This window comes from Sinocyclocheilus grahami, unplaced genomic scaffold (genome assembly GCF_001515645.1).
Source record: "Sinocyclocheilus grahami isolate Dianchi unplaced genomic scaffold, SAMN03320097.WGS_v1.1 scaffold152.1, whole genome shotgun sequence".
Classification (NCBI taxonomy): Eukaryota; Metazoa; Chordata; class Actinopteri; order Cypriniformes; family Cyprinidae; genus Sinocyclocheilus; species Sinocyclocheilus grahami.
In genome coordinates this window covers 170,397-232,978 of record NW_015505331.1, presented here as the reverse complement: position 1 = coordinate 232,978, position 62,582 = coordinate 170,397, and the positions used below count along the sequence as shown (strand labels likewise).

The window sequence follows — 62,582 nt, the reverse complement described above, 5'->3', positions numbered from 1 at the left end:
CTCCTGAGATCTAGCTTGCTGAACACACAGGCTCCGCGGAGTTCCTCCAAGGCTTCCGGGACCAGAGGAAGGGGATAGGTGAACTTAACAGTTTGGTCATTTAGGCCCCGGTAATCGATGCAGGGTCTTAGGCCCCCATCCTTCTTGGCCACAAAGAAGAAGCTCGACGCTGCGGGTGAGGTGGATGGACAGATGAACCCCTGATGTAAGGCTTCCTGCATGTACTCCTCCATGGCGGCTCTCTCCGGGATCGACAGGGGATAGACACGTCCTTTGGGTAATTGGGCCCCAGGCAGCAGGTCAATGGCACAGTCCCATGGCTGGTGAGGTGGCAGGTGAGTGGCAGCGAGCTTGCTGAACACATCCTGGAATGCCTGATATTCGGGAGGAGGAGGAGTGATAGGCGCGGAATCCGGGCTTTCCACTGAGGTGGAACAGACTGGGAGATCCTTCCGGTTGGCGCGCGGTCTAGGCAAATCCCGGAGACACATTTGTTTGCACTCTCCACTCCACGTGAGTGTTTCTCCGGACCTCCAAGCGATGGTGGGCTGATGCCGGGCGAGCCAGGGGCATCCCAGGACGATGTCCACGACGGCCTCCTCCAGCACCAGTAGAGAGATCCATTCGGCGTGGAAACATCCGATCCAAAGAACGACCTCGGGCGTACGGTGCCGCACCAGCCCTTTGCCCAGCGGCTTTCCCTGGACAGTGGTGATCTGGTAAGTTGTGGAGTTTTTGCAGCGGGGAATTTGCAATCCGTCGAGACTACGGGAGGAGATGAAGTTCCCCGATGCTCCGGAGTCCACGAGGATTTTGACTGGAAAGGATTGGTGGTGATAAATTAGAAGATCATTGATGTGAGGAATGCCTGATACATCAGGAGTGATCTGGATAGTACTCACCGCTGGGCGTGGTGGATGAAGGGGGCAGGCGTGGAGCTGGTGCCCCTGGGACCCACAGTAGAGACATAGGCCATGGGTGAGTCTCCGAGATCGCTCTGAGGACGACAGGTGGTAGCTGTCCGTGATCATGGGCTCTGGTACTGGAGTGGAGAGGCCGGGCGAGGCAGCGGCAGCGGGTATCGCTTCTATGGGGCACGCGGTTAGGTGCTGGGAGATGCGAACCACCTTCTGGAGGAAACTGTCGAGGCCCACGGTGTCATCATAGATGGCCCTCTGTCGGCGTAAGCCCGGGTCGAGGCCTTGGCGGACCACTGAGAGCAGCGCGGCCTCGTTTCAGCCGCTGCTGGCGGCGAGTGTGCGGAAGCGCAGCACATATCCGTGGACGGATAGTTCGGCTTGCCATAGTTGAAAGAGCTTCTCATGCACCGTTACTTCCGTGGTCAATTGACTGAATACCTCCCGGAAGTGTTGAATAAAGCCCTCCAGTGACATAGTTTTTATTAATATTTTGGATTTAATTATTTTATATTTTCTAGATTCATTAAAATTTTTAAATTGTATTAATTTTGTCTGTATAGTTTGTATTAATTTTTATTTCAGCTTTAGTTTAAGTTTTTAGTACATAAAGTTAAACTAAATGAAAATGATAAATGTTGCCAAGCTGAAATAAACTGGACCACAAAACCAGTCTTAAGTCGCTGGGGTATATTTGTAGCAATAGCCAAAAATACATTGTATGGGTCAAAATTATTGATTTTTCTTTTATGCCAAAAATCATTAGGATATTAAGTAAAGATCATGTTCCATGAAGATATTTTGTAAATTTCCTACTGTAAATATATTAAAACTTAATTTTTGATTAGTAATATGCATTGCTAAGAACTTCATTTGGACAACTTTATAGGGGTCATATTATGCTACATGCACTTTTACAAGTAGTTTGAACTGAAATGTGTGTTGGCAGTGTATGTACACAACAACGCTATAATGATAAAAATCCACCCAGTGTTTTTTTTTTATCTGGTTACATTGAAAAATTTTAACCAAACTATGTTACAGACTTTTCATTAAGACCCTAAAGAATCATATCAACTTGTGGAAAACGGCCATCCTATGACCCCTTTAAGGGCAATTTTCTCAGTATTTAGTTTTTTTTGCACCCTCAGATTCCAGATTTTCAAATAGTTGTATCTCGTCCAAATATTGTCCTATCCTAACAAACCATACATGAATGGAAAGCTTATTTATTCAGTCTCAATTTCGATTTACCTATATGACTGGTTTTGTGGCCCAAGGTCACATATATACTGTATGTGTGTATGTTTATGTAAGTATATATGTATGTATGTATATACACCCATATATACACCCACATATTACCATTACCATGCAAGATGGCGGCGCGTTCACACGCTGCGGCTTCTCTCTCTCCCGACAGAAAGGTGTTTTCGTGTTTTTTGTCTTGTGAGTCGCAGTGTTTTTGTATGCATTCGTCACGTCTATTTGTTTCCAATAAATGCTTTTCATGGGTTTAGTTTTAGTTAACTATAATAACCCTGGCTTGCAGTGATTTTTATATGTGTGCATGAATGAGTTTTAATGAACAATTCAAGAATTGAAATCATTCTAATTTTAAATACTGAAACTACAATTCAGAGGGTTCAAAATGAGCATATACTATATGACAACTTTTTTTATTTATTTATTTATCCTGGAACAGGGACATTGTTAAGTTAAGTGTAGTGGTGATACAGCAGTGCTAATTATTACCAATCAACAACAAATCAATCAAGAGAATATTTTATTACGTTGGATAAAGTAACATGTTTTTTAGTTTTAAGGCTTCATAAAATGGTTTGCATTGTATGTGCAGTATTTTGCACAGCTTGTGACCTTGTGCGCTTCTAAATTCACATGAGATAAACCCCATTGTTTATCTCATGTTTTTCCCCCTAATATAACTTTTGTGCTTTTCACTGTCTTGGGAGTATAGAGGTCTCAAAAGACATCAGATCAGCTGCGTTTTTTATCTCATTGTTTATCTCATGTTTTTCCCCCTAATATATATTTTGTGCTTTTCACTGTCTTGGGAGTATAGAGGACTCAAAAGACATCAGATCAGCTGCGTTCCATCTGTGCTGCTGTTTCAGAATGGAATAGCCAGCTGTAGACAACTTCAACATTTCCATGGCAATACTGCATTGTGGGTGTGTTGCATGCTAATCCGCGTCCAGCTCAATGTTAAATGCATTTCAGTAGTGACACCTGTAAGCAACAGGTGCAAGATGACTCATTGTGACATAATAATAATAAGAATATTATTAAGATGAGCAATTCATTCCCTTTAGAGCCATTATGTATGACTTAAAAAACTATTTTTATAGAGAGAGTTGAATTCACACATAACGGAATTTGTTTTATGTGCACATGGCTTATCCAGCCATCTGCACATCAAACTGCAAGTCAAAATTTAGCCAAAAGACAATGTGGTCAATTCACAGGTATATGGTTCACTTATATGTGTGTGTTTTGAATGTGAATTTGAGAGATGTTTGTGAGAGTGTCTATGTGTCTGCATTCAACAAGAGAGCCAGTCTGATAAATCTGGCACAGCGTACACAGACATGGCTTGTATGGTCAGTATAGACACAAGTACTCACACACACACACACACACACACACACACACACATACATAGGAAATAAGGAGCTGAGGAAATCTGGGTCACTGTTAGTCAGCCGTATCCAGCTCAAAGCTGTGAGCTTTCGGTTTTGGGTGATGCCAAGGCTGAAAATGTGGAAGCATAACACAATTACAGGCACCTCCAGAAAGCTTTTCTCTGAGTAGAGTGCGTTTCAAGAATAATAAAGATCCTATATTGGCGTAAACAGCCTAAATGCATGAAAACATTTTTATAGATGAACATGTTTTCGCTATATGAGTCAGTCAGTCCTTAGAAGCATGAAAGGACAGCTTGTGTTATCTGAAGCACTCCAGAGACAGACCTCACACACACAGCCAACAGCAGTGATCAAACAGATCAGAGAATTAAAAAAGGGGGGAAAATCACTTACATAGCCTAGTGATATGCACGGGACAAAATAGATAAACACGTACATGAAAATAATAGTTGGATAATATTTAATCTAAAATCTCTTCAAACAGCAAGAATCCCCTGATCATAAGGAACAACACAAATGTGAATTGTTTACACACACGCAGTGCAGTGTGGTAAAGACCTCAAGTTTACAGCCTGCAGAGATCACCTCTACTCGACATAAAATATTAATATTCTGTTAGAAGTTCAAACTAATGCAGTTCACCTCATTGACTCGTATATCAATATCTCTCTCCTTTAGGCATAGGCTATGCTTTAACACTATATGACTAGCGCGCGGGTGTAGGATATAACGCTCCGGACCTGTGGGTTGTTGTTTGAACTTTAATTTTTTGTGTTAATTTGCCACTGTGCGCGCGAATGGACACAGGGTTTGTGCAGAATATAAGGGGTTTAAAGGACAGCTTTGAAGTGGACTGTTCCCAGGGTCGCGTGCCGATTTTTCTGAGCTGTATGCGGACTGCGCACGCGGGTCCGCAGTGGCGGGTTGCGCGCGTGCGTTTGCGCGTACGCGGGTGCTGTTGTAATTTCACGTCACATGAAGTTTGATCAGCGGTCCGATTGGATGATCCGCAGCGCTGACCTGAATTGAGAAGCTCTTGCGCTTGTTTGCTCGTACTCGGTGTTCGTCCTGTAGCCTGAATGCACCTCTCCGGCATCGCGTGAGGGAGTCGGTGCACATCTGGCGGTTTTTGTTGTCGCCCTCTCGCCCGGACTGGATGTTGCGCGTGAGTTGAAGAATTCTAGAGGTCGGAGACAAAATGCGGCAGCGAGCGCACGCGTGCGTCCTGCTCCTGCCGTGGCTGGTGCTGCAAACCCAGGCAGGCTTTCCAAACCAGATCAATATCGGTGAGTGAGTTGATTATTTATTGATCAAAATATTAGACATCTACTTCCTTGGAAACGCGCAGAGATCTTCATCTACCTGCTGCATCACCCACAGACACTGCATACGAGAAGTTTGCATCTCTAGCGCCAAATGGAGTGTAAATGATGTGAATGTTACTAGTACTATCTCTCACTCGAACAAGTCTAAAGTCAAGTAAATGCTCTTAACTCATCTGATCTCGCATGCAGGTGGTCTCTTTATGCGCTCCACGGTCCAGGAACACAGCGCGTTCCGCTTCGCCGTTCAGCTATACAACACCAATCAGAACATCACCGAGAAACCCTTTCATCTGAATTATAACGTGGACAATCTGGAGTCATCCAATAGCTTTTCAGTCACGCACGCCTGTGAGTCTCTGCTCTTTTTTTCCATATACAATTCTGCGGGACGCCCCGCACCTGTTCTCCTTTAACCTTTAGAGCGTTGTAATAACGATATATAGGTGTTGAATTCAGGTGAATTGGGACACTTTTTGCCATTGAGATGACTGGGGAAAATGTCCCAGTTAAGCTGAATTCACCCATATCTATCTATCTATCTATCTATCTATCTATCTATCTATCTATCTATCTATCTATCTAAGAATAGAATGAGGGCTCCTTTTTCTTACGAAAGACAGAGATTTGGTTTTCAACTTTGCAGGGACATATTGTGAGGAGGCAGGAGACAACCCTCAGATTCTAATTTTTAAAACAAACCAAAAGCGATTCAAGCAATGAGTCACAGGACCTTGATCATGTTCACAATGTAGGTGTTAAGAAAATTCAATTGTGTGGAAGTAAATCTCATATTACAAGCATGTGCAATATTCCTCACATCAGTTGTCTCATTTTCTATTATTTCTCTGCCCATAACATATTAAATAAGACTGCTGATCTGTCCGGTTTTTGGTATTTGACTGAATCCTCTTGTTTACCTATTATTAAAAACTTTAAAGTTCATTGCATTAAGTGTTATTTTAGTCATAGGCAACAAAAGGCAGCAACATTACACATGACATGCTGCCCCCGCACACAACTGTAACAGACACATGCTCTGTTTGTCTCATCCGAAGATTCTCTCAGGTTAATTAATCAAATAAAATGCAACCAAGTACAGTACAGTTTATTTGTAGTAAGCATGTAGAATTTGGCTGGAGTTGACAGCCAAAATGAGGTGAAAGCCAAGGTTTTAATATGAAAGAACCAATGATTTAGTTGCAATGTCAAGAAAAAGAGAAAGAAAGCAAGTACAAAAAAAAGAAGAAGAAAAGAGAGCAGATAAAGACTGATAGTGTGAGAAGTTGGCAAAAAGAGAAATGGAGAGAAGAAAACATGAAAAACTCTTCTGTGGCACAAGCCTCAGGTCTTGATAATAGAGAGATTGAGAGAATAGCAGAAAGACTGAGGGAGAGAGATGATGATGAGTGCAGGCTGACATTTACACACATGCCCAAACAAGTGCAAGGGTTAGTCCCTGCACTGTGTGAGTGTGTATGTGTGTGTGCACGAGAATGAGACCGCTTTACCATCATTATAAAATGCCTGTTTACAGCTGCTGTCATTACCATTTTGTGTCTTTGACTGGCCTGGCTGCTCATCTGAGCGTGTCTGTGTGAGAGACTGTTTGTGAGCTTTTGGTTTCCTAGCTTATCATGATGTTATTGCTGCAGTCATTGATCTTTCTTCACTGCATTAACACACACATACACACACATTGCTTCAGGCATCTGGTTAGCCCATCAGACAAAAACAGCTGGGCTTTTAAAAGTATAAATAAAAAGAGTTTGCGTGTGGAGACATTCACATAACCTCTCAGACTCTGACGGTGATTTTAAAGTTTAATGAAAAAACTCTGCGGAGATGCTCTCAAAGCTCAAAGTACATATTCAGGAATAACATGACAGGAAAGACAAAGTGATGCTTTAACAGTGATGCAAGAATGGTTCATAAATAGAGACAGACACTTATTTTTCTCTCTGGGGATGTCTTTGAATCAGAGTACACACACGTTTGCATGCAGTGCTTGTATTAGTCAGGTGTTAGCTCGGTACGGTCGCTCACAGCGCTGTGAGAGTGAGTTGTGTGTCAAACGGTTCCTGAGCAAAAGGTTTTGACAGCTTACGTATGCAGTGACCCTGCTGTTTTAATTGAGGCAATCTGCATAGAGGAGAGAAGACTGTATGGGGTCAGAGGGTCTGTAAACAGGTTATTTTTCACTCACTCTTTTGCTCTCTCTCCCTCTCTATGACTTTCCGTCTTCGCATCGTTTTTTTCTTTATTATTCCCTGGAGCGTTCGAGAGACAGATGAAAAGAAGGGCAGAAAGGCAGTAAGCAGATGTAACCTGCTGGCTCAGTTAGAAGAACAAATGAAGGAGAGAAAAACAGAGCAAGAGAGAGAGAGAGACATGTAATCATTACCTCGTCTCTGTGTAATTTCTACACCACTAGCGTTACCAATTGGAATAGCAAAAATAAATTTTAAAGTCGGCATGAATTTGACATTTCTAAATGCATGTAATTGGTTTTATTATTTGTAATTTTTTATGAAAATGTCATAACTTAATCTTCTGGTGAAATATCAGACTTCTCTCAGGTGATGTGGGCCGTATCTATGTAATTATTTAATCCTCATAAACTCTGCCCATTTCTTACAATCGACTGCAAGCTCGCATTCATTGCTATCTCTACTTTTTTTCTGTTTGATAATCCCACAATAAATATGAACAGTACAAAAAAGATTCTATATTTTGACTTTGAATGATGAAACTGTAAGAAATTTCTGATAACTATAACCAATTATCAACAGCATGTTATGGGCAATACAATAACCAGTAATTTAACTTGTTGGCGATTTGGTTAAAAAACACTCGTATTAAATTTGTAAATAATCTACACTTCACAATGCATATGTGTAGACCAAAACTGTTGATTCCATATTTAAATTGATACATTTGTGGCCCTGGACCACAGAACCAGTCTTAAGTCACTGGGGTATATTTGTAGCAATAGCCAAAAATACATTGTATAGGTCAAAATTATATATTTTTCTTTAATGCCAAAAATCATTAGGATAATAAGTATAGATCATGTTCCATGAAGATATTTTGTAAATTTCCTACTGTAAATATATTAAAACTACATTTTTGATTAGTAATATGCATTGCTAAGAACTTCATTTGGACAACTTTAAAGGTGATTTTCCTCAATATTTAGATTTTTTTGCACCCTCAGATTCCAGATATTCAAATAGTTGTATCTCAGCTAAATATTGTCCTATCCTAAAAAACCATACATAAATGGAAAGCTTATTTATGCAGCTTTCAAATTTCAATTTCGAAAAATTGACCCTTATGACTGGTTTTGTGGTCCAGGGTCACATACTAGTTTCACCTTCAAATTATAGACATTACGTTTTTGGAGTACACAATGCAAAATAGCCACTGATATATTGTGCACCTGTAGTTGTTTTCAAACAGGTTTAAACACTTCTCATGTCTGTAATTGGTCAGACAAACAGATATTCTCACCATAAAATCTTATCATGGGTCGAGTCAATGTTGCTATGTCGCGCTGCTCAAACAAGCTGAGCAATAATTTGATTGCGCCACAGTTTTTACACTTTTCAGGAAAATCCAACTACAAAATGGCTTACTTGTAGATGACTCTCTATTAAGCTGAGATAGTAGAAAGTATAGTAACAAAATAAATAAATAAATACATTTAAAAAACATAAAAATCACACACACTTCAGCTTAAAGGACTGAATGAGAGAGTGAGTAAGAGCTGAATGTGTCTCTCTGAACTGCAGTGATGGTTTGTTCTCATGGTGAGACCTGCTTTCCACTGAGGCACGATCAATATAGAAAGAGAACAAGACAGGACCACCTAAAACACGCACTCACTCTAAAACAGATACCCAGACAAATGCAATGCTCCAGTTGTGTGTGTGTAAATATGAGCCATATGATTTTCTTTCTTCTTTAGACACATTTCATGAAAATCCAGTTGGTGAATTCAGGACAATGATATTACATCGTGATTCACTTTGAATGTATGTCTCTCGCTGATCATTGTCCAAACACTTTGATTGATTTTGGTGAAAAACAACCAAATTGAGCACCAAAGTGATGTATTTTTGAAGGTTAACCCGGCGGTTAGTATCACTCTGGTTCTGTAGTCATATTTAGTCACTTGTTATAAACGATCTTTTTCAAGACAATTAAAAAGTTTTTGGCCACCAAAATTTTTCACTCAAAAAATCAATTTTAAAAATAAAATGGTGGTGGGCAGCATTACTTTCTGGTGCATCATACAGCGCTTCCGCCACCTACTGGACTGGAGTGTGAAGCAGAGGTGCAAAGGAGAGCATTGGTAACTGATGCCATTTTAATGGATTTACATTCTGCTTATAAAAAAACTGTTTAGATAGACCACTAATTTGAATATTGAGGATGTGTCACCATATGGTGTATATGGCTTTAGGTGCAGGACTCAATGTGTGTGTTTGTTTGTCTGTAGTCTCTTAAGGTCCGTTCACATCAATAAAGATAACTATATTAGCGTCCACACCAGCGGACGATATTGTCTGTTTATTCCAAGCGCACGCTCGTCTGCCACTTTAAATTCTCAAGCTCATTATGGCAGGATTGATTCTGATTGGCTGTCAATGTTTTTATCGTTCATCAGCTGGAAAAATCGTTCTGAAAGTGATTCCAACGATATCGTTTCTCTGTGCCTTTATCGTTATAGCTGTGGACTCTGCCATTCTTTAATATGAGAGATTTTTAGAACAATATCTTTATCGTTATCTTAATTGTTATCGTCCTTGGTGCCTTTACAGTGTTTGCAGAGGTGTTCTGTGTTGGTCTCTCTGTTGTACCAAAGCTCTCAATCGTGTATGAGTGTATTTGCTTTGCTGTATGAGTGTTTGAGCATGTATGCTTTTAAATGTAGGCCGTGAATGTGTGTTCATCTGTGTGTGATGATTTTTAACCTCTGGGCTCTCTGAGTAATGTGACATTTGCTTGTATTTTCCTCCTTTTTCTCCCTCATGTCCACATACCACCCATTACTTTTTTCTTGCTTTTTTGTTTGTATATCTTCTGGACACATTTAGGAACATTTGTCCCATTTGTTCCTTTTCCTAGAATCGGCTAACCTCTATTCATGCCATGGTCTGTTAGTCACTCCTATTCTCTCCCTCGCGCTCTTACTTTTCAAGAAGCAGGTGTTTGTGCAAGGCAAAAATTATTTGCTTCAGGAAACAAAAGTAAAAATGTCCTCCTTCTGGGTAATGTAAGGTTGTAAATATTCAGTTAATAATACAGCACTAAACCTGAATGAATGCTTAACACTGACTTCGTTCTTTCATATATTACTGTAGAGATGTCAGTGAACTCAATCCGTCTACTGTCAGTTTAGCTACATGTTTGCCAGATTTAGAAACATTCTTTAAATAATTTAGGTGACAACTGCATTTAGGGTATTTAAAATAAAAAATAAGTCATTTGATTTGGATTTTTGATTAATTCACATCGTATTGAAATACATGCAGCCTGTGACATTAAACCAGATGTTATAACCTTTCCATTTCTGCGAACAGGCTATTGTCTCTTTAGGTCGCTTTTAAAGACTCAAACACACACACATACACACACACTCAGTCGAGATCATCATAATACAAAATGCTTATGAGTGTTAATGTGGCTAATGTTTGTTTATCCTGAAATGAACACTGACTCTGCTTCCATCTTTCTCTTGGTCTTGCAGTCTGTTCTCAGTTCTCCAGGGGTGTATATGCAATATTTGGATTCTACGACAGGAGGTCAATGAACACATTAACGTCATTCTGCGGTGCTCTGCACACCTCCTTCATCACTCCATCTTTTCCCACGGACACAGATGTGCAGTTTGTCCTGCAGATGAGGCCAAGCCTCCGGGGGGCACTGCTCAGTTTGCTAGCCCATTACAAATGGGAGAAATTTGTCTACCTTTATGATACTGATAGAGGTGAGTAAAGACACACACAAACACATATACTGTCAGTGGCTGGTCAGTTTTTGCCCAAAAATGAAAATTGTGACTGAAAAGAAGTTATTTTGAGAAATGTCTCAGAGTATTTGGTTGCCAACATTCTTCAAAATATGTTCTTTTGTGTTCTGCAGAAGAAAAAAAGTCATACATGTTTGGAACAACATGAGGGTGAATAAATGATGACAGAACTATCCCTTTGTAGCAACAGATCTTTTCTTCTGTATTTTGATGTGTATCTGGATGTAACAGATTATTGAAAAATAAAAAATGCAGGGTGATTTGGCTCTATGCGTCGGTTGTTGATTGGATTTTGAGGTGTGGGCATTGCACTCAAAAGTGAATGCTTGCATGTGTTGGGGTTTAAGCGGACTAAATGGCCCAGGCCCTGTTTACACCTGCTATTAATATGCATCTTTGTTGATCCGATCATGAGTGGATGACAGTAAACACAAGTGTAAAGGGGGTCTAAATCATTTAGAGCTTGTTAACTTTCAACCACTTCCAGAGGTAGTCAAAAACACATTTCACCTGATTCTTATTATTCTTATCTGTCTACCTACTGACTTAATATGTAATCATTGTAGAACGTGTTGTGAGAAAGTGCACCAAAACCAGGGCCGTCCTTAGGGGGGTGCAAGTGGTGCAGTCGCACCTGGCCCCACAGCGAATGGACCGAGGGGGACCCTCCCCGGAATGCGATGGTGCTTTTAGGGAGCAAAATTTTTAAATTCATCTTAACCTACTTTAAGTATTATTCATTCAGTCATTTTCCACCATGTCATGTATCACTGAAGTCTCTAGAAGCAATCTATAGCAATTTCAACTAAAATACATGTTTCATCATGTTTCATTTATTTGACAAATAATTGTATATTGTAGTGTCAGGGGCATCATGCACTCATTATTTTTGAGGGGGCACATTGAAGGGGGGGGAGGCTCTCATGCTTGTCATGTGACACAGCAGCCACAATACCACTGTATAACTGATATAGGCTTATGTCCCTACTGAAAAAAAAAACAATAAAATCATCACAGAAAAATGTAATGGTTTCCACTTCAAATAACCATTACAAACATTACAAATCACCAACTTTTAACCATTAAAACATTAAAAAATGGTTTTCTGTAATGTGTTTTGGAACCTATTCCATTAGGATTTATTGGTTTTAACAAGCCACCAATAGAAGGCAACCAATTACCAGTAGAGACCAACAGGGTCCATTACAGTTTTCAGTAAACCAATACAGGTCCCATTATAACCAGTAAAACCATTACAAATTTTGTAACGGTGTGTATAGTTTTTTTTCAGCAGGGGTTTTATAATTTTTTTTCATTTTAATCGAAATATTCCCAAAATATATCATGAAATATCTCAATTCTCAAATATGTGTAAATTAATGCATTTTGCACCTTTATAGATTGTTAGTTGATTTATAATAATAAAAATCCGTCTTTATACTTAAGTACCAGATATGGGTGTCACACCATAAAATATTTTTAATACGACTGACTTTGTATTTATTGTGAATTTAATAAAAACATTGTAAGTTACTAATTAGCCTGTAACACTTTCATTGTACAAAAAGAGAACAAAGAACCTTTACATTATCAAAGAACATTTTCATTCAGTTTAGCCAGTTCAAGCACACTCAAAAACTCCCATAATAATCTCTAAAGTTGTTTACACCGTGAAATTAATATCTTACTTACATTCGTACATCTTCACTTTGTTGTTTCTGATGAGAGAATTAGCCATAGAATTCATTCAGCCAGTGCGCACGGTGACGAAACAGCGTGTTTCAGCGGTGACTCTGATTGCCTCTGAATGGTCCTTGCATTCATAAGCTCAACAGAATCGTATGTGATTGGTTCTAATGTGCAGTGCTTTAAAAACGCGTGTGTCTGTGTCTCCGCCAACGAACGCAGATTTGAATTTAGCATCTGGTGATGTTTTTCTTTTTTTTTTTACATATAGTTTACAGGCCAAACTGCGCATTTCACTCAAAATTGTTTGGTGTGATATGATTCTAAATTTAGGGGGGCCAAAGGGGGAGCCAAGCTTGTTGACAGGGGGCACTGGCCCCCCCTGGCCATCCCCTAGAAACGCCCCTGCCTGTAGTAAACCTTGTCTGTTTGATGAGTTGTATAGGTCTAATGTTTGCTTTTTTTCACAAAAAAATATAAAAAATAAACATTGCTGTTTATATTGCACATAGTGACATAATGCAGTCAAACACTCGTATAATGGAGAACAGTTTTTCTCTGTGTTTGTGTTCCAGATCATCTGATGGGCGTGCAGCCAACAATCACATATTTTTCCTAGCTTGTTTACTCTAAAGAGAGATGACGAGAGATATTGTTATGTTTTCTCCAGGGATTATCCTTAATGGATTAAACACATCATACTAATGAACAGGGCTGCGTTTCCCAAAATCATCATAAACCTAAATTGATCGTAGCTCCATTGGTGAAAATGGTTCTACGATCAACTTAGGCTTACGATGGTTTTGGGAAGCGCAGCCCAGAACAGTGTGCTTACAGCTAAAATTCAATAAATCATCATTTGGACCTCCACTACAGTGGGCGCCAAAAGAGAGAAAACATTAAAATTCTGGGGTTCGAAATTGATCATGTGAACTCTTATGTACAAAAGATCAGATTTTCTTCCATTGAAGCACAAGATGCTTTTTGATGATACAGTGCAGACAGTCTCAATCTGTTACCTCCGTTGAAATCACCCACTACTGTCAGCAGGGAGTTGGGCTGGTGGTGCCAAACTTTAAATGGCTTTACATCACCACAGGGCTTGTGTATCTGTTAAATACGCTAAACAGTGACGATTAAAAAAAATCTGTGTGAGCCTTGGCTTGCTGGTTATCATAAACACTCTAAGACATTGATTTGTGCTGTTGAGATGAGTGCTACAATCTTTGGCAGAGACTCTCAATAAAAATGCAAAAGGCCAAGTATATAATTAAACCAAAAAAAACTATTGAGAGAGGTTAAGAGTTATTTAATGAAGGTGCTGTAAAAGATTTTGTCCATACAATGTTTAGCAAGACCCTCTTATCGCTAGTGAGAAACTCATGTTTAATCCTCTTTAATAAACCTTTGCGGGTCTGATATATGGCCTTCCACTTATACTAACATGTATGACTAAGAGGTGAAGTGCTTGTGTGTATGTATGTCTTTTGAATTCTCACCTCTCTGCAAGCTGTCAGTCTTGATTAATTGGTCACGGCTAAACAGCCTTGCGGCCTGGCACTCCAGGATGTATGCTAATTAACATGGTGATTGATTGAATGTGTGTGTGTTGTCCTATAATGAATGTGATCACAGGGCTAAAAACAAGACAGAATGGAACAGGGCTGATTTGTGTCCTGTATGGCCTTGAGCTGGAGGTTATAAAGGGTGTTAGTGAACATTTCTGTTACATTGTGTTTGCTTTGAATCCTTTGATGGAAATTCTGAGTTAAGTACACCTGTGGTGCACTCTAAGGTAAAAAGATACCAAGCTGTCACTGGGGTGGTACCCTTTCAGAAGGTACTACACATTAAAGGAACACTCCACTATTTTTGAAAATAGGCTCATTTTCCAACTCCCTTAGAGTTAAACAGTTGAGTTTTACCGTTTTCGAATCCATTCAGCTGATCTGCGGGTCTGGCGGTAGCACTTTTAGCTTAGCTTAGATAATTGAATCTGATTAGACCGTTAGCATCTCGCTCAAAAATGACCAAAGAGTTTCTATATTTTTCCTATTGGATCGGAGTGGATCTGATGTATTGCAGCTGACCTGATTAGTAGCGTAAATATATAATCTGCAATGGATCTGATCTATAGTGAAACCTATCTGAAATATATGAATGAAAGCCTGAAATGCACCTGCACACAAATGCACAAACGTATATATGTTTGATATAAAAATATGTGTGTTCTACCATTGCATTAGCATCATTAGTACAGAGTTGCAGTAATTACATTCACCATGCTTTTTCTTTGCCTTCCCTCCTTTCATCCCTTCAGATTTGCACTGCATCAGCAGTTCCTCTATGTTCTCAAACCAGAGAGAGAGAAATGAAGCAGTACTTGCTCCATCATTTTGGCCCAATTCTGCCCTCTTACTACATCTACACAAGCCATGCGTAGCGGTGTATTTTACACCATGTATTATTCTCTTTTTCTCTCTCAGGGTTTTCCATCCTACAGGCCATCATGGAATCTGCAGTGATGAATAATTGGCAGGTGACAGCACGTTCGGTGGGGAACATAGTGGATCCACTGGAATACCGGCGCATTATTGAAGAAATGGATCGTCGGCAGGAGAAACGTTTCCTTATCGACTGTGAGGTGGAACGTATTAACAGTATTCTAGAGCAGGTACATAAAAACACATATGCACACATCATTTAATTTCATCTGTCAGTCAGTTTACAGGGACTGTCTTTCTGTCTGTCGTAGTGGGGAATGGTTCTGTCTCAGTTTTGTGGTATTGATTAATACCTTTCCAAAATTCAACCGTTGTTAGCAAATAAGGTGATAAAAATAGTGTGTGTGAGAGCATGCGTGTGTTTGTGTAAGTAGGGCACAGCGTCCTGTAACAAGGGAACAGTGAGAAAACTAAAAATACTCCCTTTCCTCTCATCCAAAAATACAGCTCTCAAAGGTAGTGTTACATTCTCCGATTCTGTTTGTCTCTTTCACTTGTTCTTTGTCTTTCTGTTTTTTACCCTCTGTCTCTACTTTCCTAGCTTTTCCCACACACACATATACATGGAGAGAAAAGAATGTGTGTGTGTCTGTATGTGACTAGGAGGTCACAGAGATAATGAAATCCACGAGTTGATCAATCAGCACTCAGAGAAAGCTAATCAGAGCTCTGCACTTCTAGCAGACTGGCTGTCTGCTGCTATTTGTAAATCAATAGCTGTGTGTGTGTGTGGGTGTGGTTGGGGGTCGTACCTTTATGTTGTGCCTAAGAGTCAGCAAAGCTTTACTGGCACGGCATTAAAAATTTCAATATTGCCAATGTATTCAAGTGCTACACTTTGCAGAACAATAAATAATAACACAGTCCTGTGATGTGTGGGAAGACACAATATTATAACAGCTCGATTGCACCCAACTTGTTCAAGCAGGACAATGGAGACTTTCATTTCTGATTATGTGAATATGGGCACTACTGACCTGGTCAGCACCACCACAGTTAAAAATGCAGTAATGACATTTTTTGGGGAAGTATTGTTCGAGTGCTGTTATTTTAGTATAATTGGGCTACTATGATAGTGTTTATTAATATTTTAAAATAGTTAAAAATTAAATAAATTTTTAAGTGAAGTTAATTTTAAAGTTAATATAACAAATTAAGATAATTTTAAAGTTATTTTAACAAATTTAAAAATTTTCATTTTTTGACGTTTTTTTTTTATTTTTATTAAAAAATAAAAAAGTATTCCCCAAAGTATTCAGCTATACTATTAATACAAAGAAAAACAGTAATTTTCCCCAGTGCATTTTTTCCCCCAGCTATTTAATATTAAAAAAAAGAAAAACTCACGCTTTCCACCTTTTTTTCACCGCTGGGACCACAAAGTGCCCATAGTTACAGAATCACATCAGTTCTTCAGGCTTTTGCATTTAATTTGTTGTTTGCTGATTTGTTCTTTTTGATCTCATGGTCTGCATAAACAATCAGACATATTGCTCTTCCATTCTTTTATTTCCAGGTCGTGATCTCAGGAAAGAACAGTCGAGGATATCATTACATCCTGGCTAATCTTGTGAGAAAATACACACACAAGATCTCTTCTTTCTTAACCTTCTGTGAGTGACTTTTCACTTTTTACCATTGACCCTTGCTCTCTGCAGGGATTCTCTAACATGAGTTTGGATAAGGTGTTTTCTGGCGGCGCAAATATTACCGGATTCCAAATCATAAATCCTGATAACCCGATGGTGCAGCAGTTCCTTCAGCGCTGGGAGCGGCTCGATGAGAGAGAGTTCCCTGAGTCTAGAAACACCCCCCTGAAGGTCTCTGTCTTTTTATTTCTATTCATATATATGTGCATTTGTGATGATGTGTTTATTTGTGAGTATGCTACTTGTGAATATGTTTGTGGAATTTATTTATATGTGTGTATGAGTAATTTAAGATAACATATTTTGATGAGTTTAACATAGCAGTCATGCAGTAGTTTCATTAATCATCTCTTTTTGTTGTTTCATATCTGTGTTGCTTATGTTCTCCCATAATGCACCTCATTCAGCTGTTCACTGAGTGTTAAATAGAATAGAATATGAGCTTTGAGTGTTGTGCATGTAAATGTCTGCTTGGTTCTCTTTTTATACCGATGTGCCCATACATGTAAACCATTTATCTGTTTGTTCTCATGTTTAGTACACCTCTGCACTGACACATGATGCCATCCTGGTGATAGCTGAAGCATTTCGGTATTTGAGACGTCAGCGTGTTGATATTTCTCGTCGAGGGAGTGCAGGCGATTGCCTTGCCAACCCGGCTGTACCGTGGAGCCAGGGAATCGACATTGAGAGAGCTCTCAAAATGGTAGGTGGGGTCCATAAAGGGCCTCAGAGATAGAAAAAAAATTTAGGGAAAAAAAGCTGCGTTCACATTTTTTAATGATCAGTGAATGTGCAATGATGTTTAGATGAGCATTTACATTTGATGGATTTTAAATGGTTTGTGTTTCTTTTTACCTTTAGACCTTATGTGCCAGAGAAACAAGCGCACAACCATCTTTCGAATTTTGTATTCACTTCCGTTTGTGCGGTAGCTCTGTATATTTCTATGGCATCGCTGTTAAAGAGTAATTAGCTGCTGAAGTGGATTTACTTATTATAGAGTTAACAAAAGTTATCATGAGCATTGTAATGTGGTGGATGAGGAGATACCCCCCGACAATGTAAAGCGCTTTGAGTGCCTAGAAAAGTGCTATATAAATGTAATGAATTATTATTATTATGTATGAAGTGGATGCCATATAAAATGTCAGTAGACCGGGAATATTTTAAAACGAGCAGTTTATTCATAAATCCATAAGATCTTACTTTCATGCTGTGGAAATACAAACCAGAAGACAGAACACAATGAACGCAGTGCTGAAAGGGGCGGGCTACATAAGGGTCTATATGGTTATATGATACTTCCTTTACATTTAATAATGTTGTATCATGCTTTACTTTTTTGCTGTGCTTGTTATTTTGTGGGTGTTACTGTTCCTGTGTGCTTTCCTCCCGCAGGTTCAGGTTCAGGGTATGACGGGAAATATTCAGTTCGACTCATTTGGACGGCGATTAAATTACACCATCAATGTTTATGAAATGAAACCAGGAGGAGCCAGAAAGGTTAGTGGCTCTGAGAGGACAGTTTCTATAAAATTACACAAAATTACTGTCGCAGTAAAGCCTCGAGTTACTTTGTTGTTGTTTTTTCTCTGCCCTTTTTTTGCTTATTTTTATCTTTCAATTTTTTTGTTACAATATGTTTTCATATAGTGCAAGTAAATATTTTCTCTTGAAAGCTCAAGGAAAATTATATTTCTCATGATATGACCCCTTTAACATACACTTAAACGCTCCAGCTGCCCTCAAACTTGCTTTCCTCCTCCATCAGTCATGAGATCATGTTTCTACTGAGTCATTCTCTTACTGAATTGCTGTTTTTCTGTTATTGGTCGACTGTGATTGATTGATTCTGTTTATGCTGTTGCTGTTTCTGTCCCTTGCAGATTGGCTACTGGAATGAATATGAGAAATTTGTTTATATAGTGGAGCAGCAGGTTACCAACGAATCCTCCTCTGTGGAAAACAGAACCATTGTGGTCACTACTATTATGGTACACTATCTAAAGCTGCTTTTAAATATACCGAACCATGATCCTTCTGCCCTTTCAGGTTTAGTGTCACAGTTGCATTGCATCCTGGGGGGGCAGAAAGTTTTTCTGTTTTGCTTTGCACTCACTCACTACATGTTGAAACAGTCGATCACAGAAGAGTGTTTCAACTTTATCAGTGTGAGTGCCAAAGCATTTTCAGTTCCATTCCGGTGGCCTGTTGTAGCAGTGACATCACAATACTGGCTTTGGTAAGAAATAGTTTAGAATGTCCATCTCTCTGCTTCTCTCACTTCATCAAACGTAAGTACTGAATGATTGAATTGATGCCAAGCTGAATGCAAATTACAGGAAATATAAAGAAATATACACACAAAACATGGCTTATGGTTTTCTCATACACTGTGTGAAATAGTAAGCATCAGAAAAAGATGCAAAGTAAAGTCTCTCGTTTTACTTCCCCTCAGAGTTCAGATGTGTTTTGTGTTTTCTGGCTGAGGTCCTGTTTTTAATATCCAGATGTCCCAATTGGTGCAGACAGTTTGTTCTTTATTTAGCTCCCTAAAAATGACATAATTGTCCACGCCAAAATTATGAATATAAGCAGGGATGTAGCTATGTGAGTGAGTGTGGCTAGTGCCCACTCAATAGCAAATCAATCCAATTAAAGTATTTGATTAGACTGCTTTTACATATTACTCTAATTTATAATTCACTATTTAAGTAGTTGAGAACTAGCTCAAAGCCTGTTCATTCAATATTGTGTTCCAGTGATATTACTATATATATATATATATATATATATATATATATATATATCAAACAAAATACACACACACAATACATGTGTTTCAACAGCAAACCCACATCTACCAAATGCTGCAAACAATAATTACAACAAGTCAGAAAAGGAGAGGGATGATGCAAAAACTTATTTTTCCCACCCCTTATACAGTTCCATATCGTTCCAGTATATCTAAATCAATTACAATTACATTTTCCCCAAACAACCCATCACCCTATAATCACACATCCCAATCCTATCAGCATTATAACCCACATTCACAATCACCTCAATTCATCCACATATCCTTTTAGTAAGATACTTTTATACAATTTTTAAAAACTGTTTAATATTTGAACATTTTTAACACCTGCTCCAAACAATTCCACAACCTCACCCCACAAATCGAAAATGCACATACTTTTTAGAGTTGTTTTTATTTTAAGCATTTTAAAGTTTAATTCTTCTCTTAAATTATACCCACCCTGCCTTTCCATAAACATATTTTGTAAACTTCGCGGAAGTAAATTATTTCTTGCTGTGAACATGACTTGTGCTGTCTTAAATTGAACCAAATCAATGAACTTCAATATATTTGACTTTAAAAATAAAGAATTACAAAATAAGATGCATACAAATGCACAGCCACTCTTGAGATACATCCTCTGACATACTGCTGCAACTTTCTTTGACTAAAAATGAAAAATCTGACTTAGATCAAAAATAGACTGAGCTGCACTTACTCCATAACTCCCGACCTAAAACAAAGTGGTGACTACATTCGAGTGAAAATTTATTTTGAATTTTATTTCTTCTCATATTGACTTTAGCGGTCCATCCCATTTTTTAACAAATAACAAGAAATGCAGAACTTCTTAATTTAGAGAATTTCAGACAGGACATGTGCCAGGTTATGCACGTAGAGATGTTTTGCCTACTGGAAATGTTATGTTGAACGACTCACTGTGTTCAAACAAACACACGTTAATTGAACCAAATGCTGGAAGTGAATTGGTTGGGGCTGTACAGTGAATACAGCGGGGCTTAAACGAGTTTCATAATTACGTCCTTAATGAAGAACTCTGAGAACTTGAGCGCAGGGGTGGATAGAGGAGAGGACTGAGATGAATCTGAAAGAATATTAATTAAAGGATGAGTATGGTAATTAATCTTTTGAATAATATATAACCTGAAGGTCACAGAAACCAAATCTTAGCAGGAAAAAATAAAATGAACTTCAGAACTGTGTCAGCTGTTTTAATACAGATAAGTTACATTACGTTAGCAAAATTAAAGTTTATAAGACCAGTTATAATTACATGAATGTATGTCAGTAAAATTAGTTAGAGAAGCAAAGTCATATTTAAATGTACCATATGGTTCGCCTTATGTTACATTTAAAAGTGATGACGACCTCTTTCTGGCTCTGCCTATGATGACCTCATAAGTAGATACAGAAATTGAAAGCAGGTTAATTAGATGATTAGTTTAATCTAAACACTTTTAAGACATCTAAAAAGAATGTTTCATTCTGCACAGCTTGTGTAAAGAAACTGACACGAGTTTAAATTGCTGGAAACCAACTTAATTAAAATATAGATGATGGGGTTCAGTAAATAAGATGAAAGAAAACTAGAGTTTGATCTGATGATATTAAAGCAAAATTCTGATCTGCATTAAATGCTGAAGTTTCATCCGATCAGTTAATGTTTGGCCTGATTAAAATAGTTAAAATCACACACCTATGATAAAACGTCTGCTACCCTCTTTAACCCTCCTGCATGCACTGTACACATACGTGTGTGAGTTCTGTCCGTTCTCTTTTTCTCTCTCCAATTTGAGAAATCAGAAACCACCATTAAATAGCACTGTCCACAAAATTCAAACTTGCCCTCCTCACAATTGCTGTTTTTCTGGTAGCATGGCTGCTGGTCACATTGCTGTTACGAGACTCACAATGCATGTTTATATTTCAGTATGTGTTTGTGTGAATGCGTAAGAATGAAAGAGGTGTGAAAGTGTGAGACGTCAGCATGATTGCAGACTAATCAGTGATTTTATTTGTGTGTGTGTTCTGGGCTATCAGTCTGAAAGGCAGCTGAACCTCATCTGATTTGGTTAACAGGAAGCTCCATATGTAATGTACAAGAGGAATTATATGCAGATGGAAGGGAATGATCGCTATGAGGGCTACTGTGTAGACTTGGCATCAGAAATCGCAAAGCACGTGGGCATAAGGTACAAACTGTCCATTGTAGCTGATGGGAAATATGGAGCACGCGACCCTGAGACCAAGACCTGGAACGGCATGGTGGGGGAGTTGGTATATGGGGTGAGTGCTAGAAAAATTATCCTGCAATGGGAAATTGTCAGTGGTGGGATAGTGGCTGTGTGAAGCCAGCAACACTTAAGAGACCTCATATAAAATCCCTGACCACTCTGTCAAAATAAAAGTCACAAAATCACTTTTTTTGTAGGGTTTCAAATGATTTTATGCAAGATTTTAACATTTTACAGTTTGGTACTTATCAGAGTTGTTCTCAACATTCTTTCCTGTGGCACATGATTTATTTTGACACTGTAATGTGATTTTTAAATTATTTCCAGTATCCTGGTGTTGCTGACATCACCCAAGTCTTTGGTCATGGTCAGTGTTTTTACAGGATTAAGCTCCAAATTAGTGCCTCTCTGCATGTGGTACCAAGGGTAAAGGCCTTCAAAATGCATTTATTTTTGGGAAAACAAAAATCAGCTCCACCCATTTGGTTCCTGTTAAAGCTGAATAGCATAACTAACTTATTCTTTATTCACCGTAAGAAAGTGAGTGCATATGTGTCTCTGCTTTTGTTTTGTTTTTGTGTGCCATTCAACATATCATGAATACAGTGGGGAAAAAAAGTATTTAGTCAGCCACCAATTGTGCAAGTTCTCCCACTTAAAAAGATGAGAGAGGCCTGTAATTTTCATCATAGGTATACCTCAACTATGAGAGACAAAATGAGAAAAAAAATCCAGAAAATCACATTGTAGGATTTTTAAAGAATTTATTTCATATCAATTAATCATCTCAGGTGATTTTTTTTTTAAGGATTTTGTTTTTTTGGTATTCAAACAACTTGATCATTCTTCAGTTTTTGTATTTTTATTGTCATTTTTTCATATCATGAACTGAGCTTTATTGTGTTCCATGTTTCCAGAGGGCAGATATAGCTGTGGCTCCTCTCACTATAACCCTTGTCCGGGAGGAGGTGATAGATTTCTCCAAGCCCTTCATGAGTCTGGGCATTTCCATCATGATAAAGAAACCACAGAAGTCCAAACCAGGAGTCTTCTCCTTCCTGGATCCGCTGGCCTATGAAATCTGGATGTGTATCGTGTTTGCATATATCGGTGTGAGCGTTGTTCTCTTCCTGGTGAGTCGTTTCAGTCCATATGAATGGCACCTGGATGAGAATGAAGAGGCAAAGGATCAACAGACACCACCCGACCCGCCCAACGACTTTGGCATCTTTAACAGTCTCTGGTTCTCTCTTGGAGCTTTCATGCAGCAAGGATGCGATATCTCGCCAAGGTTGGTGTATTATTTAGCCCATCCTTGTCTCACCATCCTCATCTTTCTCGCTCCCCTCATCTTTGCATTTTATGCTCGTCTTGTCTTTCATGGTGCATATATGTTATTCTAATTGGGGTGTTTCACATTTTAATAAGCTTATCTTCTAACCTTAACAAATTCTGTCATCACTTTCGTCACTTCATTCATTCACTCATTTATACACTTGTTCATTCATTTTCATTCCTTCAGTCACTCCCTCAGTCAGTAACTCATCAATCACAATATGGTCACTACAACTGTTCCTGTCTTTATCTCCTCTTTTTCTCTTTTGAAGTACAGCTTGTTTTAAATCAGTGGCTCAATTTTTAGTCCTAGTCCTCTTTGAAACTAAAGAAACCTTTGCAGTACATTCACCCCAATAATGTCATCATCTGTCAGTATTCGTAGCCAATTTTGTAATGACAACAGATTATTTTGTGTGAATCAACTTGAAAATGAGGAAAATAATAAGCAATTTGAAATACACCACCAGTTAAGATATTTTTGATGTTACATTATAAGTTTTTTTGTTGAAACTTTTCTTGTTAATGATAACAATTATTAAACATGCATATTTTTAGTAATAATCTAATGTGTTTTTTAATTATTTAAAGTATAAAAAAATATTTAAAAAATCAAAAGATGGCTTTTATGATATCCAAAACTAACTAACTGAATAAATAAATAAATAAATCATACTGCTTTGCAGTTTGAGAACCACTGCTGGGCACCAACTAAAATAATTTATATTCACCATGTGTTGACTGTAAAATGTTCAGATTTTCTCTTTCACTCTCTTTTTCTCTTTCTTGGAGGGCTACCGTGTTCTTGCTGCAAGTCTTTAATTTTACTGTCAGCAGTTGGTGTTTATAAACTGTTTCAGTGGAGGAGTGTCAGCCCTCTTCACTCATTCCATCATTCGTCTATTCATTCATTCGATTTTCCTGCCCATCGTACTCACCTTATTCCTCTTGAAGTCTTGTCTTTCATTCTTGAGGTCATCTTCGTGACCCTGTTCTTCTTATCCTCATCTTTCCGCTGTCTCTCATGAAATAGACCTCTCCAAACAGAAGCTTCACTTGTACTTTGAGTGATGGTCCGTTTCTTGAAGACATTTACATCTTTTATCGGCAGTAATAATTTTAATACATCTGTACTAATTGTTAACCTTTCACAGGGAATTTGTTTGCTCTCCCATTGTCTCTCTTGCTCCCTCTTTCCCTCTCTCCCTCTCTCTTAGGTCTCTGTCTGGCCGTATTGTTGGAGGTGTGTGGTGGTTCTTCACTCTGATCATCATTTCATCCTACACTGCCAATCTGGCTGCTTTCCTGACTGTGGAAAGGATGGTGTCACCTATAGAGAGTGCAGAAGACCTGGCCAAGCAGACTGATATTGCCTACGGAACACTCGACTCCGGTTCCACCAAAGAGTTCTTCAGGGTAAGACCGCAATAAAAATGTACTGTCAAATGCAATATTACTGCCATTTTTAGCCAAAACGAGGAAATAAGCTTGTGTGGTTCTTGATAATAATAAAACTTGTATTCTGTGCCAGTGTCTCTTGCACCGTGTCTACACCGCACCAGTGGTGTATAAAGTACCTGAAAGCCATACTCAAGTAAAAGTACAAATATCTTACCAGAAAATTACTTTGGTAGAAGTTGAAGTCACCGTTTAGAATATTACTTGAGTAAAAGTCTTAAAGTATGTGATATTTATTGTACTTAAGTACGAAAAGTATTTTTAAAATCTTAAACGTACTAAAGTATTGAAAGTAAAAGTACAAGTAAATGCAAAATGTAAAAGCAGCAAATAAATATATATCAAAAATGTTCATACACAGCTTGAGTAGCAAGATTGTGTTCAGTTTTAACTCTCTATTCCATTTTGTATTTTTGGGTAAGAATAAGAAGCACTTCATCCGGTACTTAGCATCTTTCATTCCAAAATAAGAAAACATTTCTGGAATCTGCATCTGAAATAGCATTTAGATGTATTTACACAGCTTAATGTATCTCAGAGGGGACATGGATGCATTTAAACTGCAGTTACAGATGCATAAATAGGCCTAATGTTTTGTTTTTAACATAAAACGTTGAATACTGATATTTGAAATTTAAAACGTGAAAAAATAGTCGAAATGTGAAATTAAAACCGCCAGTAGGTGACAGCAAGTGACTGTTAATGAGTAAGTCATTGAGATTCAACCGATTCATTCAAACAACTGATTCATTCAATAAGTAAACACCATTGCTAAGAGAAGCAATACAGTGCTGTGATCTTTGTTTGGAACTATTTTCGTTGGCAAAATTGAGCAAAAATAAGCAATATTATACATAAATGTAAGTCACTTATTGCTAACTTTACTGAACTTGTATAAAATGATTATTAAATGTGTTCATACTGATATCTGCAGAAAAATGGTACTCTTTGTGTGATATAGATTAAGTTAACTTTATTAAATTATATAAATATAAAAAGCATACAGAAGCATTTTTGCCGTCTACAATTTAGAATGCCTTGAAGTTAGAGTTTCAATAGACTAATAAATCAACGTGCGTGCACTCTGTGTGTGTGTGATCTGGTGATATAGCCTACTTAATAATGTCTGATCACACATCATTACAACAACACTTACCATATTATCGCAGACGATGCTGTATCGCACACCCCAGACTCGACTTGAGTGGAAAATGAATCATCCGCGGTTGTGCGCGCACTTGTTTGCACATAAGCATGAGTCTAACTTGCAAACGCCAGACCACTGATTCGTCAAACCTGCTTTCCTGCAGTCCGTGTAACGAATATGCTTCGGGGAAATGTATTGGAGTAAAAGTATACATTTTAATTAGGAATTGTAGTGGAGTAAAAGTAAAAGTTGGCAGAAATATAAAAACTCAAGTAAAGTACAGATACTGCCAAAAAATACTTAAGTACTGTAACGAAGTATTATTACTGCATTACATTACACCACTGCACCGGATGCAAGCGGTGTGGTGCGACACGGCAAAATACAATAGAACCTATTATAATCTGTGATGCTGTCTACACTGGATGCAGCGTGACACAACATATCCCTGACAGTAAACTGCTGCCTTGTTCTATTTATGACGTACTGACATGAAGGACAAATGATTTGCAATGGTCGCTTTGTCGTGTCCAATGTAGACAGAATTTAGCTGTTGCGGAGCAGCGTGACAACTGTCGCATCCAGTGTAGACACGATGTTAGTCCTGATCTTGGAGGTCTCCAACCATATTTTGGTTCTTGCCCTTATTTACATCTGCACTACAGTTCAGAAGTTTGGAGTTGGTACAATTTTTTTTATGTCTTTGAAAGAGGTCTCTTTTGCTCAGCAAGGCTGCATTTGGTTTATCAAAAATACAGTAAAACAATAATATTGTGAAATATTGTTACAGTTTAAGATAACTGATTTCTATTTTAATATATTTCAAATTTAATGTATTCCTGTGATGGCAAAGCAGAATTTTCAGCAGCCATTAATCCAGTCTTCAGTGTTACATGATCCCTCGGAAATCATGTCTAATGTGCTGATTTGATGCTTAGAAAGTTCAAAAGAGCAGCATTTATTTGAAATCTTGTTTTTTTTTTTATAAAAATCTTTTGGATTTTTTATTTTTATTTTTTTAAGTCTTTACTGTCACGTTTGATCAATTTACAGTTTCAGTTACAGTTACAATTTACAAATGAAAGTTTATAGTTCTACAGGCAAACTGCAGTAACAACACCAACACTGAAACTAAGAAAAAGCACTTTACGCAATGTATAATGTTAATGTTGCTGATATTTCCAGTAACAAAATAATATTTTAAGCAGCTTGTAAATCACATGTGAATAGGGTTTGTGTTTTCCTCCCCCTAAACAGATACAAGTTAAATGTGCCAAAAATCTTATTTTTTTGCCTGTCTGAACAAAGCCTAATGTGCATTATTCAACTGAATCTGTCAATTAAAGGAGACAGTCAGAATGTGCAGTATTGGAAGGGTTTTTTGATTCTGGATTGAGAAATACTGATATATGGGATTGAGGGAGTGTCTGATGTTGCTTTGATTTATTTTCATAAGCATGATACATTTTGACAGTTATAGGCTTATTTTGCATGTTCATGGGGTGAGAATGGTAGATGATTGTTGCCTTAAAGAACTTAAATATGAAATGAATAAGTGATCAAAAGGAAAGCACATATTTGTGTGAATTTACTTGCAAGAAATTCTGAAACTAAACTGAGATGACAGTCAATTGTCAATCTCACAAAAATGTGTCACCACAGGCATGCAACCATCTTTGACTAATCTAAACTAATGTTTTACTGACTATCTGTCAGATACCGTTTTTCATGTGAGGCAGCCAGAGGCAGTGTGTGTGCGTGTGCGTGTGCGTGCACGTGTGCGCGTGTGTTTTGAGATGACAGGGAACTTGGCAGTTTTAAGATGACCCAGATATACCACTTCTGATGAGCTCATCCTGTCATTTCACCTTAATGTCACGATTACTCGCTAATGTGTGTGTTTGTGTGTGTGTGTGTGTGTGTGTGTGTGTGTGTGTGTGTGTGTAAGTGTGTGTGAAAGCAGATATACATGTACACATTCTCACACACACATAATCAGTCTCACCCACAGTCACTGTCACGTCACAGACCCACTAAAGAGTGGTTGGAGACAGAGATGGAGAACACATGAAATGAGGTGCCCTTTAGCTCCTCTCTCTTTCATGAGTTGTCATCTATTAACAAAGTGGATCAGAGCAGTGATGACTGGAGAGCAGCTGATACAGAGTTAGACTGAATTTGATGTGGAGACAGTCTCCACCTTGTGTTCATAACTTGCAGCAAACATTCCTAACAAGTAGTGAGTATAGCTCAGCTATTAGATGGTAATGCTGGTTTGAGTTTAGGTTTTTAGGTAGAAATACAATGTGGGTATATAGTGGAAAACAACACAAAAAAAAAAGTTTAAAGAAATAATCAAAATAATAACGTGACACTGAAGACTAAAGTAATGGCTGCTTTGCCATTACAGGAATAAATTACATTTTAAAATATATTCAAGTTGAAAACAGTTATCATAATAATATTTCACAATATTACTATTTTTACTGTTCTTTTTTTTTGTTGAGAGTAGTGAACTCTCAACAAATGATTTAAAGCAGAATTTTTGGAAGTAAAGATTGTTGGGGCATAACTTTAAAGACACTCTTATGTATAGTTTATAAGACTTACATGAAAAAGGTCTTCAGAATTTCTCCTTTTGCATTCTGAGTGAGTCACTCGCACATACAGGTCTGAAAGAACATAAGTCTGAGTTAATGATGATAGAATTTTCATTTTGGGTGAACTATTCTTTTAATGAAGGTAATGACGGGTTAATGAAAATGTAAAAATACAAAAAGGTTTCTGGGAGGGTTAGGGGTTTGGAGAAAGGAATATATGGCAGGTCAATATTTAAAAATTGTTCCCACCATGATTAATAGCTCTGTTATGTACTTGAGAATCCGACTAGCAAGACCCAGCTCATCAAATAGTGTAAGTTGGTATGTGGATGTTTAACATGTTAGAGATCTGGAAAAAAAAAAACATTATTTTTGCATTTTCGTTTGGGGCCGCTAGTGGCACAGAAATTTGGCCCTTTAAATTCTAAGTTTGTGCCTGAAAACTCAAGAAAAACACATTCACAAATGCATACACTCCTACACCAGCTGTTTGGAGGTCAAGTTAACCTACTTACATGTACGAAGATATGTGTGAGAGTATGTGTCCTATAAACTGTCCTATAAAGGAAGGAGTGTGTGTGTGTGTGTGTGTGTGTGTGTGTTTGTCGGTGTGTTCTCTCCAGAGATATCCTGCCTGCTACATGGCCATTTATAGCTACTCTCGCTAGAGATGGACACAGAATATTTTGGTTTATGAAACTTAAGCTTTGATTAATCTCAATTTCAACAGAATTACAATTAGGAAAGCCATAGTTTCTCTCTTCTTTCATTCATGTATTCACTGTGAGCATGTTGTGTGGGAGAACTGTGTTGAAATGTTTTTTTTTTCTCTTAACATATATAGTCTTGCACTTTAAGTAAATCTTAAAGGGGTCATAGGATGCCCATTTTCCACAAGTTGATATGATTCTTTAGGGTCTTAATGAAAAGTCTGTAACATAGTTTGGTCCTGCAGAGTTTAGCTCCAACCCTAATTAAACACACTTGAACCAGCTAATCAAGCTCTTACTAGGCATAGAAACTTCCAGTCAGGTGTGTTGAGGCAAGTTGGAGCTAAACTCTGCAGGACACCAGCCCTCCAGGACCGAGTTTGGACAGCCCTGCTCTAGACAATGTGAGGGACCTTTTCAGTGATTATTTGAAGAGCTCTTAATTTTCTACTAAGATTTTATACTCTGCTGTTGTCGGTTTAGTCTCATGGCACCAGGAGTCTCTATGATTAAAAAGTCCCTGAAGGATCTTGTACAAAAGACTGATTGAGAGGCAAGTTTGAGACCTTTAGCTGACAGTGTGTCTGGGGTGGGATGTCAGTGCTGTGAGACATCTGAAACAATCTTTCTTGATTTAAATGGTGCTTTATTTAAATGATGGTTGTAAATTTAATGTGCATTTAAATGGCACACTGTAGCACACGGCTAGAACCTTTTTTACTGATAAATCTTTGCCTGATGATTGAGATTTCCACATACATATATTCTGACCTAGAATCTTTTTTTCAGACAATATTTCAGCAATCGTGTATATTTTCCATCTGCTGTTTAGAATCAGAACTAGTGATGCCAGATGTGTGAATGCCATTCATCTAATAAGATCTAGTAATCTAAAAAGTTTGATTCATTCAGACAGTTCACTCACGCACTGACTTGTTTGCAGCAGTTCTTCACATCATAATAGGATATTTTATAAGACAGAAAACAAAAAGATCCCTGGATGAGGTGATATTTGCCTACATTCCATGGTATGAAACGAAACTTGTCGTCTATTGTGTTAGTGAGGAAGCAGCTTATTGTGTGTGCAGCTTGTGAACAAGAAGCACTGGCAGGTAAAGACAATTTATATCCTTATACCCAAAGTAGTATCAAAAAAGTATCAAAATATAGGGACACGTTTTTGATGGGGGCCCTGTGCCTCATTACTGATGAAAGGCTAGAAATGCTCCTGGCATACATCATATATGTAACCAAATTTAGCTACTTTTATAATAATATAGTGGAGAATTATTCCTGGTGGCTTTTGATGGGCTGGTATAGGTCACAAAATGAGGCACTGTCCATCCCTGCTGACAGGAAATTTTAGCCAGACACCTTTTATTTGTAAAAGGTCATGAAACTCGCATTTTGCTCTCTCTTAACCTTTCCATTTATTTCCTCTTTGTCCTTTCTCGCTTTCAGCGTTCAAAGATCGCTGTCTACGAGAAGATGTGGTCTTACATGAAGTCCGCCGAGCCGTCTGTGTTCGTTAAGACAACCCCCGACGGAGTGGCTCGTGTGCGCAAGTCGAAGGGGAAGTTTGCATTCCTACTCGAGTCCACAATGAATGAATACATCGAGCAGAGAAAGCCGTGTGACACTATGAAGGTGGGAGGGAACCTGGACTCCAAGGGCTACGGTGTGGCCACGCCCAAAGGGTCGGCATTAAGGTGGGTGGAATAATATAACAATTCACTCTGTTGTTATAGTATTCCACCTACCCTGATTCCACCATCTCTCTCTTCTCTCCGTCTCATTCATGTTTTGTTTTTCATTCTTATTCTCTCACCCTCTACCTTTTCTCATTCTTTCTACCTCAAAACTTTTACTTCTGTGTTCTTTGTTCTCTGCCTATTTCTCTCTTTCTCTTGCGGTACATAAGGTAACCGTGTCTGGGTGTTCAGTTTTTTGTTGTTGTTGTTGTTGTTGTTTATTTATGTATGTTGTGGTGATGTTTTTATCGTGTTTCTCTCTACAGAAATGTCACTTAACTTATTAATTGACGGTCCATTTTTACAGCGTAATGCCTGTTGCTGTTGATTTCCTACCCCCTTTTTCTTGTCATCCTCCTTCCTCTTTATTGTCTTCTCTGTCCTTTGCTTTGTGCTGTGATTGCAGTTCTGTAATGTTTGTACAGCTGGATTGTTTTTTTTTCTCTGCACCGGCGCTTTACTGCCTGCTGCTAAGCATGTCATGCCATACACTGTTTCTTATCTTCCTTCCCATCATTCACCAGCACTCTTTTTCTTACTCTCACTTCTTTCTGTTTATCTCTGTCCACTCTGCACCACACACACCTCACTTGCACACACGCTTCTGTCTGTACCCAGTAGCTGATCCAATTAACCAATCAAGCGGTCTAACCACTTCACCAGTTAACCGGTCTCTCCTCTTGTATTGACCCCTAACAAAAAAGCAACTGCCAGTTGCTGCAGTCTCATTAGATTTCTCACGAACCTGTCCCTTTTCTTACGAGCTATGTGTTTATCATTTGAAGAAGCGCTGTAAACCTGGCGGTGTTAAAGCTGAATGAGCAGGGCCTGCTGGACAAGCTGAAAAATAAATGGTGGTACGACAAGGGAGAGTGCGGCAGCGGGGGAGGGGACTCGAAGGTCAGCCTCAATCGCACCCAAACAACCATTTCATAGCTACGAGTAATCGGCAAGGCTGTGACCTATGACCCCCCGGCAAAAGTACCATGACCCTCAGGGATGGACACGAGCAAACTGAGCCTAATGACCCAAGGACATTAGCACCATAGCAATGGCCGCAGTTACTGTCAGTGCTGCTAATGTAAAAAATGTTGGCGCTTACATAAGGCAAACTGTGATCAGACATGACCCTTTACTTGGCTAATGGAGGAAAGGAAGCAGAGGAGGAGAGGAATAAAGGCTAGGGTGGGTGGATGTGTGGAGTAAGGTCAGGGTCACCAAGAGCGCAGCTTATTAGGACCCACCTTGAGGGTTTGTTTGTGTGGTAAAACAAGCAGGTAGGTAGGTAAAAGAGGCTAGGCCCTCTCTGGCTCTTCTCTGATCTGTAATGTTAGATCATCAGAAAATGTACTGTTTGTGTATACCAGGCACCAGGATTTAATGGGCTATCAGCAGAAAGAAAAAAAGAGAGATGTACGAGGATCTAATAGACAGCACAAACAAGACCAAAACTGCTCTGGAAAATAGGTGCATTTACCTTTCTGAAGCACAGAGGATTGGCTGAACCTGTTTGATGTTTGTTTAAGGGATAGTTCACCAAAAGTGAAATTTCTGTCATTATTTACTGTACTCATGTCATTCCAAACCTGTGACTTTCTGTCTTCTGTGAAACATAAACATATTTTGTCCATACAGTGGTCACTAAAACGGTTTGGTTACCAACATTCTTCAAAAAAAATTATTTTGTGTTCCGCAGAAGAAATAATGTCAAATGAGTTTGAAACGACACAAGGCTGAGAAAATGATGACAGAATTTTTATTTTTTGGGTGAACTCTTTCTTTAATAGTTTTGGAGCTGTAGTTTAGTGTAGTTGTTGCTCACGTGTTTACATTGTAGTTTAATATATCCTCCAAAAGTTTGGAAATGCCCTGAGCAAAATGGGGTTTTGGACAATATCAGCATAAATATTCTTTTTTGGTTTAAATGCATTCAAGTAACTTGCAGTTATCATTGAAGACCAGCAACAATGACGTTTTTCTCGATTACAAATTAATAGCAATACATCAACACCATAGTCAGTAGTGATGCCTAATTACTGAATTAAATTTAACTAGTTTTTTTTTTCGAAGATTAATAAGTCAGCACGCCTTCATAGCTGATTGATTGCCAATTAGGTTAGGACATAAACATACCAATTAGAACATAGTTTAGAGATTTAAAAAAACATTTCTATGTGCTCTGAAATCATATTTTTTAGTTAATAAAAACTTTTTGTAGTTTGTGCTGTCCCTTGCAAAGTCTTCACAAATTTTTTCTTCACAAGGATTTATGCTGATATTGTCCAAATCACTAAGCCTATGGAGTTGCCAAACATTTGGACGGCATGTTGACTGATGTTTTGTTAGTGGTAGTCGAGAAGTGCGAAGACTTTGGTCTCCTCACAAACAGCCAGGTGACATTTTTATTTTAATTTACATTTTTTGAAAAAACTAAATTTTTGGTCTTTGGCCAACTTCCTGCCTCAAGTATGCAAATCCCTTTGGAGCCACCAGCTTTCTCAGATTATTTCCTGAATTAGCATGTAATCCATGGAAAAGCCTGTAGCTCCCTTGTTGGTGGGATTAAAGAAAAATATAAGTCAGCTGGGGCCAGACAGTCCTGAAGGGACAAAACATCACAGGAAAACGTGAGAATTCTAATCCTAGAAATCAAAGGTTGAGGAAGATCTGGTGCCATATTGTTGACTCACAAAATGCACACATTCATCTGCATATGGGTGCACACACAACAACAACAACAAGCAAGCACAAATTCATTATAGTCGCACACACTTCTCAGTGAATTTATGGCCACTTTTCTTTAGCACCTGTGCCTGCAGAATGGTTACCCTGTGTTCAGCCTATCATGAGGGCAAGGCAGCCGCACTCAGTCCTGATTGGTCTTCAAAAGCGAGTTCACTGCAGTAAATTGGCTCACGCTCATGAGTTGTGCCTGAGCTCTAAACTACCAAAATGGCTGCCTAGTCCATGCATTGATAAATTGAGCATGCTGGGTGGAGGATGTCTAGTCTGTTATGACATCACAACTGCATGTTCCTCATTTATTGACCTGAATCTTATCCAAAATGCACGAATGGAGTAATTCAGCAAACACAGCAAGTATGCCATGCTATTAGCGCAAAGCAAAATTAAAAACAGTATACTGCAGTACGCTGCAAATATACAGAAAATCCCATCTCGTATAGCGTAAAGCTTCACATAGCAAACATACAGTACAGCAACAGTAGTGAAAATCTACCACAATACAGTAGGAAGTGGCTATAGATGTAAGAATCAGGGCCTCTTTTTCATACATAGATTACTGATAGATCCAGCTGTTGGTGATTTGACAATCCTGAGTTCTTTGAAGCTCGTTGTGGAGTCAGTGCAACAGGTTTGTACACTCATAAACAAGATACACATAAATACTAATTGAATGTACTCAAGCAATAGGTCCATCTCTCCGTAACTGAATCACATTCTTTCAAGGTATTATTTGGCAGGTGTCAAACCATTCGATGTCTGAAGCTGACTTGTGTTACAGTGGTAAGTATGGCATATTTGCTTTGCTGTATTACGACCCTCATCATTTAGCAGCAGAAGGAAAATAAACAGAGTTTCCCAGCAGTCCTGCCGATAACATACTAACATCTTACAAAACGAAATGCCCAGAAGGAATATTAACATCATTGAGCTGGGCTGCTGGGTCCTGTTTGTCTGTTAGTCAAGTATGGGTTTTTTCTCCTGATAGATCCAGCTTGATGAATACTGGGTTAGAAAAGCTGCATTCACACCTCAATTACAATAACTAAACTCATCTGCCCAATGCTCTTTATAATTATGCTCTGTTTGGCTGTTACCATGGTTACTCTCTCTGCCTCTTTTGGAACAGTGAGTGCCGATTACTCAAAGCGATAACAGTAGGTAGCACTGCCAGGTCAAAGGTCGAAGGTAACACTGAGGCTAGCCCTGCTTGCATTCCCTCCCTTTCTCTCCATCTCTCCCTCTCTTATTCTCTCGCTGTCTACGATATCAACAGCACAAGGCCAGGTGTCCTACAGTATCGCTTTGGTTAACAGATATTCGGTAGGTTTAAGATTTAATAACATAAAATAACATAATGGTGCCATGTTATTTATGTTATTTCCCCTCGTGAAGAACTCCTGTAAACCTTGCAGTGTTGAAACTCAGTGAACAAGGCATCTTAGACAAGCTGAAAAACAAGTGGTGGTACGATAAGGGTGAATGTGGGACCAAAGACTCTGGGAGTAAGGTTAGTCTGCTCAATCATTTACTCCTAACAAACAAACACATTCATATTCTACAAATATCATAACGAGCCCCAACATCATTTACTGTTTTTAATGGATTTAGTGGATTTGGCACCAGCTGGATTCACTTCATTTTGGCCCCTTCCTGTGAAATCTTCTTTACATATGCAGCTTTTTTTAATATCATGTAGCACCTTTAGGATGCAACACAACACAACAGACAGAGAAAGAGATATGACAAATTAACAAAGCACTTACGAGTGTACGTCATTCATTATTTAAGTGTTACATAAAAGTATTTTGTAGTAAGCATTCATAGCAGTGATTTAGCAATTAACTATTTCATTAGATTTTTTTATCTTCTGCTGCTGTGACATGGCCTCATTCTCAATATTGTTGTTGTGTTTACTGATTCGTGTGTAAATCATCTCTAGGCAACATTCATAGAGATTAATCATCAGATTGAACATTTTAAAGAAGCACAGTCACTTAGAAAGTATTTCTAATTGGCCTGATGCAATGATGCATTATCGCGCAATGCTAATGAAGGGAGCAAGTAGGAGTCTGAATGCTTTATATTATTTGAAGATGGATACAATCTGCTTAAGTGAATGTATACACCTGGGATATATCCCTGGTAAGTTTATTTTCAGTCCTGACTTGAGTTGATGAAACTGCACAGGGCCCCCTATAGAAGGACTTTTTTTCCCCCTTATTAGCCAGTGGCATCAGTTTAATAGACCACGTGCAGGAAAGCGTGTTTGCCTAGATACCCTAGTTAATGAGCATAAAATGCAATTGTTTTATTACAATTCTCTATGTAATCCAGTCTGATAAGAAAGTTAATTAACTTTGAAAACATGTCCCATATGCATATGCACAGCAGAGGCTATACCACTGACTAAATGGGCCTGTAACCATGGTAACCGTATTCAAAAACCGGTCTCTAGCTTTGCATTCAAGACAGGAATGCTACACTCTCAGTCCTCTGTTGCTATGGTGCCCTTTCACAGGCTTCTAGTGAAGACAGACCATGTTTGTTAGAGTGTTGGTAGACAGTCAGGCTGGTGGTCACAGCAGCAGAACCGAGTCCTGTTGAGGCTTGTCTGTGTTTTGAGGTGTGGCGTTGGTCGCATGCAGGTGTCTGTTAATGAGTTTTGAAGGCTGTGAAGCTTGCAGAAGTAGTTCAGAGAGGGGAATTGCCATAGTAACATCAATATTCTTACCCCTCCTTCTCCTCTTCCTCACTTCCTCTGTTAAGATGGCAGCCCGAAGAAGCCAGAGGATCCGACTGTAGCTCTCTGATGGCAGCTTATTTGTCATGTTTCTGTACTGACTCAACTTCACCTCTAGAGGGGGCAACAGGCTCAGAGCTGGCTCTTCACCTATGAGTGTGTGTGTGTGTGTGTGTGTGTGTTTTCTATATGAGGGCAATGTTTCACCGTCTCTCTGGCCAATAGATTGAATGTATGACCGGATAGAGGGAATAATTTCTTCCTCTCTTGAGCTGCCTGAGCTTTTAATACATTAACCTTTGGCCTCTGGGCACATCTCATATTGATTTGATGCCCTTTTGAATACCCCCCTCAAGTACCCCTTTTTATTTAGCTCATCTTCTTTCCCTCCAAGCGAATTGCGTGCTGTATGTGTGTAATAGGGCTTGCATGGCTTGTCATTTTTACTAGGTGGAAAGTGGTCGACTAGTCAGTGGATCACTGGTTACCTTATTTGTTGACTCAACATCAGTAGTCTTTGCTGTTTATGGCAAGTCTAATTCTGCATAAAGGGAGAGTTTGTAAGTGCACAGAAAGTCCACTCAGCTGAATCAGGTGAGAAATTGCCATTTCCACAGTCATTCTACAAAAAAATAAAAAAAAACAGTCATGTCTCAATTGCTTATGGTTTCTGTCAACCTTTTGAGCTCCACTTAAATTAAGTTCACTTAGTTTCAGAACGGTTCATAACTTTGGATCAATTTGGCTTGAAATGGACCACCTCAGAATTCTGCAGCACTTATATAACATTTGCTTATAATGTGCTTTGTGAAAGTAAACCACTTTATGGGCCCAAAAGAAGGGTTTCACAACAATGTGACCATGAAGAATCATTTTGGGTACCCCAAAGAACCTTTCAGTGAACTATTCTTCAAAGAACTGTTTGTTTATTAGTTTTTATTATTAGAAGAACGTTCCAATAATCTGAAGATAATTTTTTCCCTATAAAGAATCTTTTGTGCATTGGAAAGGTCCAGTGGATGTTAAATGGTCTTCATGGAACCGTAGATGCCGATAAAGAGCCTTAATTTTAAGTGTGTAATTTCAAGTATATTTGGCTATTATGGCTCATTAAATAAAGGCAACAGCACAATTTTCAAAAGAACCATTTTTGTTAGTGTAAAGAACATTTTAATAATCTTTTTTTTTTTCTTTCAAACTCTAGAACCCTTTTGTGCAGTGGAAGGTTGCCATAGGTGTTAAAGGTTCTTAATGCAACCATAGATTAAAAAAACAAAACTTTTTTAAGAGTGTAATTTCCAGCATTTTTGGCCAGTTATAGCTTATTATACAAAGCTAATAGCATGTACCTACACGGATACACAGTTTATCGACTGTTTTTCTTGCTTTTCAATATATGTTGAGCTAGCACAACTGAAGTCATTTGAACCATGACTAGTCGACACAGACCCAGTGAGTTGACTAGGCGTGCAACCCCAAGTGCGCAAGAGAGTGAAATTGAAGATACGCTGCTGTGTATGTGAGAGTGTGAATGAGTGCATGCTGGGTAATGAAAGCTTGCATGGGTATGTTTAATTTGTTAGTTATTATATAGTAGTTTAGTGTGCATCTAAGTACACTACTTCTGTACTAACGGTGTCTCCCCCTGCAGGATAAGACCAGCGCGCTGAGTCTCAGTAACGTGGCCGGCGTGTTCTATATCCTGGTGGGGGGACTGGGTCTGGCCATGACTGTGGCTCTGGTGGAGTTCTGCTATAAATCGCACCAGGAGACCAAACGCCTCAAACTTGCCAAAAATTCCCAGAACTTCAAACCAGCTCCTCCGTCCACCACACAGAGTTTCACCACATACAGAGAGGGCTATAACGTCTACGGAACAGAGAGCGTCAAAATATAATGGTTCGTCTAAGGCTGTTTTCTTTGTGTTTTTCATGTTTGTTAGTAATACCATTTCTTAAGAAAAAGGTATTGATGATGGGTGATCTACTTTTGATGAGTGATGATATCAGAGTTGCTGGTCAGTTCTGAGGTAAGTAAAGTTTCCCCACTGTGTTAAAGCTGCGTCTTTTTTTTTGTTTTGTTTTTAGAATAACACTTATAAACTGTCCCTACTATTTGACAGATATCACTAAAAGAGTTGTTCTGAGAAATCACACTTGTCTCTGTAACTGCCCTAAGCTTTGTAAACATATAAGAAACAAGAATTAGAGTGTGATTCAGTCATGTTAGCCAGTCAGCAGAGTTGGGAAGTGTTGCTTTTAAAAATGACCAGATTTTTTTATCTTTTTAAAAGAAGTCTCTAATACTCACCATGAATGCTTTTATTTGATCGTAAATAGACAAAACTGTGATACATTTTGAAATAATAGAATTTAAAATAACTGTTTTCTATTTTAACATGTTTTAGATCTTATTTATTCCTGTGATTGCAAAGCTGGAGTAACAGCCATACTCCAGTCTTCACTGTCACATGATCCTTCAGAAATCATATTAATATGCATACTTGGTGCTCAAGAAACATTTCTTATTTTCAGTGTTGAAAATTTTTGTGAAATTTTTTTTTTTCAAGATCCTTTTATGAATAGGAAATTCAAAGGAACAGGATGTATTTGAGATATAATTTTTGTAACATTATAATTGCCTTTGTCACTTTTGATTAGTCAATTAATCAATCCATTAATTTCTGAAAAATATGTACTGACCTTAAACTAAAGTATGCATTAAGTAGTGACCATGTAATATGAGCTATTTGTAACCACATTTTGCCAGTAAGAAAATCATAAAACTTAAATGCAACCATAATATTGGTTGCATTTAATTATGGCCTAATGGTTAGAGTCAGACTTGTAACCCAAAGGTCGGGGGTTCAAGTCTCGGTACCAGCAGGGATTGTAGGTGGGGGGAGTGAATGTACAGCACTCTCTTCCACCCTCAATACCACGACTGAGGTGAGACCCTTGAACAAGGCACCGAACCCCCAACTGCTCCCCGGGCGCTGCAGCAAAAATGGCTGCCCAATGCTCCGGTTGTGTGTTCACAGTATGTGTGTGTTCACTGCTCACTGTTGTGTTCACTTGGATGGGTTAAATGCAGAGCACAAATTACGAGTATAGGACATCATACTTGTCCACACGTCACTTCACTTCACTTCAAAATTATGGGGCACCAGTCATACTGTCAGGGATACATACAGTAGGAGGTGGTCTCTAATTCAATGCTTTAATTCAATCAGGAATGTCGCTTAAGGGTGAAATAATTCCCCACGCAGATTTTGTTCAAGTGAAATTGCTTGAAAGCTGCTTGGTATGAAAGTTACCTCTCAGTGAGCTGCGTGTCATACATCACTACACTATTGATAACAGACAGTGGGTCTTTTGTTGCTGAAATTTTGCTCATTTGACCACACTTGTTGTCTGGTGGTATTTGCAGCAGCTTTAAATTGTTCCCCATGAATCCGGAGCTCCATCTCTTCAAACTTTCTGCTTTTAGATCAGCGCTTTGTTGATTTGCTGCCTTTTGTCTGAATGAATTGTTCTGTTATTGTCAAAAGAGCATATCTGTCTGCAAGTCTCAAATGGGTCGGGCTGCTCTCTTTTCTTATTCTCAGATTGGAAGCCTGTCCCTTGCTGATCATGTGGTATGTGGCATGGGATAGACTCTCCGTCTCTTTGAGTCGACTGCGATTCCCTTTAGAAAGTGGACACGCACCCAACCAAAACTCATCTCACCAGAACACTTGTCTTCTCGGCTCTGAACACAACCTGAACCAATAATCACGCGACAGACTATCGGATGGACCAACACCCGCTCGCCCTCTCTCAGTGCCTTACTGAACCAGTGGCAAAACATGCAGACCATCTCACCAAAGTCCTGGAGATGTCCTGCTGGGTGCTGGGTCTAAAACCATGTTTCAATTTATTCTTATTATGAGAGGGAATAATGGAAAAGGATGGAAGGAGAGATGGACACACACGGTGATAAGAGGTTTGATTTGGTTGATCTCATGATCAGTGATGACAGTGTTTAATGAGTGACAGTCAGCTTGTCTCCATGACAACTCGCACTAGAAGGAGTGTCTGCAGACAAACATTTTATGCAATTTGTAGGAAATATTTTTGAAGGATTCTGCTTATTAATTTAAAGTTTGTGCTGTGATTCTGTGTCCTCAACAACATAATTGTAATGAGTAATGTAAATAATACTTTCAGATGCATTATGGCATCAGAGGACTAATCTCAATATTGTTTCTCTTTCACAATTTGCAGTTTATTTTGATTTTTTTTTTCTTAGCATATTTACTTTGTAGTGAATTCAGGCTGTATGTGCAGTGAGTGAGGGAGTGTGTGTGTGTGTGTGTGTGTGTGTGAGAGGGAGAGAGACAGGACAATTCTCTCTTTTCTGTACTGTAAACCCAACAAGAGTGTAAGATTCTAAATTTGTTTGCCAAATTACTTTATTCTGAAACATAGGAGCTAATGACAGCACATTCATATAACATCAGCAACAACAACAAAAAATGTTCATATTTCACCATCATAGTCAACTGTTTTCTGTTTAGATCAGTTTAAGTCAAGCTTAGGAAACAAAAAATGTTTAATTGTTTGCAATTACTTTTTTGTTTTAAAATTCTTTAATAAACTGCGATTGTCACTGAGATAAAATATGAATACTGTTAAGCTGATAAAAAAGAGAAAACATGGATTTTTTTTATTTTATAAATGCAGATAAAGTCTGTTTAAATTCTTAACATTTGTTTAGATGGTAAAATGCATATTTATTTTGAAGATTTTGTAGAACTGTTTGATTTTTAAGTAGATTTGCATGTACGGTAAAGATGAAAACAGCTTTCACCTCAAGAAAGCCTCCCTTGACATGTCCCTCTTCCCATGTCCCAGTCCTCTGCTCTCCCTCTCCTCCTCCATTCCCTGTTAATTAAAGAAAGAAAGAAAGAATAGAAAATTATGAAATGGTCAAGATACATCCTGAGGAAAACAATAATCTGTCCCTCTGCATGACTGCAACCAACTCTTAATCATTTAAGTATATTTTGTAAATAAAGGCAGATTTAAGACAAATTTCTACTGACTAATGTGTCATTTCAGCTGTATTACCGGTGAATTTAAGTATATTTAATCTCAAACATTCTCATTTTTCATTGACGCTTACATTTGTCAGGCAATTTCAGTGTTGGATTGCTTTACTTCGAGTTGTCTGTACAGATTAGGTTGGTAGAAGGTATTTTAATGTGAAAAACACCTTATGTCATCTTACATTTTTGTCATCTTTTATCATGTCTGACAGCTACACAGCTGGAGCTCTGCACAGCTGACTGTCATGTTCCACTAAACTACCAAAGAACCACGAGATATTGTCAAAAGCTCTGCATTCTAGATTTTCAGGGCTAAATGAAGAGGTGATCATATTTATAACTAAATAATCCTCATCACAAATGCAATACATGCCACCTGCTGAGCAAATAAGCGCCTGCTGTGCATGTAAATATAGTACATGCTGCACAGCAGCAGCTGACAGTTAAACAGATTTGTGTAGAAAGAGATTAATGGTAAAGTGCTTCACCGCAACTGCTTTTAAAGCTTTATAACCAGTGTAGTTCTATTTGATTCCTCTGAAGGCTGGTGTGGCGTAGCGGCAGAAGCCCTGAGTTGGTCACCAGAGGGTTGCTGTTTCGATCCATGGAATCATCATTGGTCCCTTAAGACCTGCAGGAGGACTGTGTCTGCAGTAGGCTACGTGTGGATAATGAGTGAATAAAAGCGTCTGCTAAATTGCTGCTACTGAATATTTGAACAAGTGTAGATTACGGGTGTTTGTTTTGACTGTATAAAAAGAACACATGTACAAACGCAAACCTTGCAAACCTACTCTCCAGTGTCTGGCTTGATGCTCATTGCAGCAGTTCTGCAAACTGGCCATATGATTTTTATTTAGATAATAAATGGTGATGCACCCGCCACACCCCTCCAATGCCACAACGCTCTCATTTCCCCAATGACTCTGTGGTGTTTTAATTTATGTGCCGCCTGTCTGGTTTGGATGAGACGAGCTTTTGCTGTCTATATCCACCTTATTTACTCATTTATTTATTTTGTTTTGCTGCCGGTTTGTAAGAGCGCTCGTGTCCCTTCGGTTGCCTGGCAACGCGCGTGGCAGTGGGCGCTCCTGACCTTGCGTCCGCGACCGCGCACAACGCGCGCGCTTAAAATAGACCCGGGGAGATTGACGTTAATTGAAAATAAGAAAAACGCAAGAAGAGCCGAGCGCCGTTCACACGGCTCGACGGGGAAAAAGGTGATATGTTGGATGGTGGGAACAATGAGATATGAGATGATTACAGTGCACGCTCGGATGTGATACCGGCTGAGCGATTCGGCAGGTGAGATTAACATTTTCTTATTTATGGCTGATCTGATGCGCGCCGTCGGTTCTCAATTCAGGCAGCGGTGAGAACGAAAAATCCCGAGTAATAAGAGCAATTTTCCGATGCTGGTGAATAAAAAATGTGGGTAGTTATAAAAAAAGCGCAAATTGGATTGTGTATGAGTGTATGTGGAACGCGTTTTGATTGAACAATGAACGCTGGTATAATGAATGCGCCGCATTGCTAGTATCTGGGAAATGGCTACGATAAAAGAATGTGGTTTTTGAAAAGGAAATATTTATCTTTTCTTTCTTTGATTTGATTTCATTATAACGGCATTTTCTTTCTCTCGTCTGCAACATGAAAGCTCGCAATCGTAAGAGGGTTAGCAGAGAGCGAGCAAGAGAGAGAGAGAGAGAGAGACGGTAGAGAGAGGAAGAGAATTATCATTCGAATAACCTCAAAGCCATGATTTGCTGCATCTGGGCTGTGGGATCTCGATAATCATAGTCATTAGATGGCCGTAAACAGTCGGCTTTGTAATTCTACTCAGACTACATCAATTTATTCGCATCTGTTTGAAAACACCTCTGCCAGCACCGTTATTTAGTTGTTCCACAGGCCTGTCTGCGAGAGGGACACTCGGGGGTCGAGTCGCTCTCCGCATGCATGCTCAATACCCGCTGATATATTAATCACGGGCGGCGCGTGACGCTGCGCGCGTGTGAATTAAAGCTGCAGTTAGTCACCTGTTGGAAAGGTAACGGCAGCGCACGCGGGAGTGCCAGTCAGAAACCAGTCCGTGTGGACGAATCCAGGAAGCGAGACCAGTACAGATTTCAAGTTGTCATGGTGATTTTACCATCTGTTTGCTCGGTTTGCTTAAAGCTTTCCCAGCGCTCCAAAGGCGTTATGCTGTATGTTTATGATACAAAACTCTGGTATTAGCCGATTCGAGGGAAGGTTCGTGACACCGCAGGTACATTTTCACGAGCTCTTGTTATCGGATGTGAGGTGAATACTGAACCTGCCGTGTTTTATAATGAAATGCCCCCGCATAGTTTATTATCCGCGCGCCATCCCGCCACTGCACCGTTCAGTCGAAGCTACGGAGGAGGAGGAGGAGGAGGAGGAGGGACAAGACTATTGGTATTCATCTCTCGTATGGTAGTCTCTTTCACCGTCCCTGCCGTGAGTCCGGGGAACACACACGCATACACATACTCACCCCATTCCTAGTGAATGCAGAAAAGAAGCGGAAGCCTATACCCTGTATCATTAAACCTGAATAGGCAATAGCACCAGTTTCATGTAAATAGAGCTGAATTCACCAATTCAATGAAAGCTGACTTTTTCATTTAATTTCTCGCACAGTTATGTGGGGTAAATATCAAGGACCCCAATCTTGAAACACATCACTGGCCTGCACAGCTGACCTGATTCAGGCGCGCGCCGTCTACCCCTGTCCGCTCGCTACTGGAAAATGGGCAATGAAATAAACGGACTCCCAGTATTCTCTCGATGGGCCTCCACGGTTCAGATGAACTGACCCACATTACAGGGATGGAGGAACCCAGCGCTAAAATGATTGACAGAAATGCAGGGCACACGAGAGCGTTTATTTGCATCTGCTGATATTCTACAGGTAGCGGTTCTCTTCAGCACCATGGACAGCGACAAGAATGAACAAACAGTAAAAGATCGGTAAAAGACCTAAAGGGCTGGTCCATGCTATACATGTCATACTACATGGCACGTCATTATATATGTTTTAATATAATATATTTAATATGTCGACTTAATTTGTTCAACATTTTTAAAGATTGAAATATTTAGGCTTATTTCCATGCACTCAGCAACAGCATGATAGGCATCATCGAAAATGTTCTTGTTTTTGTGTAATTCATCAAGTTGAAATCTATGGTTTTAAAACCTGTGCTTGACCAGCGTTTATTTCTGAAGGTCAGGTGTCCTTAATTCAAAATACTTTACAGATTTCAAAAGGTATTGCATAATTGGAATGACCCAGTTAATTGTGCAATGGATGATTGTAATTATTTGCCCTGTTGGTTGCTTCTTCTTTTTTTTTGCATAATAACACCAAAGATGACATCTGCATAGCAGCTGGCTTTGGTTAGGTTTTGTTCAGTTAGCTTCTGTGTAAGACCTGGTTTATTTTGCATTGGATTTTTTATTTTGTGTTTTTGTATTGTTTGCAGTTCTAAAGTTGAATTTACAGGCAAGGCAATTACATAAAATAGGTCATATAAGCTAACACCTGCTCAACACACCAGCGTTTTACAGCACTGTGTATGAAACTCGTTTCACACCTCTATGAGTGCCAGGCAGTAGATATCAAGGATTTTAGGTTTTGTACTTGAAGTTGATAGTGATTTTGTATTGCATAGTGCTTTGAAGCATTTAATACATTTGTTTTAAGAACACTGTATTTACATTTACATTTAGTCATTTAGCAGATGCTTTTATCCAAAGCGACTTACAAATGAGGAGTATTTTCTGTCACTTTTGACCAATAAAAAAAAAAAAATTCACTGAATAAGTATTAATTTCCTTCAAAATGCCCTAAAAAGTATGAATATAATGCTGTTGCATTTATATAAATTAGGATATATTGTGGTTTTTTGTTGTGTTTAGTGTAAATTTCTTTGATAAAAACACACACACACTATGTGCATTCAGGTAATTAAAAAAAAAACTTTTGTTAGTAACTCTACAATAAGGTTTCAACAAATGCATAAACTACCATGAACTAGCAATGCTCAACATATTCTTACAGGATTTAACCTTTGTTAATTGTTAAACTCTGTTAAAATGTTCATGTTAGTTCACCGTGCACAATTTAAAACAATAATGTTTTAAAATCTTATTCCTGTGACGGCAATGCATTTCTTCTTAAAATCCTTCTGATGTGCTTATTTGGTGCTCAAGAAATATTTTGTGTTATTATCAATGTTTTTAGGATTTTTGATACATAAAAAGTTCAAGAACAGCTTAAAGAACAGCAAAAGAATTGAACTCTTTTGTTACAATGTAAAAGTATTTACTGTCACTTTTGATCATTTAATGCATCCTTGCTGAATAGAAGTATTAATTTCTTTAAAAATGTTTTACTGTAGTTTACCTACTGTAGATCAAGAAGGAAGCTGGCCAAGCTTCAGTTTCAAAGCTTCTCCAACACTGCAACACACATAATGCACTAACACAGAGTTTTGGTTGTAATGTTGGATGGAAAAAAAAAATTCCACTGGAGCCCTATAATGTTAGCTTAGAATCTCTACAGTCTGCCGCACATCCTCTCAGTTCCTGTGTTTCTCAGCATTTCTAAGCTACTTCAGAAGCTTCTCTAATGTCAAGTTGAGTGTCCATGGCCAGATTCAACTTGAACTGAAGCAGCATCTGTGTCCACTGGAGTGAACGTTGAGAGCTCTGTTTTGGCCTCTTTTAAAGGAAATAGTGAATTGCTCTTGGCAAAATGCTGAGAGCTTTATTACTGCAGGGTTCGGAGCTATCGCTGTATGAAAACAGCTGTTTTCAGAAAAACAGAAACGTTTGGAAACACGAAGAATTTAAACATACGATTGAGACAACATGGTTTATTTGTGTTTGTCAAGTCATCTCCAGGTAATAAATAAAGTATATGAACAATGCAGTGCTAACTGGCATAGCATTTATTACAGTATTGAAACTATTCAGCCTTATGTGATAAAAAAGTGTTTGTAGTATATAAACAAATCATTATTATTGGTTATTGTCCAGCAGTTATCTGATTTCTAAGCCAATTAAAAGCTAGAACTTATTTTCTGCGTCAGTGTGGTTGAGAATGTCAGCGCTGTTTCATCCGGCTTTAAACTAGTTTAAATCACCGCAACATCTGTGGTTTGTATCGGAGACCTCTTCTCCAAACTCAAACGTTTCGCAGTTCGCACGAAATCTCACAGCGCTGTTTAGTGGTCTCATGAAAACGCATTTGTTGTGAGCTCGCACTGCGCTGTTTTTAGTTATTGCTTAAGTTATTACTTAGGCAGTAATAACGGTCTGTGCGGCGCGGATCACACAAGTTGCGCTTTTGGTGCGTTTATGCACTGAATCTTGCGATCACATTTAGTATGCCCGCCCTCTAAGCTCTGAAAATGCTCTGATAAAACAGCAAAGCTGAACCCTAAAGCAACAATCATCTCTGAAAGAGAACAAACATCATAGCCTCATGTTTACCATTACTGATGGCCTGTCAGTTGCAAAATAACCACTACATTAAATAAATGCTGTTTGTTTGAAGTACTCAAAAACTTTCTTTCTCGGTGCCTGACTTTACAACAGTTAGATAAAGTCATCAAACCTCTTTTGTACCTGTTGCACAAATACGTGCCAAATTTTACAGGGTTCTGGTTTTGGTTGGTCTAGTTTTGGCTGGCTGGCATGGCCCAGTTAGCCCCTGCTGGTAGATGTCATACCTACACCACCTGATGATTTTCTTTCAAGCAAAGTATACAGTAAAACTAAACAACTGCCAATGAAAAAATAATTTGTAATGAATGGCTTTCTTTTTATATAACCCCCCTTGCAACTGCAGTATTTCTTATAAGATTTCCAGCCATTTTCATAAAATTGTGAGGCCATATTTACTTCACTTTTCAAGGATTCTTTATGCATCATTACAAAAAAGGATACCCACAATCTCATAAGTGGTTCTGTTTCTTTAAACTGCAGTAAATTCTTCCTGTTTTCAGCTGTCAAAAACAGAGATGTTATTGAAAGTTTCACTCTCAAGATCACTGATAAGAAGTCAGAAGTCGATTTTGACAAATCTTTCTATCCTGTGTCTTTCTCTCAGGATTTTTAAGCACAGGTGACCAGGCCGCTAAAGGGAATTATGGTCTCTTGGATCAGATTCAAGCTCTACGCTGGATCAACAAGAATATTGGATATTTTGGTGGTGATCCGGGCCGCGTGACCGTGTTTGGCTCAGGAATTGGAGCGTCCTGTGTCAGTTTGCTCACTCTTTCACACCATTCTGAAGGTTAGAGACCACACACCTCGAATAATATTAATGTTTAATTCATCATATAAACATACAGATGCAGTAAAATTATCTTCAGTGCTGTTCCGAACATTTATATTCAGATCATTAAAATGTGTTGAAACAGAGGAACATGACACTTTCATAAAACTGTATTGAAAATATGAATTATACTTGCATAATGAATGAAGCGGTTGGAAAACAAAATGTCCTTTTAAAATCTGCTCACTGGTAATTAAGCAATTTACTATAATGATATTTATTTAATTATACCCTATGTAACGCCTTATGATAATCAGTTAAAGGTGTGTCTCTATAAGGCACGTACAGTGTATTTTTGCAGTCCGTTACTGCTGAGACAGCTGCCTCTGCAACCATGACCACTGTCACATCTGAGTTTCCGTTACCACGGTAATCTTTGCTGTAACCATGGTAACTCGTCTCCTGCCTCATCAGCCTTATCCCTCTGTTGTGGGCCTTGAGTGTGTGTAGGTGTGTCTGTCACGACAAGGCATGTGTGCAAAGTGTGTTTTAAAGAGATCAGAGCCAATCACACACACCTGCAGGGATATTGATCCAACATAATTGTTTTGCTTCAACGTACAGTTTTGAAAACACTCTGTCTTCCCTACCTGTCTCATCTCTTTCTCTTTGTCTCACTGTTTTGTGTTTCTCCCTCTTTGGGTCAGTTTTTAAAATTTAACCCCCCCCCCCCCCCCCCCTTTTTCATATCCATATGATTTTATGATCTAATTATATCATTTTATGCATGCATTTGCTGGTACATATATTTTTAGAAAACTGTGATTTTATACATAATGATTTTATAGCTCTTTCTCACTGAATGCATTTACACCCAGAAAAAAACCCAGGTGCACTTATTAAAAATGTAGGTGGATTCTAGGTGTATACTGTAGGGCAGCACCACCGCAACTGCTATCTGTTTCGCAGAAATTCTGCTTTCTTACGGAAAGCCATAGCTCTGGGTTTGTCCAAATTGACTGTCACTACCAATTTTTTGCAATTATTGCTCCAGCAGAGAGCATCTCCGCTACATTCCTTTTTTTGTGTGGACCGCAGAACCAGGTCATCCCCGTTGAGCAGACATTTGATTTCAGTGTGTATAGAGTGAGGTCTAGGGTGGCATACTGCTCCTCCATGGTTGCTGTATCATTTATGTAGATGTTCAAAATGATTGGACTCAAGCTACATCCTCTTCCTGGAGCCTTAGAGTTCTCTCTCCTTCCTCGTCTTTTTAGCTTTGCTTTCTGCAGTTTTGCTACTCTGAAAAACACTGATAACAAGTCATTAGGATTTAAGCTCTCTTTAAATTATTCTGACTGTTCCAGACTGAGTGAAATATACAGTATGACTTCAAACAATTAAAAATCAATTTTACTGTTCACTAGAAAAGCTCTTCTGCAGACAAGGATAACTCTGCATATTGATGTGGATTCTGTTTCATTCTGTATGACTGAACATTGCATTGAATAAAGTAATATTTTCTACATGACAGCAATAAAAGGAAATTCACAGTTTCCAATGTGCAAAGATTACGTATTAGGCACTAAATGTATTTTTTTACATAATTTTTTAAAACATATTTCTTATGTTTTTTTCATTATATCACATTATATAAACATTATATCACACTTAATGTTTTTTTTTCCTCACAGTGTAAACTATTTTTTTACATAATTTTTTTAAACATATTTCTTATGTTTTTTTTTCATTATATCACATTATATAAACATTATATCACACTTAATGTTTTTTTTTCCTCACAGTGTAAATGGGTCTTTAGACTTCATATTTGGGTCGTTGGCAAAACCCCTAATCTAAGACCTTTTGCATTTAGTTTGATAATAGCTGGCTCGAGTTTCACCCCCTGAAATTCACAAAAAAATTCAGCTCCCATCTGGTGGGTGGTGGGCATGTTTTACACCCAGTAGGGCATCCCAGTAGGATGTAGCTGTTGAAGTTGTTTCTCCACTGTTTCCTTGTAGAGTAATTTGCATGAGTCAGAAATGTATGCGCTGGTTATGGAAGGCTTGTCTTGGCGGAAATTATATGGTAGAACTGAAAAGAACTGAAATGCTTTAGTCTCATGATCAAGGTTGTTGGAACTTGTTTACTCGACTTTCATGCAATGTCACCATAGAGTCATGACATAAGTTCATTACAGCAACAGCCCTGCTGGAGCAATCTTTGTGTAGAATGATGAATCATGATGACTCATGATTCATGCTTTGCGGAGAACATCTGATGATATTGGTGGACATGATATTGTATTCTAGGTCTATCAAGTTTGGGATTTGTGTCTCTGTAGACATGGTAGCTGTCAGATATCTACATTCACTGCCTCAGAGGTGATAGCTGAATGTGAAGTATTAAATTATATTAAAAAAAAAAGTATCCACCACCGACCAGATGGGAGTTGAACATCGTAGGTTGAAGCACAAGCCAACTGATCTTATATCATCGAACTGAATACAAAACTGTTTGTGCAGTTGAATATGAAGTGTTTTATTCTAAATTAATCAGTAGCCATAATGGATTCAGCTGGAGCATTTATTATATGGTCAGGAAAAAATGCCACCATAAAAGCAAAGATGCCCCTGGAGATCAAGTGCCCCCTGAATAAAAAAAGTTAATTTCTAACATTGAACCCAACAGATTGTTCGGCAGATGTAAGAAGAAATTTAAACACTGAGAGTGGAGTGGATGAGAGATATATAATGATTTGGCTGAAGGTTGTGAGGGTCACATAAAGATGGCATTAGTGAGTCTCTTAGAAAGCCCAGGATGTGGATGTACCCTTCTTTTATGGCAGGTGAAGATACTGCAACTCTGCCCTTTGCGGATACAATACTAATATAATTGCTGATCTGGAATATTGGTATCCACCACCGACCAGATGGGAGTTGAACATCGTAGGTTGAAGCACAAGCCAACTGATCTTATATCATCGAACTGAATACAAAACTGTTTGTGCAGTTGAATATGAAGTGTTTTATTCTAAATTAATCAGTGGCCATAATGGATTCAGCTGGAGCATTTATTATATGGTCAGGAAAAAATGCCACCATAAAAGCAAAGATGCCCCTGGAGATCAAGTGCCCCCTGAATAAAAAAAGTTAATTTCTAACATTGAACCCAACAGATTGTTCGGCAGATGTAAGAAGAAATTTAAACACTGAGAGTGGAGTGGATGAGAGATATATAATGATTTGGCTGAAGGTTGTGAGGGTCACATAAAGATGGCATTAGTGAGTCTCTTAGAAAGCCCAGGATGTGGATGTACCCTTCTTTTATGGCAGGTGAAGATACTGCAACTCTGCCCTTTGCGGATACAATACTAATATAATTGCTGATCTGGAATATTGGCATGGCATTTACTGTTTTATTTGCTTCTGACATTCTCTGTTCTCTCTCTAGGTTTGTTTCACAGAGCAATCATTCAGAGTGGCTCAGCACTGTCCAGTTGGTCAGTGAACTATCAGCCTGTGAAATACACACGTCTCCTCGCAGAGCGCGTTGGCTGTAATGTCCTTGACACACAAGTATGATGTTTCTTGTCATTTTATGAGTATTTTGAGTTATTAAAGAGATTTTTTGTGTAGAAACATGTCAAGTGAGATGGAAATAAAAGCTATACAGTTGCTGTCACACTATGTAGAGTATGTGAAATTTCATTGGACATTGTAACACACAGGATCACAATTTACAATAAATAGCATTCAACTTATAATGAGAAAATACTGTCCACAAATTTTAGGTGTTTAAGATGTTTTTGAAAGAAGTCTTTTATTCTCACCAAGGCTGCATTTATTTGATCAAAGATAATTAAAAACATTAATCTTGTGTAATATTACAATTTAAAATAATTTTTTTCTATTTTAATGTATTTTAAAATGCAATTTATTCCTGTGATAAACTGTAATAATTTTTTTTAAAGGGGTCCTATTATGCTCTTTTACAAAGTCTTGATTTTGTTTTAGGGGTGTACTAGAACAGACTCTCATACTAGGTTGTTCGAAAAACACATTATTTTTCCCATATTTTACATTATTACAACACCTCTCTCCCCAGTCTGGCATGAACGGCTCAAATAGTTCCTGTATCAAATGAAGGCCCGCCTTCTGAAATACGAAATGTGTTGTGATTGGCAGCACTCGGCGCCTGGTCGGGAAATGTCACGCCCCTTACCTTACTGCAAGCTTCAGTGTAAATATTGAGTCAAAATCTAATCAATTTGAGCGCGATTTAAACCCGGATGATTGTAACTGCTCTAAGTTCGTCTGCCTTGGGAAAGCTAGGAGCTAAGCACTCCGACATAGTAATAACACTCGTTACCTTCTCTAGTGAAGCTCAACCAGGTCTCGTCCCATTGGTCAATATTTATGATATCACAAATCCCGGAAAATATGTATATGTAGTCCAAACGAGTCGTTTGTTGTAGTTTTTTAAAAGTGATTTCTGTTCAATAAAATATCTCCTTTTGAAGTGGACTTTGAGCTTTGTAACTTCGCAGATCTTTTTTATGCTCAAACAGCAACATTACAGACTAACTAAAGTTGAAAAAGTGAAAAAGCATAATAGGACCCCTTTAAGGATTCCTTGATGAATTGAAAGTTCAAAAGAGACGCATTTATTTGAAATAAAAATAATTTGTAACGTTATAAATGTCTTGACTGTCACTTTTGATTAATATAATGCATCATTGCTAAATAAAAGCATTAATTTATAATAAATAAAAAACAAATAACTAACTTTCCTGCAATATATAAACTGTTGTTTTAAATCAATCTGTGACATTTAAATCTTCAATTGTTCACATTTCTTTGCAGGTCACAAAACTTGAACGTTTGTATCAGAATGCAAACGTTCTCTGCATGTGCCTGTGTTTCTCTTCTCCCATGTTTGCATAGATATGAAAGAAGTATATAAATTGAATACAAAGTCAAGTATGACCACAAATTTAGTAGAACTACAGAGCATAAATGTATAATTCCTCACACCTGCTCAGGATAAGGTTAGGGCCCATGATGAGTTACCATTGTTTTTGGTTCCCAGTGTTTTGATTAATAAAAAATATTCAATTTTTAACTTAAATTTAGTCTCTACCTTTTTATGACTAGCAGTTTTTACCAGTGTAGGTGTGGAGGCAGATATAACTGTTGTTACATGTGTGTGTGTGTGTGTGTTTTATGCAGGATCTGGTCCTCTGCATGCAGAAGCGTAGCTACAGGGAGCTGGTGGAGCAGGAAATTCAGCCAGCACGCTTCCATGTGGCCTTTGGCCCTGTCATTGACGGTGACCTCATCCCAGATGACCCTGAAGTGCTCATGGAGCAGGGGGAGTTCCTTAACTATGACATCATGTTGGGCGTTAACCAGGGAGAGGGATTCCGGTTTGTAGAAGGCGTGGTGGAACCAGAAGAGGGCGGGGTTTCCGGCTCCGATTTTGACTTCACGGTATCTGATTTTGTAGATGGTCTCTACGGTTATCCAGAAGGGAAGGACACTCTCAGAGAGACCATAAAGTTCATGTACACAGACTGGGCTGATCGAGACAATCCCGAAACTCGTCGCAAAACCCTCGTGGCCATGTTTACGGATCACCAGTGGGTGGAGCCAGCTGTGGTGACAGCTGACCTGCACGCACGTTACGGTTCTCCAACTTTCTTCTATGCATTCTACCATCACTGCCAGAGCCCCATGAAACCTCCATGGGCGGACGCCGCACACGGCGATGAGCTGGCCTATGTGTTTGGTGTTCCACTTATTGGTCCAACGGAACTCTTCCCCTGCAACTTCTCCCGTAATGATATCATGCTGAGTGCTGTCGTCATGACCTACTGGACCAACTTTGCAAAGACCGGGTAAAACAGAACACTCTCTAAAACAGCACAAGCAATACATATGCAACATTTTTGCAAAACAACATGCAATATCCTGTAGAATTAGAAATACAAAGTAACACAAGCAAAACATTATGAGTGATGATACAACATTCTGGACTCAAGGGGAAAAAATTGCAAAAAAAAGATTATTTATTCATGACATTTTATAATCAGATATGCAATGTCATAATTAGTTATGCATAATAATGCATTTTGTCGCAATACAAGCAGCTCCCAGCTTATCCAGCCTCCAGTTAATGATAAACCAGGTGTGACTGGTAAATTAGTAAGCAGTCACTGTGACCTTGAAGTCGGTCACAAGGAGCATAGCAGAAATTGTGGGAGGAGCAGTGCTGAAAGTAAATTTCAATGTAAAACAGGGCATCAGCTTTTAACTCAATGAAACCGTGCCCTCTGGTGGAAAGGAAGAGGCATTATAAACTGCATCTGTAGATGACCCACTTAAACACATACATTAGCTCACAACAGGGAAAGGTTTCATAAATCTTTTATGTGTTTGATAATACTGTTCACAAAGAAGTATATTATGCTCTTAGGCTGCATTTATTTGAAAAAAATACAGTAAAAACAGTAATATGGTGAAATCTATTTTTGAGCAGCCATTATTTCAGTCTTCAGTGTCACATGATCCTTCATAAGTCATTCTATTATGCTGATTTGGTGCTCAAGTAACATTTCTTATTATTACAGTTGTGGTGCTTAAAATTTCTGTGGAAACTATGATACTTTTTTTCCCCCAGGATACTTTGATTAAAGAAAGTTTAAAAGAATAGCATTTACTTGAAATATAAATCTTTTGTAACATTATAAATGTCTTTACTGTCACTTTTGATCAATTTAATGCATCCTTGCTGAATAAAATGTAAATAAGTTTATTTAAAAATACCTTACTGTCCCTAATCTTTTAAACAGTAGTGTACATTTTTCAAAATGGCTGAAAATTTGTTCCAGGTTTTCTGTTACATTTTGATACACTTTCATCAGCTATAATGTTAATTTTGCTCACTAAATTTATATGCCATTTCAGTCAAAGCAAAATGTAAAAAAATGAATTAACGTGGCATGAGGAAATATTACTAAATTAATAGTAATAATAATAATATACTAAAAAAATTTACTAATATATTTTTCTTTCTTTCTTTATGTCCCCTAAGGGCAGTTGGTTTTACAGCAAGACCAGCATACAAAAAAGACAATTTACAATAAAAAAATTACATTAAAATTTACATTTATAAAAAATTTAAAAAATTTAAAAAAACAGGACAACACAAGACCAAACAACTACCTGCTTCCACCTACTCCCCACATGCCCGAATTTAGCAAAGAGATAGAAGTAGGAATAAATGAATGTTTGTACCTGTTACTCCTAACAGAAGGAAATTTTAACCGAGATCCTGAGGGTAAAAACTGAAACTCGGGGTAGAGAGGATGGGAAGTAACCACTAAGATAGATTGGGCTTTTCTAACTACCTGGCGATTATATAGGTCGGTAGGATGACTCTGCTGAACTCCTAAAATCTTACTGCTAGCTTGTGTTAACTATTTTCACCAATGCAGTCTTTGCCTTCACATAAGACTGCCATACCAGCATAACATAGCAAATGTTAAAACAGACTCAATATAAGATTTGTAAAACAGAGTCATCAGGGATCTATCAACGTTAAATCTGGACAGTCTCCGTAGACAGTACAGAAGTTGCTGGCCCCTTTTACCACCTCCAATATATATATATATATTATATATATATATATATATATATATATATTTAAGCACTGTTTATATATTTCAGATGTAATTAATGAACTTTTTTCTTTTTCTTTTTAAGGGATCCAAACAAGCCAGTTCCTCAGGACACTAAGTTCATCCACACCAAGGCAAACCGTTTTGAAGAAGTGACATGGCCCAAGTACAGTCCTCATGACCAGCTATATCTGCATATTGGGCTGAAGCCTCGTGTTCGGGATCATTATCGAGCTACTAAAGTGGCCTTCTGGAAGCACCTAGTACCTCACCTGTACAACCTGCATGACATGTTCCACTACACATCCACCACCACACGGGTCCCACCTCTTCTGACCACACACAGCTCTCACAGTGGCACACTGCGCCCAGGGGGCAACAAGGCTCGTACCCCTGGCAAACAGCCTCCCCAGTCCACTGCACGCAGTGGGCCACTAGTCATTGCCAATCCGCGTGATTACTCCACAGAGCTGAGCGTCACGATTGCTGTTGGTGCTTCACTTCTCTTTCTCAATGTCTTGGCCTTTGCTGCGCTCTACTATCGCAAGGACAAACGGAGTCGACAGGACACACCCCCTCAGCCTGCAACTCAGCGCCAGACCTCGCCCAATGACCTCAGCTACACGCCCACCTCCATCTCAGGGGGTAACCAAGAAGAGGGGTCACTGTGCGACCCGCTCCGTTTGACGCCGGCATCCTCTCCGCGGGATTACGCCCTCACGCTGCGCCGCTCACCGGATGACATCCCACTCATGACACCCAGTTCTGTCGCCATGACACCAAATAGTGGCACTATGACACCCAACACAGTAACCTTGACGCCCAATAGTGTTACCATGACGCCCAACACCATTACTATGTCACCCAATTCTTTGATGGGGTATCCCAGCATGCACCCTTACAATACTTTCACACATGGATACAACTCCACCAGCCTGCCCCACCCACACTCCACAACACGTGTATAACATGCAACAGACACTCCATGCGCTGACACAAAACACTCACATCCCACAAATCTTTACAACACAATCACAACGAGTGATTACTGTACACCAGATCAAACCAGTGCAAACTGTTTACCAGTATTCAAAATAATAATAGCAGGTGAAACCAATACATAACATGAGCACAATCACCTCTGATTTACGGCACTAGTATGAATCAGTACGGCCATCCGTATAAACCAGAACCAGAAAGAAGTGTCACCGCAACACACTAAAATAAACAGTTTGGCTCAGTGTGAACGCACTGCTTCACGTCTGACCTTTGACAACTTTCACATTATATGCGCAGTAAGGAAGCACTTCTGTGGAATAAGATCGACAAAATGAGCAGATTACTTGAAGGTGAGCTGTAGTACCGCTGCTACCTCTAAGTGGTGCTGCAAGACTCTAAAAACCCTGCAGGTGCTTGATCCGCAAGAACAGTAGGGGGCGCTGGAGTCCCATCAGTGGTTCACCATTACGAACCAAGCAAGCACTTACTACGATATGTAATAATAATAACCTGTAATAACAAACATATGAATAGCTATTGTACAGTATAACATATATTAACGTCAATGTACAGACAGCTTTTTTGAATGTGTCAGAAACAAATATTTCTAATCGTTTTTAAACTCGTTTTAAGATTATATCCATAGCAAAGAAGGTAATTTGAAGCCCAGATTGATTTCGAATCCAACACCTTTTTTTCTTCATTTATAATCACAAAAATGTGATACTACATTTTGTATACTATTTTATACCACATCTCTCTCTCTCTCTCTCTCTCTCTCTCTCTCTCTCTCTCTCTCTTTCCCTCCCCACTTTTCTCTATGAAAAAGGATGCATTGTGCATTTTACTTTTGGTATAATCTATTCATTTAGTAGATTACGCAAACAGATCTCACCGAGTATTTTAAAGAACCGAGCGTGTGTGAAGATTATTCATGAGCACGAGAGAGCGGATGTGTACAATTGTCAAGTTAAGCATCTTTAGATAATTTGTGTCTTGCTAAATGTTATCATTTTGTGAAAATGCTTTTCGATCATTTTAAATCTGTATTGTATCAGAGTTGGTTCGATATGTTTAGTGAAAATTGAAAAGCATTGCATTTTTTTCTGTATTTATCAGTGATATGACACCACTCACGCTGTGATAGGACATACAGGCTTTGCTGAGAATTTACGATGTTAATCTTTTCTATAAAACATGAATGTGGTGATTTGTACTGAACACAGGGCTTCTCTGATGAAGGTCGTTCTAAATGATCGTGTTTACTATGGAGCTGCACAGAGTTTGCACAGGGGATACAGTCGTGCTGTCATGGTGTCAGATCCTGCCAGATGGTTAGATTCTCCATGTTACCCATGCTGACCAATCCTGCCATGAGTTTTGTGCCAAATTTGCGATACAGTTTCCTTGGTAACCAGCAGAAAGTTTGTCTGTTAACGTGTTTGTGTGAAAGTTCAACAGCTTTATAAAAATAATTTGCAGTATTTACAACCGTTTGAGTTCATCTGGACTTTGAAGAGAAAAGACAATGGCAACTGGATGGGTGGAGTGGGACAACAGCAGTGTGTCTCTCCTGGATGAGGGTGACCTGTGTGCAGCTGCTCAGGTCTGTCAGTACAACGGCTTGCAGGAGTCTTGTTCTTTTATACTCTGTATATTTCTGCCTCAAATTTGCAGTAAATATTGAGTTTGCCTAAAAATCCCGCTTCTTGTTTATCAAGATTGATTTGGAGTCTGCAGACTGAAGTTTTTGGCGTGATCTCATGGAAAAGTGTCGCATTTAAGATATTTACAGTGCATTCAAGGTAGGCCTATATCGTGCCAGAGCAGTTTGTGTTTCCTGGGAGCTGAACTTGAGAAAAATCTTAGGGCTACAAGAAAAAGCTAAATAGGTCTATAACAAAATATTTTCACTCAAAATTAAAAATCTATTAGCCTATCTTCCTACCCTTGGGCTGCTGTTTTTTATACAACTGTGTGCCATATTCCAAGTCCAGGTTTGACTGTACTTTTGAAATCCACATTTTTGAAAATGGCCTGAAAATGGTCAAAAACCAACATTTCAGTTGGTTGAACCAACATTTCAGTTCGCTCTTTGAAATGTGCATAAATCAGCCAAATGTTTTGCTTTGTCTGGGAGTTAGCTTTAGAGCTGCAAAACAATGACCTCTATATAAAAACCGCTGTAAGATTTACTCATTAATACAATGAAGGCAATGTGTAAATTTCATCAGTGTGTATTTATGTACAAAAATCACACAGCAAAAAAAAAAAATCTTAGTATTTTTGTCTTGTTTTTCAGTGATAAACAGCAATATCTAAACATTCTTAAATCAAGATATTTAAGAAGCAAAACACGTAAAACATCTGCGAGTGGGATAAGAGAAATAAAACTTGTTTATTTCAGAAAACAAGACTTAATACCAAAGTAATTTTGCTTCTCAAGTAAAAAGATATAATTTTTTTCTTTTTTTCTTTATTTTGCAGTGTAAGAACGGGTTTGACAAATGCTTTTTATGAAGCATGCAAACATTATATTTATTTCAAACCGCACATTAGACCTATTGTTTTCATCAATGTAATAGTATTGTTTACGTGTGTACAAGAGAGGGAATTTGTGTGTTTGTTACAGAAAGAGTGAATTGTCTGTGTGTTCCTATTTCTGAGACAACTGTAGTATTGTATTGAATGTGCTCTTGTTCCAGTCTGACTCTAAAGGTCACAACTCACTCACTTTGCTTCAAAATCTGTGTGTGTACTTGTACAACTATCTTTGAGATAAATTAAGAACCAGTTTGAGTTTTAACCCATTAGAGTGAGGACCAAGAGAGTAATGTGAGGAGGTTTTAGCCAGTCCTCACATTCTGGTACTCCTTTAAAGGGATGTTTTAGGGTTAAGACTTGATTTTAGAGTAAAATTGATAATTTAGTAAAAGTTAAGGTTAGGGTACGGGTTAGGCCCTTAGGTGTGATGGTTAAGGTAAGGGGCTAGGGATTGCATTGTGTCAGTGAATGCCCTCACAAAGTGTGTGTGTGTGAGTAAGGGTTTAGGTTAGCCACTTAGTTCTGAGGGGTAGGGTTAGGGTAAGGAGCTAGAGATTGAATTGTGTCAATAAATGTCCTCACAAAGATAGATGTACAAGAATGTGTGTGTACCGATTTAACTATGTTTTGGGGACAAATTTGTACCCAGAAGTGTGCTACAGTAAATCTGACAAAAACCTAATTTGTAAAAACGGTATTAAAATGAACTTTTTCATTGTAAAAATGCAGAATGATTTATGTTAGACTTGTAGTTTTCATAGTATTTATAAATGCTACGAGTCTAACAGTTGAAGTATTTATTTACGTAGAAACACTGGAAGTCAATGGAATGTCCCTATTTACACTTACTCTTTATTTATCATGGCTGTGAAAGAGGGCGCTGCATCTTTAAGATCTGTGTGTGTGTGTTTTTTGTGAGAGGGAGCAGAGGGGTTTGTTTATTGTTCCAGGGACAAAAGCTTGAGTGAGAATCATAAAAGCATTGAGGGAGATTAAACTACACGGCACATCAGAGAGACAGAGAGCGATACGCACACACATACTCACATGGGTAAGTTTACCTGAACGCACCTGAACCCATTTTAACCACTGCTATGATGTTCATTATTCCATCATTTTAATCATATTTATGGGCAGAATTTTAATTAATTGGTGTGTCTGTGATTTGCATGTAATATAAGTTGTATAGACAAATGTATACAAGCATTTTAATGATACTTTTTTGTAAGATGTGTGTAAGATGCCATCAGGTTGGTCCGAAGGTTAGAACCATCACTCCTGCATTTATGATGAAGATACATTTAATGGATCCTTACTAATTAAAAAGGTTGTTTTGATTGATTAACCAGCTGGCTCTGATTTTGATTGGCTAAGACAGTTGCTACAATGCCTCAGAGGTGTGGATGAGAAGACCAGTAACCTCAGGAGACTCCAGACAAAGAGGTCACACCAGGTCTTTAGGTCATATATACTCTTCTCTGCGGGGGACTCCTGTATGGGCCAGTGCCAGTCTAATGTGGGAAAATATTTAATGTATTTGCATGAAGGATTCATATGTATGTATGCATTGAATTGTTTAATAGGTTTCTCTCTTTTTTTGCATAAGAGCTTATCAGCCTTCTGCAGAATCACGTCTTCTGTTTGAACAGCGTATGTGTGATTTTATGTTTTCTGCTCAAATCTTGGTACAGTTCACCCAAAAATTACAATTCTGATATTTTCCACCCTCATGCTGTTTCAGACCTGTAGAAGCAAGGGAGGGAGAGGAGCAGCTTAAGCGATGCGTTTTTTCTTCCTTGAGGTGGACAGTGGAGTGTATCTGAAGAAAGAAAGAGAAATTACCTCCCTCAATTTAGACATCGCAGCAACAGAGGACAGAAATCTCTCTGGAGTGAGTGGACAAGCATCTGCACGGTTCTCTCCTGGTGTGGGTTCGACTCAGCAGTGTCGATGTTTCCAGTGAAACAGCCGTGGTTGTGTAAAGCGCTAGGTGACCTGAGATGCATCATCTTCTCTCACAGGCTGGAGACTGCAGAACTCCATAGCTGAGCCTTCTTGGGCTTATCGTTTGTTTGGCATCTTTTGGTTTTAGTTTTTAGCCTTTTATTGATGCAGTTGTTTTTCCTGTTAAATCTTTTGGTGCATGTAGTGCATAGTCATCTCTTCTGCTTCCTCATATTTTAGTTTTTTACTTTTAGGTTACTTTTTTTGTAATTTGGATCACTTTTGTTGTACGAGATTTCAAAAAGGGTTTTGTGATTGCTTGCTTTCACTTTGCGTTTGGCTTGTTCATTTGTGACTCCATTACACACTGACTGACTATTTATAAGTGTGTGTGTGTGTGTGTGTGTGTGAGAGAGCGAGAGAGATAGTTTCAGAAACATTTACTCATAGAGCACATAGTATGTGTGTGCATCTGTTTTAGAGTGTGTTCTTGACTAACTAGGCCAACTAACTCTTAAAAGCACATTAGAGTTGTTTGCTTTAAGTTTGGATACTCATTTAGAGGTTATCTGTTTGATTTTATTGTTGATTATGAGTAGACTCGTGTATTAGTAGTAGAGAGAGTGTGTGTGTGTGTGTGTGTGTATAAATGTGTGTGTGTATTGTGTGTGCTGCATGTGCAGTTGGTGTGTTGATATATTACTCACCTACAGGTTGCTATGACTGCTGCATCCGCTGCCTGGGCGCCGTGCCCTACACCAGCCTGCTGGCCACCCTGCTCTGCTACACCGGTGTGGCACTCTTCTGCGGGGGAGGGCATGAGGCGCTCACTCACACACGCACATTCGTAGAGCTCTACTTCGCAAGGGACGTCCAGGATTTCACTGTGCTGGCAGACTTGTGAGTTATTGACTTTACACAGTGCTTAATGTGAGCACAGAATTGTTTTTTTCATTAATCAGTGTTCTTTAGCATAGTTTGTTCTAATTTGTCTTATGAGACCAGTGGTTTATGTTTGCATTTGTTATTTATTCTATATTTTGTGTTTCAGTATAAAATATTTCCAGTATGTGATCTACGGTCTGGCCTCCTTCTTTTTCCTCTATGGATTGTTGCTCTTGGCTGAAGGTTTTTACACCACCAGTGCAGTAAAGCAGACTTTTGGAGAGTTCAGGAGCACCAAGTTCGGGCGCTGCCTCAGCCTGACTGTGAGTGTGCGCGTGTGTGTGTGTGAGAGAGAGAGTTGGATTTAGAATTTTGTGGTAAAAAAAATTGATTTCTTGTCCTAAAAAATATTATTAAAATACTATTAAAAATAATTTGTATTAAAATAGCCATTATTATAATATTAATTAATTTCATGAAGCTGCAGTCCGTAACTTTTGGCGCTCTAGCGGTTAATAAACAGAACTCCGTGCGTCTTGCGGAAGAACATTGTAGCCGGAGCTACTTCTCTCTGTTTATGTCTATGCCGAATCACGCAGGTACTGGGCTACTCCGCAGGGGTACCTACCCGAACCAGTCTAAATAGTCCGAATATAAACACTTATTATAGGTGTACTGTAGTGATTCAGGACAAGCCAAAAACACGGTTTGGAAAATTGATTCATGATGTACTAGCTTATTATATACATTTTGTCAGTTTTGAACACAAAAAAGTTACGGACTGCAGCTTTAATATAACATT

General features: G+C 38.6%; 3 protein-coding genes across 11 annotated transcripts in view; all 3 read left to right on the top strand.

The window, feature by feature from the left end:
- The first annotated feature begins 4,528 nt into the window (after window positions 1–4,528).
- Window positions 4,529–40,026, top strand: LOC107592272 (glutamate receptor 3-like). 8 transcript variants are annotated; one of them, XM_016281693.1, is made up of 16 exons: window positions 4,530–4,869; window positions 5,098–5,256; window positions 10,661–10,900; window positions 15,115–15,302; window positions 16,649–16,702; window positions 16,791–16,952; window positions 17,320–17,487; window positions 18,183–18,287; window positions 18,671–18,778; window positions 21,685–21,891; window positions 22,757–23,130; window positions 24,392–24,590; window positions 30,551–30,798; window positions 34,978–35,092; window positions 37,977–38,224; window positions 39,933–40,026. In XM_016281693.1, exons 1-15 carry the CDS (start codon window positions 4,782–4,784, stop codon window positions 38,220–38,222), a joined length of 2,661 nt encoding a protein of 886 aa, XP_016137179.1. In that variant the 5' UTR covers window positions 4,530–4,781; the 3' UTR covers window positions 38,223–38,224; window positions 39,933–40,026. The 8 variants fall into 8 exon arrangements, with proteins under 8 accessions (XP_016137182.1, XP_016137183.1, XP_016137185.1 ...); XM_016281695.1 differs by lacking the exon at window positions 34,978–35,092 and adding an exon at window positions 31,626–31,740; XM_016281696.1 differs by lacking the exon at window positions 5,098–5,256 and having other exon boundaries at window positions 4,529–4,869.
- Window positions 40,027–43,064: 3,038 nt separating this feature from the next.
- Window positions 43,065–58,160, top strand: LOC107592354 (neuroligin-3-like). The gene is made up of 5 exons (XM_016281854.1): window positions 43,065–43,080; window positions 47,557–47,742; window positions 51,181–51,305; window positions 52,959–53,626; window positions 55,494–58,160. The coding sequence occupies exons 1-5, from the start codon at window positions 43,065–43,067 to the stop codon at window positions 56,374–56,376; spliced, it is 1,878 nt and encodes a 625-aa protein (XP_016137340.1). The 3' UTR covers window positions 56,377–58,160.
- Window positions 58,161–59,879: 1,719 nt separating this feature from the next.
- Window positions 59,880–62,582, top strand: part of LOC107592271 (myelin proteolipid protein-like) — a 5,839-nt gene continuing 3,136 nt past the window's right edge. The window contains exons 1-3 of one of the 2 annotated variants that reach the window (XM_016281692.1): window positions 59,880–60,002; window positions 61,609–61,795; window positions 61,947–62,103. In XM_016281692.1, the coding sequence (XP_016137178.1) occupies window positions 59,999–60,002; window positions 61,609–61,795; window positions 61,947–62,103 (348 nt within the window). In that variant the 5' untranslated portion in view covers window positions 59,880–59,998. Of the gene's footprint in view, window positions 60,003–60,704; window positions 60,942–61,608; window positions 61,796–61,946; window positions 62,104–62,582 lie in introns of those variants that run through there. The other variant, XM_016281691.1, reaches the window with a different exon arrangement.

Bases quoted from the DNA above. Each gene is read 5' to 3' on its own strand.
- LOC107592354 (XM_016281854.1), top strand. The intron at 47,743-51,180 runs GTTAGAGACCAC...TTCTCTCTCTAG, and splicing joins TCTTTCACACCATTCTGAAG to GTTTGTTTCACAGAGCAATC. The intron at 53,627-55,493 runs GTAAAACAGAAC...TTTCTTTTTAAG, and splicing joins ACCAACTTTGCAAAGACCGG to GGATCCAAACAAGCCAGTTC.
- LOC107592272 (XM_016281693.1), top strand. From the start codon at position 4,782: ATGCGGCAGCGAGCGCACGCGTGCGTCCTGCTCCTGCCGTGGCTGGTG. The intron at 15,303-16,648 runs GTACATAAAAAC...TTTTATTTCCAG, and splicing joins TTAACAGTATTCTAGAGCAG to GTCGTGATCTCAGGAAAGAA. The intron at 16,953-17,319 runs GTCTCTGTCTTT...TCTCATGTTTAG, and splicing joins CTAGAAACACCCCCCTGAAG to TACACCTCTGCACTGACACA.